The sequence below is a fragment of the Coptis chinensis genome, chromosome 4, assembly GCF_015680905.1.
Source record: "Coptis chinensis isolate HL-2020 chromosome 4, ASM1568090v1, whole genome shotgun sequence".
In the NCBI taxonomy this organism is placed as follows: Eukaryota; Viridiplantae; Streptophyta; class Magnoliopsida; order Ranunculales; family Ranunculaceae; genus Coptis; species Coptis chinensis.
In genome coordinates, this window is record NC_141459.1 from 29,828,072 (window position 1) to 29,899,421 (window position 71,350).

The 71,350-nt window shown below is 38.8% G+C and overlaps 5 protein-coding genes and 1 long non-coding RNA gene across 8 annotated transcripts; 2 read left to right on the forward strand and 4 right to left on the reverse strand.

Annotated features, from left to right (window-relative positions):
- The first annotated feature begins 4,958 nt into the window (after positions 1-4,958).
- On the forward strand, positions 4,959-10,869 carry LOC147503114 (uncharacterized). 2 transcript variants are annotated; one of them, XR_015221911.1, is made up of 5 exons: positions 4,959-5,090; positions 5,166-5,586; positions 7,270-7,404; positions 10,112-10,319; positions 10,496-10,869. It is a non-coding gene; the product is annotated as an uncharacterized LOC147503114 (long non-coding RNA). The 2 variants fall into 2 exon arrangements; XR_015221912.1 differs by lacking the exon at positions 4,959-5,090 and adding an exon at positions 9,737-10,020 and having other exon boundaries at positions 5,197-5,586.
- A 3,057-nt stretch (positions 10,870-13,926) lies between these two features.
- LOC147503115 (isovalerate--CoA ligase AAE2-like) lies at positions 13,927-16,990 on the reverse strand. Its single transcript, XM_086607925.1, has 2 exons — positions 16,690-16,990; positions 13,927-15,875 (listed from the first exon to the last, which is right to left on the reverse strand). Exons 1-2 carry the CDS (start codon positions 16,885-16,887, stop codon positions 14,436-14,438), a joined length of 1,638 nt encoding a protein of 545 aa, XP_086464051.1. The 5' UTR covers positions 16,888-16,990; the 3' UTR covers positions 13,927-14,435.
- Positions 16,991-17,141: 151 nt separating this feature from the next.
- On the reverse strand, positions 17,142-25,192 carry LOC147503116 (isocitrate dehydrogenase [NAD] regulatory subunit 1, mitochondrial-like). Of its 2 annotated transcripts, none has more exons than XM_086607928.1 (4): positions 24,268-25,192; positions 23,963-24,202; positions 17,796-17,874; positions 17,142-17,624 (listed from the first exon to the last, which is right to left on the reverse strand). In XM_086607928.1, exons 1-4 carry the CDS (start codon positions 24,916-24,918, stop codon positions 17,350-17,352), a joined length of 1,245 nt encoding a protein of 414 aa, XP_086464054.1. In that variant the 5' UTR covers positions 24,919-25,192; the 3' UTR covers positions 17,142-17,349. The 2 variants fall into 2 exon arrangements, with proteins under 2 accessions (XP_086464054.1, XP_086464053.1); XM_086607927.1 differs by having other exon boundaries at positions 23,963-24,190; positions 24,268-25,019.
- Positions 25,193-25,358: 166 nt separating this feature from the next.
- On the reverse strand, positions 25,359-26,768 carry LOC147503117 (uncharacterized). The gene is made up of 2 exons (XM_086607929.1): positions 26,156-26,768; positions 25,359-26,071 (listed from the first exon to the last, which is right to left on the reverse strand). Exons 1-2 carry the CDS (start codon positions 26,268-26,270, stop codon positions 25,530-25,532), a joined length of 657 nt encoding a protein of 218 aa, XP_086464055.1. The 5' UTR covers positions 26,271-26,768; the 3' UTR covers positions 25,359-25,529.
- An 11,926-nt stretch (positions 26,769-38,694) lies between these two features.
- Positions 38,695-39,915, reverse strand: LOC147503118 (uncharacterized). Its single transcript, XM_086604717.1, has 3 exons — positions 39,849-39,915; positions 39,632-39,780; positions 38,695-39,579 (listed from the first exon to the last, which is right to left on the reverse strand). The coding sequence occupies exons 1-3, from the start codon at positions 39,913-39,915 to the stop codon at positions 38,695-38,697; spliced, it is 1,101 nt and encodes a 366-aa protein (XP_086460843.1).
- A 16,486-nt stretch (positions 39,916-56,401) lies between these two features.
- LOC147503119 (Phosphoglycerate mutase family protein) lies at positions 56,402-60,841 on the forward strand. The gene is made up of 6 exons (XM_086607930.1): positions 56,402-56,562; positions 56,882-56,962; positions 57,677-57,805; positions 58,491-58,553; positions 59,209-59,333; positions 60,482-60,841. The coding sequence occupies exons 1-6, from the start codon at positions 56,470-56,472 to the stop codon at positions 60,672-60,674; spliced, it is 684 nt and encodes a 227-aa protein (XP_086464056.1). The 5' UTR covers positions 56,402-56,469; the 3' UTR covers positions 60,675-60,841.
- Positions 60,842-71,350: the final 10,509 nt, after the last annotated feature.

Consider the following 71,350-nt stretch of genomic DNA (forward strand, 5'->3'; position numbering starts at 1 on the left):
AGAATTTTTTGGTGCTACTCATGATGGTGAAGCTACTCAGTCTCAAATATGTACTTATGCTCTTGGTGTTCTTGATATACTCATACTCTTAAAATTGTTTCTATTGCTTCTAACAAGGTATATATACATTTTGATATGCCATAGGTTTTACATTCAATTCCTATAGGTTGCCATAGGTTTTCATTGCAATGCAGTTTACTAGCTTAGGTGTTTGTGGAGGTACATTTTAGTCATGACCTTACAATCTTGGAGAATAGGGTTTGTATAAGATATTTGACTGAACTCAGGTCGGTGTTCTGAGATGCCTACATATCCAGTTCTCTGATGAACTGGAATCAAGTCAGACGTAGTTCATCTTGAGTGATTGAGTTGGAGATGGAGAGAATGTGAGCCTCCTCTTCTGAGAATGGAGAAGATGCCTCCTTTTATAGGCGTAGATCCCTTTTTTGCGCTGTCTTGATGATTTCTTTTATTCCTTCCATTACGAAGTAATGATCTGTCATTAATGATGTTGTTGACTAGCTTGCAGCGGTTACGTTTTCTAAGTCGTTTGGACAACCTGACCTTAGGTCGTATGCATGACCTACTTGTAGTCTGGACACGTGGTCTGCCACGAGTGGTTGAGAGTGGAGGGTACTGACATAGCCCCCTTTCTTTATATCATTGTTTGTAGAATAGTGGTATAAATAAATATAATAAAGGAGACCGCGTGTCTTACTTGGTTGAAAATGGAGATTGCTGAGAATTAAATTTTTTGTGTTTGTAGGCTGGATGTCGTTTGTTGCTTAGAGCTTTGTTGGGAGTTGATGTGGTAGGTCCTATGTCGTAGTGCGCAGATCGTAGCTCGTAGTGCATTGATCTTAAATCGTATGTCGTACCTCATAGTGCGTAGATCGTAGTTCGTAGATTGGATTTGACTGATAATTAGCCTTTGAGTGGTAATTATAATTGAATCAAGTTTAACCCTATCAGAGGCCTTAAGTTGATTTGTGGTCCTTTTGGGGGTACCGTGGATTGGATTTGACTGATAATTAGTCTTTGAGTGGTAATTACAGTTGAATCAAGCTTAACCCTGGTGTTGGTGTTAAGTTGATTTGTACACCTTTTAGGGGCATTTTTGTTAATAGTTAGCTTTTTGGGACATCACTATGGTTGATAGCTAGCCTTTTAGGGGCGTCACTATGGTTGTTTCCTGTTGAGCATCCTTGATTGCGATCTGACATCGTAGTGCGTGGTTCAAACTTGATCCTTAACAAGGCGTCAAACTGATTGGTTGATAGCTAGCCTTTTGGGGGCGCTATTGTTGTCGTAGATGCCATTTGAGTTGGCTGATTAGTAAGCCTTTTGGGGGCATTACTATGATTGATAGTTAGCCTTAAGCTGGCGTGCTTATAGCTAGCCCCCAGTTCTTAGTAGAAGCAGCCATTTGTGGGCCGGTGTTAATGTTGTTTATCCCCAGTTCGGAGATGGCTATGGCTATCCCCCAGCTTGATTGACTTGCAATAAACTACAAGGGAATGAGCTTCCATTTTGCAATTCTCTCCTCCTACTTTTTGGTTCTTATACCCCTACTTTTACAAGAGTCTGATTTGCTCTCTCCCTCTACAATCAAGACACCTCACCATGGTGTTATTGCTTTATGCTTTTGAACATTTTTTGATCAAGTTAGGTTTTGAGCAAGTCTTCTTTTGTATCAAGGCCATCTATCTCTAGTCTTTTGAGTTAAGGACGTGACTTTCAATTCTTTGGTTTTGACATTTGACATTTGACCTTTGACTTTGACTTTTTTAGCACTTTTTCATAGCAGTTTCAAGTCTTCATAATAAGCATAAATAAGGCTCCTTTTGGTGCTAAGATGCAGCTTTTATGATAAGTAGTCTGAATTGCTCAATAACTTAAAAAAGGCAATAAAAGCTATGAGTTATCTTAACATTATGCTTAAGAAGGGTTGTAATGCAGTAATATAAGGGTAATAAAACGCACATTTGGGAGCTGATCAGACATCAATTCTTGCCACCTCATTTCGAAAGCAATAGGAATATAAGTTTCTCATATACACATTTTGATCTTTTTTTCTAAAGATAACCTCTTAAAATAAACTTGTGGAAGTTTTTCAGAGAATTTCTTCATAATGTGTCATAGGCAAAATCTATGTCGTGTATTTGGGAATACCTTCGCAATAGCCGCCGTCATAGCTCTCTTGATCTGTGATGAGTAAATATGGGGCACGCCTGCCCATGACTGCAAGCCAAGTCTTAAAAACCAAATGAAAAGATTATTCTGTCTCATCCAATAGGAGTGCACAACCAAACTGGATTGACTGCATATGGTGGTTTTTACTCTAGTAAACAACGCAAATGGCATTTCATATACGTTCTTGCGATATGTGGTGTCAAAGAAAATAATCTCACCAAAATACTGAAACTACATATGTGAACGACCATCTACCCAGAAAAAATTTATTGTTCATGCTTCACTATCCATCTGTATTGCATAGAAGAAATGAGGATCTTCTATGATGTTCTTCATAAAAAAATTAAGCACTGCGGTAGCATTGCCTCTGATAGGTTTCTTGTACTCCTTCGAGGGACCCAAATGGTTCCAACAATCTCTATCAAAGAAACCATTTTGTGGTCTGTCAAGTATGTTAGCAACTTTATTCATGGGTATGCCTTCATTATGAAATGAGTCGATCAAAATCTTAGCTGCAACAGGCAAATTTTTGCAAACAGGCATGCACATCATTTTCGCCAGACTAACAAGGTTGTGATTGTGCACACTAATATACCTCACCACTTTCCATAATCCACTATGTTGTTTTGTCACTCTCATTGTTGCTAAACATCTGCATTTCACCGTATTCGTGTTGCTCCTCTTCTTTATTACTTTTTTGTTAGACCCTCATCTGTCATTTTTTTTACTCGTTCTGTGTAAGTCCCAAAATGCTCGTAAGTCATTTGACAAGTACTCACTTCATCTGAATGTGGAATTCTTTTTTGGATACTTCGAGTAACAACGCTAAATCCCAATGTTTTTTCGTAGTCTATATAAAATTGTTTTGTAGCTTCCAAACTTGTACAATTCATCCCAAAATACAGTGACTTTACATTATCTACTATTTCTATGTCGTCTTGACTTGGAAGAGAAGAAGAAGCGGCCTCATTTTCATTTTCCTCAGATACTCCAGTATGAAGAAAGACGACATCAATTGATTCTACTCAAACGCACAATATATAATATAAGTATGCAAAAAACACAATTGATTTTTCAAATAGATGGTATGAAAATAAGTTGGAAATATAAGTATGCAAAAATCAAAAGAAAATCAATGTTTACTCACCTGAATCATTCAATGGTGGTGTCGATTCCATCTCTCTTTATGGTTTATGGTTAGCAGGAAACTAGAGAGAATTGGACGTAGATAAAATTGGTCTGGAGAGAGTTAAGTGCGAATTGCTGCTGGAGAAAAAAATGTGGGTTGCGAAATGGAGGTTGCGAATTGATTGAATTGATTGTTTGTTCTGTTTCTTATGGTTATATTTATTTTGGTTGTCGTGAAATGGAGCGTGAAGGGTTGGTTCTATTTCTTTTCTTTATTTTGTTTTAATCTGGACTGTTGGAGATGATCTCAGGAGTTGAGTGGGTAGGATTGGGAGTGGGTGTACCCCACCCCCCTAAAATATATATATAGTATTATTTAAGATTTTTCTTAACATAGAACTGGCCGGGTTTTAGTTGAACCGATGTCCAATGGTTTGAACTGGGACCGGTCTGACCCGATCCGATTCTGAAAACCATGGACACATTGCTTCCTAAACTTCCTAGCTGCCGACCCCAAATGGTGTAAAACGAATATGGGCCTGGTAAATGGGTAAACAAGATAAGATCACTCACTTAACCCACATTTGGTTTTCAATCGAGAACCATACAAAAACCCACGAAAAACATTTATATTAGTTAACGGACACTCTTCAAACATAACATTAGCAAAAAAAATTGGGTCCTGTTACTGACGGACCCCATATTGTGTTGGGCAGACCTAAAAAAAAACAATTATTACAAATGTGTCATTGGTCCCAAAAAGCCAAAAAACAATTATTATAAGTGTGTCATTGGTCCCAAAAAGTTGTTTTGTGTTTGGCACCTCCCAAACCAACGTGAATTTCTCATTTTCAGCCATTCTCTTCTCTTCTCTTCCACCATCCTAAATCTTAAACCATGAAAATTATATTCTAACACTAACATTAAACACTAGGGCTGAATATGCACGTGACTAGGGCTGAATATGCATGTGTACAGTGGCTGAATGAGAAAATTCGAAAACCACAAGCTTAAACGACCCGGCTAGGTCGTTTGTTGTGCACACCAAACGGTCTAGTCACACCGTCTGGACTGAGTCCAAAACGATGTGGCCATATCGTTTGGGATTTAGACTTAGAAAAATCCCCAACGATATGGTCACACCGTTTGGACTAAGTCTCCAACGATATGTCCACACCGTTTGGACTAAGTCCCCAACGATATGGCCACACCGTTTGGGATTTGAACTTTGAAAAACTATAAAGTTCTGTTTTTTAGCCTCTTAACCAGTGTGGGCATATCGTTTAAACGAAGTCCCAAACGGTGTGGCCAAGTCGTTTGGGACTTAGTCCAAACGATGTGACCACACTGGTAATTTTTTTTCTAAGTCCAAATCCCAAACAACATGGCCACATCGTTTTGGACTTAGATAGTGACTGGTGTGACTTCCATTTGGTTTGCATTAATGACATTTGGTTTGCACAACAAACGACTTAGCCAGGTCGTTTAAGCTTGAAGTTTTCGAATTCAACTTTTTAGGACCAATTGCACACTTTTTTTTTTTTTTTTTTTTTTTTTTTTTTTTGACCAACGAAGACATTTGTAATAATTGTTTTTTTTTTTACACAATTGTAATAATTGTTTTTTTTTTTGGGTCTGCCAAACACAATATGTCCTTCAGTAACAAATACCTTTTTTTTTTTTTTTTCGTTCGAGTTGTTGGAAATGGCGATGTGGAGAAGAGCAGCATGTGTTGTTGGATTGTGGGTCGCCAACGTAATAATAAGCTGGTAACAATTTTTCCTTCTCTTTTCCATTCCATGACTAGTTCTACTACTTCCTCTTTCTCCCATTTTGTAAATCAGGGACACTTGGACTCGATAAGTTGATTCAGATGGAACTGTTCCGTGTGATGGAAAATAATGGAATGAAAGCTAATGTTCTGATTAATGGCATCTGCAAAGATGGTAAAATAAGTGAGGCCAAGGAAATCTTTCGTACCCTCTCAGCCAGGGGTTTGCAGCTTATTAACACTAGGACATATAACGTAATGATTAGGGGATGTTTTAGAGAAGGGAATTGGAAAGAAGCTCTTTCACATTCGATGCCTAGACCAAAAAAATGATACCCACAAGGCAATGCAACTTCTCAATATCATGCTTGACAAGGGTTTCTCACCATATGCAAAAACTAGTTCTCTTCTAGTGAACTTGTTTGTGGAAGGTGGACCAAATTCTAAAGAAATGGATATGCTTCTCAAGCGCCTACCAAAAGGCTGTGCTAAAGGTGATGTGCTCGATTTTACTATGTGGCTAACTAGTTGTTTCTTGAAATAGTGTGGTTATGGTTAAACTAGTATTATCTCTTCTTCACTATCAATTTTCATCTTATCATCTCTTGTTTCTGGTTAACTATCTGGGTTGCTTGTTTCCTTTTTCTGTTTGACTACCTCTCTAAATTGAGTACATTCTACTTGTTTCTCTTGGTTGGATTTGGTGGACTTCAGAAATTATTTTACATCCCACTTATTTCGTAATGTGCTTTGGTTGGAACAGGTTGAATGTGATGTTTTGTAATACTGGCGGATCTTGTTTATGATATTATACTAATTGTCCTAAAGAAATAATTTTGAGTTGTTCATGGTTACTTATATGTATAAAAGGTCATTTTGCATTGCATATCATGAGAAACAATACTTGGTTCATTAACCCTTTCATAGTACTTCTTAAAATGTGCTCGCATGTGAGATTTACTGTATTCTTGTTGAAAGAGCGAACTAGTTTACCAGTCTAAACAACTTTTTACTTGTAAGCTGCTATCTTTTTGACATTCTTCTCTTCATCTGTACCCACAATAGCAATAGCAATAGCAATAGCAATAATAATTATTATTATTATTTTTTTGAATTATGCATTTATGTATTTTCCTATGTGAAAGTATTTATCGTTTTTTTTTCTTTTCATAAATCGAAGACATGTCTCCAAAGTCCTTGTCAATCATGGTAATTGCTAACCTCTATTGGTGTCCCCAAAGAATAAAATCAAAACCAATATGACTAGGGAGCATTTGCGTATATAGTTTATTTTGTGATCGTGCGTCATGTATTTATGGGACTGTGTCATTGTATATGTTGAGTTGTTTGGAAGTCTCACATTGGATGTTTATTAGTTATATCATATCTGCTTATTTCCCATTCGACTACCATTCTAAAAGGTGGACATGCCTCTCGGATCTTCTGGTGTGATTTATTGGACTTTCGAAAACTTTTCTATAGCTTACGTACTTTGTCGTGTGCTTTGGTATGGAACAACTTTTTTGTAATGTTCTGTTGTTTTGTAATACTAGCTTGTCTTATTTATGGTATAATAATAAAAAATTTAGTTAACATAGCATTTGGTTACTAATATGTTTGAAAGTTCATTTGGTTGAGGGCTTCATGCGGGATTACTGAGATGTCTTAATGTACATGACAGCGATTATTTATTTATTTATTTAAAACATGGGTCGACATTTTTTTTATTTTTTTATATTAAGTTGTCATCAAGTATTCAAGTTAAGTTTTTTTTTTATCTGGGTAAAAAATCGACGCTTTGCATTTGTAAAGAGAGGAGGAGAGTCGATTGGAGAGGAGAAGAGAGTGGAGAGTGGGCGGTAAAGTGGAATTTTTTATTAGCGAAAAAAACTTTTTTTTTATATCGGATTCTGTTTGGAATCGGGCCATGATTTTGGACCCTTTTCACTTACGGGGGGAGTAATTGGTTGGTCGCGGTACCAAATCGAGGCAAAGGGAGTTTAGGATGAGATCACCTATTACAATGCAAGAAAAAGAAACAAGGAAAGAAAAAAAAAAAACAACAACAACAAAAAGAACACAAGAAAACTGAAGTAATGATTTCAAATATTCTTCCCTATTGACATGCGACTATGTGAGCTTTGATACTTATACCAGACAGCTATGTCCAATTTCAGGTTCACAAGAGGAAGTTGTTGAATCACGTGACGTTTAGTGCAGCTAAGATTCATGATCAAAAGTCTTCAGCAACTTTAACATAAGAGGATATGATAAGCAACATTTTTGGATCAGTTTTTCTAACTCCTGATCAGGTGAGTTCCTTAAACAGAGAAGATAGCATTGTTGACAATCATTGACATACAATTTGGAATATCAGGAACTGATATCCAAAGAAACCTTGCTTGTTGTTAGATCTAAACATCGGTTTTATCTTTGTTTGTACTGAAATTTTGCAATTTAACATATTGATAAAGAAGCAGTACATGGTAGTCATTGATAGAGTATTAGAGTTTTAAGTGGACATCTCCGGAGGGTGTATAAGGACTGGGCCACTGGTCTCCTCCACATCCCTTATTCTGATCTCTTCTCCATCTTTATATTATAAAGTTTGTACCTAGAGCCCTGGAGACTGCAACAATGATTCAGTAAATTTTTCATTGAAGTCCCTCATGAAAAAGATAACTAATGAAAAAGTACCTTCAATTACAAAAGAAATCCTTAAAAACAAATGAGTTACGGAAAAAGACAATATCTACTAAAGTAGGACTCTGTAGGACATGTCAATCCAGGGAAAATTAATACCAATCGAATGAGGCTTCTGGAAAAATGACTCAAGTAAGGAAACAAATAAAAAAAATTAAGAAACAAAAAGAATATATTACAAAGAAAAATGTAGATTGGCAAGTAATAAAGATTAACAAATACTTGTATGCAAAGTAATATTCATATAAGTTAACACATGAAATCAGCACACCATTACCTTTTTAGAAGGGAAAAATGGGGGAAAACATACATTTTATACAAAGAGTCGAAGTAATTTCTACTAATAAATTTTTTGAAACAAAAATGCGTTTTATATCAAGCATTTTATTCAATGTATACTGTGTTACTTTTAGCTAGAAATTTAAAAAGACGCCCAACCTTATCAGGAAGCAATCAATTTGAACTCTATACACATTTTAAAATGGTTCATACTATTATTGTGCTAGCTAAAGGATCGCTTAAGCACTTCCAACACTCTTGAATTCTCACATTTTGTATCCGCCAGTCTGGTTTTTAGTACCGTTGGTGTTGGGTATTTTCATGGAATGTTTAGTACGAAAATAATAATTGACAGACTATCACGCTTTTTGTTTGTGGGTGGTTAGTGCCTTAAACAAAGAAAGGGACTAAACATGCTTTAAGTGTTTCTAATACTTTAATATGGCTGGTACATATTTTACTTTCCCCCAACCTACACTTCCACAGTCTAGACTTCAACTGAGAGAAAGAGAAATGTGGGAGGATCAAGGAGGTTAAAGGAATCGAAACCAAAAGTACAAGTAGGACTCCCCAAAAAGAGCCCAAAACTAAAAGAAGAACCTTTACTGAGCAAATCAAATGTCGCAGGTTACGTTTCAGCTACTTTAATCTCGAGTTGTGTGGCTTTGGTTGAATCCACTGTTGGAAAAATGCTACAAATCCCCTTCAGGATTGAGGAAATTCCATCACTTGCTCCCGATCATGGAGCAGAGGTTATCTCACAACTCTTTGAAACCAAATGGCCTAAACCATCCGAAAACTCAATGCATCCAATTCGAACAACATTGCTTCGGTGTTTCTGGAAAGACTTTGTTTCTACTACTTTCTTAGCAGTTATTCGGCTTTGTTTCATGTGCATGGGTCCTGTCCTGCTCCAACAATTTGGTGCTTTCTCATCCGACAAAGGTAACTCACCATACGGAGGCTTCTATCTTGTTGCTGCTCTCTTGGTAGCCAAAATCATGGAAGTCCTTTGCTCTCATCAGTTTAATTTTCAGAATGTTGGTATGCTTATTCGATCAGCTTTAGTTACTACACTATACAAAAAAGGCCTTAGACTATCTAGTTCTTCTCGACAAGCTCATGGGTTAGGAGAGATTGTAAAGATGTAAACTACATGGTGGTTGACGCTCAACAACTCTCGGACATGGTACTCCAGCTTCACAATTTGTGGCTAATGCCATGCCAAATCATAGTTGCATTAGGACTACTCTATATGTACATTGGTGTCTCAGCGATTTCAGCATTACTTGCAATCATTGTGATAATGGTGTTTGTCATGCTAAACACTCGTTGAAATAATCGTTGTCAATACAATCTATTGGCTTATTCAGATTTCAGAGTCAGCACGAGCTATTGGCCCTATATTTCTTATTTAAAAAAAATAAGAAGCTTCTTAAGTCTTTCTATGAATTCCTGTTTTTGTTGGACGTGAAAATACTGATTGGAGTCAACTTGCCCAAGCAAAGCTGTCCTTTCATCTACGCAGCATTTCTTTTGAAAGGTCTGGTAACATACAAAGGCCATTTGAAAGCTAGAACAACTAGAACTTAAACCTCATGAGTGTTAGTTTTCTCTGTTACTACCCTTTATTAGTTTTACTTCTTGTTTTGCTACTTCAAGGAAATTTATCCCCAGGGTGAATAATGAAATATTTCCCTTGGTGGTTCTGAAGAGTAAGAGATTGTTTTGTGATTGGATTGCAAGCACAGTAGACTTTGGGGTGGGCATCTACTTCATACTTTGTACCCAGTAGGAATCCATTGGAAGAGGCCATGATATGGGCCAGCTTACACCGGGTCTAATCTGGACTGTAGTGGTGATGGCAGTAGTAATACTGGTGGAATGGTGGTACTAGCAGTTAGGAAACTAAGATATTTATCGAAAGGGAGCACCACTTAAACTTGGTAACCAGGACTACTTTACTTCCTTTAAGGTATTGTATCTCCATAGAAGCTTTCCACATGAATATAACTGTAATACATGTTTGCTTTGTAGGAATTCCTGGTCTGGCTGCTTATTTTGGTTTTGAATATTTTGTGAGTTCTGGTCACGTATTGGCCAGCTTGTTGGTCAACTTGCTAAATAGAGCTTATGCATACATTTCTCCCCAAATGAAAAGACTAAGACTCCAAGAAAGCAAAACTGAGAAATTTTCAATATTGTTTGTCAAAGCTGAATGATGCTAGCAAAGTGCCACAGAAAGGTAGGCAGGTTTCTTCTATATCATATCAGTTTTGTTATATTTGCAATTAGCATTAGGTTCTGCCGCACGGCTGTTAATATTGATATTATATCTAAACAATGTTATATATAGAGAGCATATGCATGCATTTCTTCCCAAATGTTAATGGAGGATTAAGACTTATATTGTTTGTTCAGGTTTGTTGCTGTCCGGATTCCAGCAAAGCAAAACTGAGGGGATTTCAATATGTCAGGATGATGCTGGCCATAGAAGATGAATCGAGTGAGAAAACTGAGAGCTATAAAGAAGAGACAGATAATGACTCAAGTGGGGGAGAAGCAGTATAGAGCAATACTAGGACTGCAAAGAGTGCCCCGCAACTAGGCAGTATGATGGAAAGATAAAAAAAGCACCCACAAGTAAAACTCTCGTCGAAAGCGAGTCCTAACATCTTTGAATGGTCCTTTTTCCAAATTGGATGGTGTCCGACTTTGAGCATATCTGAAACTTTAATTAACTGCAGTTATAATCTGGATGCAAGTAAAATTGTTGGGTTCCCTGGGATGCATCAGTCTTGCGTAGCTTCAAAACAAATCCTTTTTCTTTCTTACTGTGACAGATCTTCTTTCTTTCCATCTGTTCTCTACAGTACCCTCAGTTATTTGATCCAGCGTGCTCATGATGATCGCTTTTTCGCTAGATGTATTCATAATAGTCAATTAATAGTAGTCCCACAGCCCATGGGCAAAGTTTTGGGTAGGCAGGTTCTCGACATAATAGCCCAGTTATTTGATCCAGCATGCTCGTGATGATCTCTTTTTCGCTAAATGTGTTCATGATAGTCAAAAATCTCCTTGTCATCAATTAGATATGTTAAACTCTAATTTCTGGTGGGACGTTAATGAGACTGGGAGCTGGGAATCACAAGATATACCTGTTAAGTTGGAATGATTGTTGTGCAAAAAAAAAGTGTGGGGGGATTAGGTTTTGAACACACCATAAGTCCTTGTTAGCTAAGCTGTGTTGTAACTTATTAGTGAGACTAACTCTTTATGGGTAAAAATTATAAAAGCAAAATATTTTCCAAATGTAACCTTCCTTAAAGCTAAAGCTTGGTTGAGGAATCGACATTTGGGAACTGGATACCATCCATTCCTTGCAAAAGGCAGGTTGGTCCTCGACCACTGTTGCATCATAACATCAGGTATGTCTTTGATCTCATTGATAATGTGACCCACTCTTGGAATATTGATCGGCTTCAATCCCTTTTTACTAAGGATATTCAAGCTGAGATTCTAAAAACAAAAATTCACTCCTCTAATATGGATCAAAAGATGGTATGGTCTTTGGAAAAAAATAGTAAGTTTATAGTCAAATCTGTGTATAATTGGTTTTATAACCAACTACCTATTTCTGGTGCGCCCCTCTCTTTGATTCATGTACAAAATGTCTGGAACCTAATCTAGAAGCTGAATGTACCACATCGTATCAAATTGTTTGCTTGGAAAATCATGCGGGGTATTCTGCCAACAAAAAAAAAAATTATTTGATAGGCACAGTTGTGACTTAGATGTTTGCCCAAAGTGTTTATCTCATTCTGAAACTCTTGAGCATGCTCTCTTTAGCTGCTGATGCCTTGAAAGAATCTGGTTTGCTTCTTCTATGGCTTTTAACTTCAGTAATTGGCCTAGGCACTTCACTATATATGATGTGTTCAACCCTGTATTATAACTCATAGTTTATCTAAGACTTGTACTATAGAGAATCTTACGATTCTTGTGACCATAGCTTATACTATATGGATAGATAGAAATAACATAGTCTTTGTCTCGAATTATAAGAATCTTAATCCTAACCACATTCTTAATCAGGCCTGTAGATCTATTTTACCTGTTAAGCCTCCTATCACTTTCAGATATCTTATTCCTAAGTCTCACATTCCCCTTCTCTTCATGCTTGCTACTGATGGTGGTTTTGACCCTATTTTTTTAAAAAAAACAGGTGTCGGCTACACTATTAATAGTTGGAATGGTGAAATTATCATTGCAGAAAGCAGCCCTATCACAGTAGATTCAACAGAGGATGTCGAGTTGCAGGCTCTAAGGCTTGGTTTGTTTCAGACCTCTCAGCTTAATCTATGCAAGGTGGTGGTTTGCTCTGACAACCAGGTTGTTGTCAATGCGGTCAATGGAGTGTCTTCAGATATCTCTTGGAGTCTATGGAGTCTTTTGCTAGAAACTGTGGCTCTAAAAGCAGCTTTCAGTTTTTGTAAATGTGTTTTTTGTCCTAGAAGGCTGCTTCACCATGCCCACCTTTTGGCTGATGCAGCCAAGTCTAGTATGCAGTTAACTTGTGATGGGCAGGTGCCTATGTATGTTAAGTCCAGCTTTAAGCAGTCCAGTCTGAATTGTATCAACTTTTCGTTATATGCTAATGAAAGTGATGTGATTCAAAAAAAAAAAAAAAATAGTAGTCCCACAGTCCCATTGATTCGGCAGGTGTTTGAAGAGGCCGCATAAATCAGTCAATTACTACTACCATTTCTGAACCTTTGTGCTTATGTTAAAAAGCTCTTAGAATATTTCGGAGTGGTTGGATAATTGATAATTCACACCTTTTTTGTATATCAGCCTCCTGACACTGAGACTCATGTTTGTATTTCTCCATAGGCAAAGTTTTGGGTAGGCAGGTTTTCGACATAACAGGCCAGTTATAAGATAAATTTGGCTTTACTGAAACTAAACATGATTGATCGATGGAGAGATTGCACATCTATCTACATGTATTATGTATTATGTATTATGTTCATGTGTGAGACTTTCGAACTATAACTGTTGTTGGATGTGTTACATGACATCCCAAGCAGACTGTATATCTACGCTGAGATTCAGCATACTCTAGCCATACGAATTAACGAAACACTACTGCACTCCCACGGAGACTCTCCTTCTTACTTGAACTTAATTAGCTATCCCAAAGCCCAAATGGTGTAAATGAATATGGGCTTCGTAAACGGGTAAAATAACCCAATTAACACACATTTTTATTTCAATCAATCCCCCTACAAAAACCAGTGAAAACAATTTTTTTTTTTGGCAAAGGATAATTGTATTGAGCAAAAATAAAAAATTACAGTTCACACATGGGAGAGTCTTGTGTAGACACTCCAACAGTTAGTGAAAAGGATACAATGTAAGATAAAGTTACACTGTAAACCTGTAATAGGTAGAATTACCCTATGCACGAACTGAGGTTTGTTTGGCCACTATTGCTTCACTCTCTTTTCACTACTCTTTGTTAGCTTCAGCAACTCAATGTTTACATCACTATACAACATACGAGAACAAAGACTTGATCAAATATGTTTGATTTTATGACGTTATATACATAACTGTCCAGCGTCCTTAAATATATAGGGGTTAACTAGTATTACCCTCTACTAGATGAGCCAATTAGGATTGCCCCCAACTAGATGGGGAAATTAGAGTCTCCCCCCTGAGTACACACACAAAAAAAAGTTAACTTGAGTTGACCGTGTTTTTTTTTGTGTGTGTACTCAAGAGGGAGACCCTAATTTCCCCATCTAGTTGGGGGAAATCCTAATTGGCTCATCTAGTAGGGGGCAATACTAGTTAACCCAATATATAGTAAATACCCAAAAACAGAATAGTACGTATTTGGGTGTTCATACTCCAATGGCTGGCAGAAATCCGTATTACAAACTCTAGTGGCACTGTGGGAGACTTCACAGAAATTAGCTGTTGTGTTTCTTTAATCTGCCTCTCAATTCTCAATACCTCAAAAGCATTTGCCTGCAATCAAGTATCCATCTATCCTCCCGAAAGAATGTAAAATCAGTGGCGATGACAGAGAAGCGAAGTAGAACTCCACAGTTATAGACTTATAGTTGATTCCAGTGTTGATTGCAGGAGGCTTTACAAAGTCCAACACTATTCTCGTTGCGAAGCCCTCATTGTTGAACACTCGAACATGACCAGAATGGTTGTAGTTCGTATGTACCGCTTCTACATTGCTCTTTCCAAGTTAAGGCCAACTGATCCAAAGCTTAGAAAAGCAGTATGATTATCACAATGGCACCTTTTGAACTAGTGCCGTCATAACTCATAATTTGCATTGTTAAGGAAGGTTGTCCATGTTTTCTGCCTTCTTCCTTAGAAGAAACTTTTGAACCTTTCCAGTTGAAGTTCTTGGCAGATCATCAAAAACAACAGTACGGGGAGCCATATAGTGAGGCAAGTGATCCCGGCAAAATTTGATAATCTCTTTGGCTTCCACACTGCACCCTTCTTTCAATTTTACGAAGGCAAAAGGTGTCTCGCCCCAATGATGGTCAGGCTGTCCAACGACTGCAGCCTCCAGTACTGCTGGATGACTATACAACACTGTTTCCACCTCAATAGTGCTTATATTCTCTCCGCCAGAAATGATAATGTCCTTTGAACGATCCTTCACCTTTATGTAACCATCAGGATGGTTCACAGCTAGATCCCCACTTCGAAACCAACCACCATCAAATGCTTCCTGTGTTGCTTTCAAATCTTTGAGGTACCCACTCATCACAGTGTTCCCTCTGAACATCACCTCCCCCATGGTTTTTCCGTCAGGTGGTACACTTTTCAAGGTAATTGGATTCTTTATGTCCACCTCTACTCCAAGATGTTGCAGTCCCTGGCGGGACTTGAGCTCTGCACGTTCCTCAGGCGGCAAGAACTCCCACTCTGGCTTCCACATACAAATCGTCCCTGGACCATAAGTTTCAGTCAGCCCATACTGGTGACTAACATTGAAACCCAACTCTTCCATTTTGAACAAGATTTGTGGAGGAGGAGGTGCCCCACCAGTCATTATCTCCACCTTCCAAGGAAGGGTTTTCCTGTCACCAGGTGTAGCGTTCACAATCATATTCAAGACAGTCGGTGCCCCACCCAAGTGGTTCACCTTGTGAAGCATGATGTTCTCATATATGTTCTTTGGAGTAACTTTACGTAGACACACATTTGTTCCACCTTGAGCAGCCACTCCCCAAGTGAGGCACCAACCGTTGCAATGGAACATAGGCACGGTCCACAGGTAAACAGGCATTGCGCCCATCCCATGAAGAAGAACGGTAGAAAGGGAATTGATATATGCACCTCTGTGGTTGTAAACAACTCCTTTGGGACTTGATGTTGAGCCGGAAGTATAATTCAAGGAAATCGGGTCCAATTCATCCTTTGGTTGTCCAATCTCAAAATCAGGATTTCCAGTTTTCAGAAGACTTTCGTACTCCAAGGTGGTAGAAGTGAAGGTACTGTCATGAATTGGATTATCGGATTCAGTGATCAAGACCAATTCGGGTGGCTTAGTTTCCTTCATAGAGAGAAGTTTGAATGCACCATGAGCAATATCAAGCAACTGATAATCTACAAAGATAATCTTCGCCTCTGAGTGTCTAAGTAGTCTCGACACCATCTCTGAGTTGTAACGTATATTAAGAGTACAAAGAACTGCTCCTGCCATTGGGACACCGAAATGAAGCTCATACATTGCCGGGACATTGGGGACCAACGTAGCTACCTGCTCAATAAAATATAGAGCATGTAATGGAGTGTAAAAGGGATGCTAGTACTAAATGGAAAGACTAATTATTTTAGAGACAACAAAAATTAAAAGATGGGAAGCAATGGAATGAGGAGAAAAAGAAAAGAAAAGAAAAAATAGTCCATTCATCATGCATGCACTGGGCAGGGAAGCTAAGAGATGGGGTCACAATAAAAACTAAAACAAGGGGACGGTTATATGAACTCCACCATGTATGGACTCCAAAAGAACATCACCAAAAGTGGACTTACAAAATGAATTGGGGGCTGATTTTTGGTGGAGATGTTCTTCACACAGTAGAGAACACCCCCCACAAATAAAAATCAGCTCCATTATGCGCAACTGCCCACTTCTAGCGTGAAGAAGGATTCATGAGACTATATATTAACGTAATAAGAACACAAGCAGTTATATAGGTCTAGACATAAAACACCATTAAAATTGAAATTAGCCAAAACATAAAATTGGCTATAATAGACTCAGTAGTAATAGCTTTTTACTTCTTAACGCTCAATTCCGAGAAATCGGTTTGCCTGAGAACTCAATCTTGGACAATTAAGTACCAAAACACCAAGTTAACTAACTAAAAGAACAATCAAATTACTCATCACCAACCCAATTACTTCAACAGTGTAAGATGCAACACATATATTCATCAGACATCACAATCAAACACAGAAAAAAAGAGGGCGATCACAAGTGCAGATCAGAAGAAAAAAAAATGCAAGATAACTAAAGAAACAATTGAAGAGAAACTAAGTAAATTAAGGAACAGATATATGTAACTTACAACATCCCCACGAGAAATACCAAGATGGGTAAGAGCAGAAGCAAGTCTTAGACATCTTTCAAGCGTTTCCTTCCAAGTGTAGTTGGCAGAACCATAAATAACAGACACTCTATCTCTGTATACAATACCAGCTCTTTGTAAAAAGCTTATGGGTGATAATGGAACATAGTTTGCAGGGCATTGGAATAGACCCTCCATTGGTTTCTCCGAAGAGAAATGTATTACTTGTGTTGATGACTCTTGTGATTGACGAGGTAGACTTTGTTCTTAAACTCTTGTGATTGCAAATTTACATTCGTAACTCGTAATTGCTGGAAATTACAGTTTACAAACCTTCCAATTATTGAACTTTGAACTTTGAAATTCTGAAAAGTTACAGGCGATATTTTTCAAAAAATATACCACCGACATGTTGTCAGAAATCCAATCATCATAATGGTAATAAAAATAAGGAAAGAAAGAGGATGCATTGATAGAGCAAATATGGTGAATTGATTCAGTCAAAAAAGACATTTATTTGACTACAACTTGCTCCAAAAAGGTACAGAGAAAATAATGTGTAACATTTGAGCCATTTAAAACCCACCAACCATGAACTCTAGAAACTTCAACACAAAAAAACATGATTGTACGTGCGAGAATTGGAGGATATCATTTCACTCAATCCAATACAGCTATTACAGCATCGACAACCTCCTGAGTAGTACTCTGTCCACCAAGATCTTTAGTCCGGTACCGTCCTTCTGCAATCACCCTCTTAACGGCTGTCTCTAATCTATCAGCAAAAGAAGGGAACTGGAGATGTCTCAACATCATGGCAGACGACAGGAGTAGGGCTACTGGATTTGCCTTCTTCTCCACTACCAGCTTCTCATTCCCCACATTGCCTGCTGAAGCACCTTGCTCGAAGATTGCATGATCAGCCCCGACATTACCTAACCATCAAGTCATGATGACAATAGTAACTTACAAGTGAGACAAGACGACACATTAATCTATGTTTAGAGTTGGCCAAGGAACCCGTATCAACCACTCTTACTGTACACTACCACTAGAAGCTTTCTACATTTTTTTTCATCAGAAAATTAAAAAATTATGGTAGGTACCTCCTGGCATCACTCCAGTGCCACCAGCAATACCAGCTGCAGTATTTGCCACCAGATTGCCATAGAGATTCGGTGTGACCTGCAAAATTACTTGTTATGCACTTGGTACGGAGGTGTCAAATTGAATCTACGATGTAAAGTTGGTGTGTCAGCACTGTCACTGAAACATACATGAGAACAAAATGCACAAGTACATGGATGCAAATAGAAAAATTATCTTTGGATGTTCAAATTCATAACTTTCACATGCAGATTTCACTGTGGGCAGGATAGAAATGGATGTATTCCTCCCTTAAGCATATTTATCTTGCTTGACTTTGGTTAGTTACTTACCGACCATAAAGAATAAATGAATGACGTTTGACATGAAAGGACATAACAATCTCAAATGGGTAATGCCTAAAACTAAACTCTTTCCTGTAGGGTCTAGACTTCTATAGTGTCGTTAATGACAGGTGTAGAATTAAGTAACTCATTGTTGTACATTCATTACTTCCCTAAACAAGTTAATCAAAACAAATAACTTTGGTCAAGCCAATAAAACTTCTCAAGGTGACCTGAAACTCTGGAAGGGTGGTGTAGTTCTGTTTGGCACTCACCACATGAACATGTTATCACCTAAGTTACATTGACACGGACACGTGTGTCTGTATCCGACACGGATACGGAGTGTCTGACACGGTGAAATATCAAAAACTAAGTTATCACACACAATATGTGATGTAGATTAAACTGGTGGAAGCTTCAGTTTATTAAATCTATTCTTGAATTAAACAAAACAAAGAAACCTAAAAGACGACTCTTTTATTGAATCTCACAACTCATAAACTTCAACACCGCCGAACCCTAATTACAAGCCTCTTATTTATACTAATAACAATAAAGTAGCAACTAAACTAGTGGGATCACGGCCCATGGGCTTGACCACCGAACCTTGAAAGAAACGAACTCATGTTCTACATCACTCTCCCCATATTGAAGAAGCTTGACCACAAGCTTGTTGACATGAAAACCCACCAATATGCAAAAGCTCTTCAAACTTTAAACTTGTATACGTCACCCTCCCGTGGTTCTGAGGAATTCGACTTCGAATCTTGCCCAAATATCGGCTCAAATGAATAACATGGCACCACAATGCTACTAGTACTCCTTTCTTAAAACACAATGGATACTAGAAGTCACGAAGTATGCGTTGAACTGTTTTGTGGTTGCGAGTAAAAGCCTTCTCAAAATTGTTAGAAAATGATCAATATAACCACCATTTTGTGCTTGCTGAATTAGAGGAACAAAACCTTCATAGATCTGGTTAGCAGGACGTCTTTGTTGCAAAAGAAGGTGATGAACTTGCTGATTTTGTTTGTTATCATGCCCAAGACGTGACACAACAGCTTCATAAATTCCTTCCTTCCCTTTGTTGTCATCGACAACAACCGGTGTTTTACGTTGGGCTATAGAAGCTCCACCAACGATGGGGGCTTTGGGCTGCAAAAGCCCCACCTAAGTCGACTAGTCACTTCTTCTAATCGATCAAACCTGTTTTGTATTAAAGTTTCTCTCCACTCTTCTAATCGAACAACCCGTACTCTAGGAGTTAATATGAATCCATGAGTTCTCCATAAAATCTTCATCTCTAACGTTGTAGACATATCTTGATTTACAATAATAAAATTGGATTCGTGGCGAACAATGCTATGAACAGTATTTCTGCACAAATCTCCAAAAAACAACCTGCTCCGATACCAAATGATGTAGATTAAACTGGTGGAAGCTTCAGTTTATTAAATCTACTCTTGAATTAAACAAAACAAAGAAACCTAAAAGACAACTCTTTTATTGAATCTCACAACTCATAAACTTCAACACTACCGAACTCTAATTACAAGCCTCTTATTTATACTAATAACAATAAAGCAACAACTAAACTAGTGGGCTCACGGCCCATGGGATTGACCACCGAATCTTGAAAGAAACGAACTCATGTTCTACATCAATATGTGTCCATGTGCGTCCGACACGGACACGTAGATACGTATCCGACACAGATTATTTTTGGAATATGGCGTGTCCATGTAACATAGGTTATCACTAACATATCCACATACGAACCGTTTTTATTCAAATTTGTGAAATTGAGATGTAGGGATGAGAAGACCAACAATAGAGTAAAACAACAGCAAAATGCTACAGTCCAATCAAGAATAGACTTCTTTTGACACAATAAACTCATAATGCATTATCTTCATCCACGATATATGACATATATATTCTCACTAAAATTACAAGCTCAGAAAGATATTGAGATCTGAGGAAGTTCGCTAAAATTAGACAAGGTCTATGCCTTGAGGCGATATGAAGCGTAAAACCAAACTTTGCCCCAAAAAAATTAGGATAAACTATTGTTTTAACCATTGTACTCTTAGTCAACTAACATTCTCCCCCTTGTACAAATTTAAGAGCTTAAAACACATTGTACTCTTGGTCAACTAACATTCTCCTCCTTGTATAAATTTAAGAGCTTAAAACACATTGTACTCTTGGTCAACTAACATTCTCACCCTTGTACATGTGGACATAACCCGATGACTAGGATATTGTGTGTTTAGCGGAAAAAAAAAAAAAAAAAATGTTTCCAAATTCTCATCCGATAAAAAACTTCCAAAGCTTCCAAATCAAACCCATTCTCTACAAAACCAAATATAATAACAACAGTACTCTTAGACTTCTTAAATGTCGATGAACCATCAAATGCACCACAACCGTTTGACGAAATTCCTCAAGGAAACTTACCCATGTGTTATTACAGTTTGCACTTGGAGCATTCTAGAAACAATCTCCATCATAAAGTTCTAGACGCTTTCTCGAAAATCCATCAGTCAGATGGATTCATTTATGGGTCTGGTCTTACTTGTGTTCTCAAGGCATGTGATTGGGCTTTTAACCATTTTAACCATAGTTTTGTTAAACAAGTACATTGTCTTTGTTTGAAAACGAGATATGAAGCTGATGTTAGTGCTGGGAATTCTCTTGTTGATATTTACTTTAAAACTAATAATATTGAAGAGGGGGAGAAAGTTTTTGATGAGTTGGTAGAGAGGAATAGGTATTCTTGGATGTTGTTGATTGATGGGTGTATGCAAGATGGATTAACGCGTCAGGCATTGGAACTTTTTGTTAAGATGCAAATGGAAAGAGTTACGCCCAACCCATTTACGTTTGTGAGTGTTCTTGCGGCTTTAGCTGAAAATATGGTTGAAATGGGAATGCAAGCACATACTCAAGTTATTAAACTTGGTTTTGAGGAGATGACCGTTGTTGGGAATTCTTTAGTCAGTATGTATTTTAAGTCGGGTCTTGTTAATGATGCTACAAGAGTTTTTGAGAGTATGGAGAACAAAGATGCAAATTCATGGAATGGGATGATTGCTGGTTTTGTTGAGAATGGGTTTGATTTGGAAGCTTTGGAAGTTTTTTATCGGATGAGAATTTTGGGCATAACCTTTCCAAATGTTTATTTTTTTATTTTATTTTATTTTTTCTCGCTAAACACACAATATCCTAGTCATTGGGTTATGCCCACGTGTACAAGGGTGAGAATGTTAGTTGACCAAGAGTACAATGTGTTTTAAGCTCTTAAATTTGTACAAGAGGGATAATATTAGTTGACCAAGAGTACAATGTGTTTTAAACTCTTAAATTTGTACAAGAGGGATAATATTAGTTGACCAAGAGTACAATGTGTTTTAAGCTCTTAAATTTGTACAAAGGGTAGAATGTTAGTTGACCAAGAGTACAAGGGTTAAAACAGTAGTTTATCCAAAAAATTAAGACAAAATTGTTAAAATAAAAAAGAAAATAAACTTACAAACATATAGGAAAAAAAAACAAAACAAAACCAATGCACTGTCCATTATTAGCATACACTTCACCATATTGATTGGCCTAAAAAACATTACAGATGACGTTACCAGTATGAACACATGGGTAAGGAAACTTAACCCATGTGTTATTACAGTTTGCACTTGGAGCATTCTAGAAACAATCTCCATCATAAAGTTCTAGGCGCTTTTTCTAAAAATCCATCACCGGATGGATTCATTGATAGTCCGGGTCTTTACTTGTGTTCTCAAGGCATGTGATTGGGCTTTTAACCATTTTAACCACAATTTTGTTAAACAAGTACATTGTCTTTGTTTGAAAACTAGATATGAAGCTGATGTTAGTGTTGGGAATTCTCTTGTTTATATTTACTTTAAAACTAATAATATTGAAGAGGGGGAGAAAGTTTTTGATGAGATGGTAGAGAGGAATAGGTATTCTTGGATGTTGTTGATTGATGGGTGTATGCAAGATGGATTAACGCGTCAGGCATTGGAACTTTTTGTTGAGATGCAAATGGAAAGAGTTACGCCCAACCCATTTACGTTTGTGATTGTTCTTGCGGCTTTAGCTGAAAATATGGTTGAAATGGGAATGCAAGCACATACTCAAGTTATTAAACTTGGTTTTGAGGAGATGACCGTTGTTGGGAATTCTTTAGTCAGTATGTATTTTAAGTCGGGTCTTGTTAATGAAGCTACAAGAGATTTTGATAGTATGGAGAACAAAGATGTAGATTCATGGAATGGGATGATTGCTGGTTTTGTTGAGAATGGGTTTGATTTGGAAGCTTTGGAAGTTTTTTATTGGATGAGAATTTTGGGCATAACCTTTCTAAATGTTTATTTTTTTATTTTATTTTATTTTTTCTCGCTAAACACACAATATCCTAGTCATTGGGTTATGCCCACGTGTACAAGGGTGAGAATGTTAGTTGACCAAGAGTACAATGTGCTTTAAGCTCTTAAATTTGTACAAGGGGGAGAATGTTAGTTGACCAAGAGTACAATGTGTTTTAAGCTCTTAAATTTGTACAGGGGGTAGAATATTAGTTGACCAAGAGTACAAGAGTTAAAACAGTAGTTTATCCAAAAAATTAAGGCAAAATTGTTAAAATAAAAAAATAAATAAACTTACAAACATATAGGAAAAAAAAACAAAACAAAACCAATGCACTGTCCATTATTAGCATACACTTCACCATATTGATTGGCCTAAAAAACATTACAGATGACGTTACCAGTATGAACATTAATTCATTTGTTCCAAATTCACAATAAACCACCAACGGTGTCTTTACTAAGTGTAGGAGTTCAACTATCAGGCTATACCCAAAACAAAACCCAACCTAGCTGCTGTGATGCATTACCCATTGTAAGGGGTTTTGCTCGAGGACCACATCTTTGAACAAGCAAAGGCTAATATTGACTTAACCTTCTGTTAGCCCCCAAGAAAGGAACTACCTTCCAGATGGCTTGACCTATGAAGTCAGTGGAAGGGTAAGGCGCTAAGCTTCCCCTCGGCAGTATTGATGCCTTTGGGCCTTGTAGGCACCTTTGACAATGTAGGCATTGACCATTTCCTAAAAGCAACTTAGTTCTAGAGTTGTAGGATGTCAATCTCTTACAAACTTTATGGGGCTAACGATATATCAAAGAGAGTGAGGACCAATGTTCCAAAAGAGATATATAAACGACAATGAAACAAAATGCTAAGCATATCCACCACTGTCACTACCCATTTAATCATGATCACAGCTATCAATCTTCAATAGTCCCAGTCCTCAGATGTTAGTGGCACACTTCAACAAAAAGTAAAAAAAAAGAATTTGATTATTAGGAGACCAAATGTTAGCTTAAAGCCTCTAAGCCATAGCCATCATCCCTAAGGTTCCTCTCCCACTCGGGGCGTCTATGGGTGGTCTTATCATCAAAGGAAATTTTATACTTGTTCTATACTCCTGGAGCAAGGATATCCAATTCAACCATTTTGTGGTTAGATACAAATCCTTTATGGGTTGATTGAGAGTGAGAAGATACGTTTTAGAATAGTTTCCTCTTGTTTGCGTTTTCTGTATCTCTTACACTCTTTCTTTATTGAATAGGGGGGGGGGGGCAAAAACCTAGGTTATATTGATGTATTGGTCTATGGGGAATAAACATAATACAGAGACGAAGAAAGATATATCACATTGCCAACCACATTTGAATCAGATATGAACTAGGTTTCAAAAAAAAAAAATGCATTGAGGCTCAAGCCTCACATGTTTATAAACTTTTAAATTCACATACCATGACGTCAAACTGCTCTGGCTTTGCGACAAGTTGCATACAGCAATTGTCCACAATAATCTCATTATACGCAATGCTAGGATACTTTTCTGCAACCTCCCGACACGATTCTAGGAACAGACCATCTGCAAGCTTCATTATATTGGCTTTGTGCACCGCTGTCACTTTCTTTCTATTGTTTAAGTAGGCGTACTCAAATGCATATTTTGCAATGCGTTCTGAGCAGAACTTTGTTATCACCTAGCACATGCACTTGTGAGAAACATACATAAACCATGTACCAAAAAAAAAAAAAAAACACATACCTTAAGGCTCTCGACGACGCCCGGAACAACTTCATGTTCCAAGCCAGCATATTCCCCCTCAGTATTCTCCCTTATAACAACAATATCAACATTCTCATGTCTCATATACAAACCAGGTAAATTAAAACAATTAACAAGAGAAGCATAAAGATCCAACTCTTTCCTCAATTGTACATTTAATGAACTAACACCACCACCGACAGGTGTATCTAAACCACCTTTTAAACAAACTTTGTTTTTCTTAATAGAATTAATTACTTCATCTGGCATTTTATTCATTTTACCAGACACGTGTTGGAATTTTTCGAAATATATTGGTGCGTGCATTGCTGACATTATTTGTTCTACTGCGTTTGTTACTAATGGGCCTATTCCGTCTCCGGGTATTAACGTTACGGGTCGTGGGGCGCCGTCACCTGGTCTGGGCATGTAGGTTATGGATCTTGATAGGTGGGGAGTTTGGAAAAGGTTTTTTATTAGGATTCGTTTTGCCATTTGGTTTAGGGTTTTTTTTCTTTTTTCTAGAGAGGTTGTGGGAGGAGGAGAGGGACCATTAAAAGTTGCAAAAGGAAAGTAATAAAGAGAGACTGAGAGAATAAATGCCCAAAAGGAAAAGTGGGCCCATATTGGAAATTTCAGTAAAATTGGCATTTATATTTTCGACCAAAACAACACTAGATAGAACCTCCCTGGAATCACAAAAATGCTCACTAAAATCACCGGCATGACGCACTAACACAAAAGGTTGCAATTTTTTCTGTACCGAACGGTAGTATTTGCATATCCTTCCAATTCATCACCGCAACCATTGGCTGTATATTATTATTACATACAACCATTAGCAGACTTCTGTTTTTCATCCTTCCCAATTGGAAGGACTACTGCAACAAAATTAAGGAAAAAGGCAAATTTGACCCTGCATGCTATGATATCTCTCTTGTAGTTAGTTAATTGAAGCGTATCCCACAATCCCACCTAACTCTAGAGTTGATATCCCTGATGTTGATCACAATATGTTACTGTTTATCTTGCAACACAAATCAAACACAATTTTATAATGAAATTATGAAATCCAATTGAATTCACCACCATTAGACTGTAATTTCATTCTATAAGGAATAACAAAAACCAAATCCACAAACTGCAATATAGCATAGAACCTTACATGTTTGAAGTTCTTCTATAACCCAATGAAAAACTATAAACTAAAACCCAGCAAAAAGTTCCAAATACTGATAAAAAAGAAGAGCACATTCCCAAAATCAAATTCTGCGAGTTCGCCTTGTTGTGATCTTACTACGTTCACCATCAATTAAAGACTTGTCAAAGTTTCCTGCCAAAGGGGGCTTCTTATTTTCTTTGCAACTGCTTCTCAAAGAATATCTCGGAGCAACAATTGGAGTCTCAGTTCGACTTAAAGAGAAGTTTGAAGGCAAAGACTTCCTCACACTCTCAAACCTTTTCGAATTGCTTTTCTTTGCAGATTCCATAGTAACACCAAGACCATAAGGTGTTTTCTTCTCTTGCCCAATCACACCTTTCTTTCTCTTAAGCCTTTCATTCCTTCTAGCAGAATATTCATCATAAAACCTTCCCCTTTCATAAACAACACTTGGATCCATACTAAAAGTACTAATATTATTAGAAGCAGTACCAAGATTACCCAGATTTTGATTCCCGAATTCGTCTTCGACCATTTTCGCTAAAGCTTGTAAATCACATGAAATTGATTGGTCTTCTGGTCGAAGGTCTGATTCTTCTACATTAGCCAACCGATTCGGAACTGGGGCTTTCATCAAAGAAACTGTTCAAAAAATATAAAACACTATAAATCAATTCATTCTTAAGGAAATAAAAAAATTGCAAAAGGGTTTTCTGTTCAAATTACCTGGAGTAGTTGGAATCAAACTGTCATTAGACCGTAAAACCCGTCGACTGGGAATTCGATTAACTGCTTCAGCAAGTGGGGGTTTGCGCAGCGAAGGAGTTCTCAACGTAGCCATAGATGATTTCAAAGAAATAAAGATTCAAAATTTAAACTCAATCCCCAATCTAGAACTATCACTTCATGATCTAAAGAGCCGATTGTTTTTTGCTTTGTGATAGAAAAGAGAGATGGGAATTTTGAAATGTCTTAAAGGAGAGTGGAAGGAGCCCCAACGGTCATATTTTTTTAATCTAACGGTAGGGAAGATTCAATATGAAATCTTAGGGGATTACGCTATTTACTATCTTTCTTTCCAAATTTTCAGTTTACTTGTTTGTGGTTTCGACTTTCGACTACAATTATGCCATTAGTAGCTCCATGACAGCAAGGACCTTTTGGTTTAAAAAAACACTCCACGAGAAACTGCAAAATCAAATTTCTACTGTTTCAGCCCTCTTTCTCTGAAAAACACATTCCATGAATTGCTGTTATTAATTGAATCTTATTGAATATGGGCATACGAATTTTTTTATGCGTTTCGGAACAATTGTATGGTGAACTTACTTAGTTACTCATAAATCATTACTCAATTCAATGAGTTATAGTCCATTCAATCTTTAGAAGCCCAATGTGAGAATTGTTTACTACAATGACACCAGGACTCTAGGGCATGACATTCAGTTAATAGTCTGTTATAACTTGCATTCTATTTTAAAATTTGTTTATAAAAAATAAAAATAATTGTTGCATGAGAATTTCTATTTTCAACAGTGACAAGTCCAAGTACATAAACTTTTATGTTAAGAAAACAGTTTACTATATATTTTTATCAACTTAACATGGCACATTCTATAATAAAAAAAATAAAAAATAAAATACTGCAAATAATGACCAATACAAAAAAAATAAAATATAGCACGAAAATGGTTTCTAAGAATTAAGCACGAAAGTAGTTATAACAACCCCAATTTTTAAACAACATAAATTAAATTATTTGATTGAAAATAACTATTATATTATAAAGTCTAGCTTATTCTAGAATTTGTTTAGCTATTGTTGATTTTCAAAAAAAAAAAAAAATGTTTTTACTTGAATTGTTTGTTAGAACTTATGTGGGTATTTTTATAATCATTTTGGGCTTGAAAACATTGTTAAAATGTATTCATTCATATAGGTATGGACCTTGGGTGTTTTAGACCCATTGGAGGCCCATAGGTTACCTTTTAAACAGACTTAAAAACATGGAATAAATAAGAGCTTTTGAATTTTCTCTCAAAAAATATGATTATTCAAAATCAAAACCCTAGCCTCCAATAAAAAAGGGGAAGAGGAAGAAAAGAGAAAAAGGGGACGCAAAGTATTGGGCTCACCGCACTATTGATATTCATAGTTGTTTACATCTTGTAGACTTAATAAGGTGAGTTATATTTATTTCTTTTATTGTTTCCATAGAAATAGGATATGTTGTTTGTTATGTGTGATCATATGGATTGTATATTGGGAGGATAAAGCCATTAATAAATTGTATAGAGTTTTGTGAAGAAGATGAACAGTTAACAAGAAACACCATTCTAGAAAAGTTGTCTGCGCAGTCTTTTAATTCTGTTCAGATGGAGATCTTTCCGCACACGGATGTCTCTCAAATTTAATCCATAGTTTCCTGACACATTGTAGTCTGACATATTAAAATTTTAGACAGATCCAACGGTTGGATTTCTGTCGAGGCGCGCATAAGCGTGACACGTCGTAGTGTTTCTACACCAGAAAAAATGCAGTGTGCAGTCTTTTGTTTCTGCTTAGATGGTGTCGTTTCCATACTCGGATTTGTATGAAATTTAATCCATAGTTTCCTGACACATTGTAGTCTGACATATTAAAATTTTAGACAGATCCAACGGTTGGATTTCTGTCGAGGTGCGCATAAGCATGACAGGTCCTAGTGTTTCTACACCAGAAAAACTGCAGTGTGCAGTCTTTTGTTTCTTCTTAGATGGTGACCTTTCCGTACTCGGATTTGTATGAAATTTAATCTATAGTTTCCTGACACATTTTAGTCTTCCATATTAGATTTTTAGATTTATCCAATGGCTTGATATCTGTCGAGGCTTCCATTAGTGGGACTAGTCGTAGTAGAAACTACACCAGAAAACTGATGGGTGCAGTCCTTTGTTTCTGTTTAGATGGAGGTCAACCTATTATCGGATTGACCTCAAATTTAATCCATAGATTCTTGATATCTAGTTAAATGACATATACAAATTTTAGGCAGATCCAATGGTGGGTTGTCTGTCAAGGCACGGATTAACAAGGTTGTTAGAATTAGCTCAAGTTTAAAATAGACATAGTTGGGTGGTTACATGATGGCATTAGATGGTCAGTGGTTATTATACTTTCGATATATTCTTACTATCGTGAAAATATTGGTGTGGAATGAAAATATATCTATATGTTTTATTTTATCGTTGATTATTAAAATATTTGGAGAATTGGTTAAGAGCTACGTAAAGGCTTGATTCTAATCTTAAAAAGATTGGATAATGTGAAAGCAGACCTTATATGTACAGGTGCAATCACTATATCTATAATATATATATTAGTTTGTGTGATAACTATGTGATTGTGTTAGAAATCTTGTTGTTTTGATACTACATAAATATATATGTGTGAGATAGAAGTTGTATATGAATATAGACTTTAGTATATGTAGATCTGTTTTGGACATTAGTGTGTGTGGACTTGAATTTGGGTTAATGAACTATTTGTTTACAATATTGTATATATGAGTGTGGTTATGTAAATTGTATTTGTTTGATTATAAGTCCGTTTTTACATTAAATGATGCTTAAGTGCTTGATTTGCCTTGACACGCTTGAAATGACTCTCTACATGTGTGGTCCGTTTTGACATGAGTAATGCTAGTATAATTATAAGTGATAATAATGTTTTAAAGTGTAAGCCCACATCTTTAGAACTCTCCATGCCTCGGGATTTGGTAATGAGATAGTATGACTTGTGATGTCATGTGATAGATGGGTATTCATTGAATGTGCCATGAATGACCCGGTATTCATTGAATGTGCCATGAATGACCCAATAGTTTGGACTGCCCTAGAGAGAAGGAACTAAGGTATTAAGCCTTGCGGGTTGGTCGTATTCCTTGAATGTACGGGAATGTAGGTTTGGGTATTCCTTGAATGTGGCGGGGAATGACTCGGGGCATTCATTGAATGTGCCATGAATGGCCCGTTAGTGTTATGATGGGTATTCCTTGAATGTGGGGGGAATGACCCAAGGTATTCATTGAATGTGCCATGAATGACCTGATATTTTGTTATGCCCAAAGGAGGCTTTGTGATTATGTGTATGGAAAGCCCAGATGGTCTGTGACTCACAAGTTCGAGTTTACAAGATAAAAATATGTTTCTGGAGGCTTATATCCCGCTTGGGACATATGTCTTGTAGTGGTACTTTTCGGTGTGAGTGAGGCACACGGATATATGTGTGATTTGGCAAATGTGTGTAGTGCAAATCGTGGAGTAGGAACTAAAGGTTGGGCTGTGTCTTTGAATAAATGAGTCAACGAGATAATTAATAAGCAAAGTAAAATATTGATTTTACGTGTGATGGAGTTATTGCATATGATGTATATGATTTCTTATGATAAATGCTTACGTGGTTTGTATGAGTTGATACTCACAAGGGATGAATGTACTCCTTGGTTGTGACTTTTCCTCGTTCTCATAAGTAGGCGAAAGTGATACTAAAAGTAAAAGTATATGAATTGTGTAATGTTATGGATATGAAATGTAACGGTAAATAATATTAGTAAATGATTGTGATTTCTATGTGATTTGTGAAATGACTATAACTTGATATGTTATTCTGAAACTATTAATGACTTGTGATAGTCCGAGATCTATGGTTATGCACGCAAAACTTTATGGCGTAATGATGTCATATGAATGACTACCCTTGATGAAGGTATTATGATAAGTGGTATTCCCCGAATATGCGGGACGAACCAGGTAATATCAATTAGACTTAATTGTCTTAAATGAGGTTTGGTTATGAATGGAATTTTGACTGTCTGAGATAAATTATTTTATTGTGATGTCTAACTCTGTTTTTGGGGAGGATAGGATCTATTAATCTTTTCTGCAGAGGGGCGTAAATATCCTACCCTAAGACGACATGTTGGCTTAAAGGTAAGGTATACCAAACACATATTTAATTAGGTTGTCATATGTGCATTTAATAAATGGAATGTAAGTGGTATTGTATTGTGAGTTATTTTGGAAAGTTGGAATGACGAAAATCTTGTTATATGAGATTCTTGGAATTTGTATGTTGGGGTGAAATCTTACTTGGGAAGAAACTACACGCCCGTTTTGCAAAAGCGGAACTATATTGTCTTCAAGTTGAAATTGTTTGAAATGTTACATTTATTCATTTAAATGATTATTATATATTTTGTTGTTAGTCTTCTCATACCCATAAAATTCAATTTGTCGACCCATGTTTGCTTTGTTTTGCAACGTGGGTGTGTTCTTCTTAGGAACATAGATGGTGGAGTGTAATGGATAAAGAGGCGTGATTTGGAGTTGCTCTTGGAGTCTTCCGGTTTTAAGATTTTCCTCAAGAGTGGGTTAGTTTCTTTATAGTTTAATAATGTAATTTAAGGATTTTTTTTTCCTTTTCGTTTCTTTTGATTTCAGTTTTTGTATATATCGTGTTTGATAACAGGGTTTTGGGTTTTGTTTCACCCCGGGTTTCCAGATAATTAAATATAATTGTTTTAAATATTGTCTGGAAATTTGGGGTGTGACAGTAGTATTGCCCATTTAATTTCCCAATCATAGTCGTCAAACGAAAAAAATAGAAGAAACAAAGTATCATGACCAGATTGTTGACTCGAAAAGTTTGCTTTCCCAAAGCCTCTTGAGTCATGAGTAACTATCTCAATAAACAAGGATGCAAATGTTTCACCCCCAAATACTGTTCAGACTAAAGTTCACTATTTCTCAAACACTATTACAACTCCTAACCCTATTCCTCTCTCTCTCTCTTTGGGTTGCCTCCCTCTTTCTTTGGTCTCATCTCTTGAAACAAATGAATCCTCCCATTTTCTCTCTCCATTTCTTTTCCTTTATATCTCTCCCTCTCTCAATCCTAGCCTTCCACCTGTCCATCCATCTCGCGGTCTTTTTCTTTCCACGTGTAGGGTTTCTGTACCGCGACAGATGTCCCATCTCGATCCTGTGAACCGCGGCTATGTATCTTCTACTGACCTGAGTGCCGCCATCCGCTGATTTCCAAGGTCCCCTTATCCTACCACCACAGATGCCCCCTCTCGAATCCTCGATTATTACACGATCAGGAGGTCGAGAGTCCAGTGATTCCATTATTTAGTCATGGCCTTCCACCACCCTTGTACCGCTGGATTCACGCGCCCCCCCCCCCACGTGCCTGTGGCCTGCGTCCCTTCGATTCTCGTGTATCCACGCGTCATCCCCTGGCTGGTTCTTTTTGGTGTCTCCTCGATTTCAGCTCCTCCCAAATTATGCTTCTACCCTTCCCTCTTATAAAAGAGCTCGCTCGATTCTCTTTCTTTCTCATTTAGTTTCTCACTCTCCTCTAGATTCACTCTCACCACCACTCATCCCTCTCCTCTCTCTGTCTACTCCGATCAAGCGTGTGGTTGTGCTTTGTGAGTTTCTTCTGCCCAAGCTCTTATACCAGTTGCTATTCCCCCTTCCTCAGGTTGGTCTTCTTCTCCCATTATTTCCCTTTACTTGCTGTTTTGTGCATTTCTCCTTTGAACTAAAGATTTCCCCATCTCTAATATGTCGTGACGATGTGTATTCTTCTTTAACTCCTTTCTTCAATGTCGGATTCCAGATCCGACGCCTCTTCCTCCTCCCCTTCCCGCGGTGTTGCCCCTCCCCCTCCCCTAGATCCAACCGAGGCTCCATCCACTTCCAGGCAAGCCCTTGCCCTTCCGCCACCTCCCCCACGCAGCCGTAAACCTAACCTAGAAGCTGTTAAGGCGGCTTACGGTATACCTGCTGATGTCATTTTAGAGCATGTGCCTGACCTAACTTACTTGCCTCACTTAGTTCCTTATAAATCGGGGTGTCTCGTGGCCACGGTAGGGCAGATTGTTGCCGGCTTCCGCTTACCCCTCACCCGTCTTGACGTCGAGGTGTGTAACCATTTTAACATCCCCCCTTGCCAAGGCATTGGCAATTTCTGGAGGGTTATGTATGCCGCGAACCATTACAACAAATCTGGAATCCCCAAGATAACGGTTCGCGACATGACTGCCCACTTTTACATCAAAAAGAGCACAAAGGATGTCAGCGTGGGCTACCATTATTTCTGTGTCCGCCCTAGGAAGCAACATTTTGTCCTCCGTGTCACCTCATCAGACAAGGTGTGGCACCACTATCCGCTGTACATCTTCTGAAACTTCATATCCGCAGATCTTCCTTCCGAACTGAACCTTACTCATTTGGCTTTCCTTTCCAGCGGTGAGTACCCCTTTTATTTATCCTTCAATGTGTATGTTCCTTGGTTCCTTATCTAATCTTGCACTTCTTTTCTACAAGTTGGCGACCGGATTCAAAGTCGCGACCCTACGACCACATCTCCCCCACAATTTTCCAGAAGCTCCGCGATCTTGGACCCTCTCTGTATGCGGTTCTCAGAATTGATCTTACCACAGCCACTCCGCTACTGTCAGATCCCCAATTAAAGGTTATTGGAGGGTATAGTTCCCCCTTTTTTCGTCCCCCTCCCCCCAAGGAGAGAAAGCTGCAGAACTCCCCGCCTCCCCGGAAAAGACACCACCCCAAGAAATCTCCACACCGCCCAGTACCTATCCACCGTCCCCCACCTTCCTCTAACAACTCCCCTTCTCATTCTGCAGCCCGCCCCTCTTACCAATCCCTGACCACTTGGAAAGATCAATACCTATCCCCTCATTCTCCCTCTGCAACTTTCCCCCACTCCGATATGGGTGCTAACAAGCGCAAGCTCTTTGACATGATGACGGATGAGGATGCCGTCACCGGCGGCCCCCGCACGATCGCCTCGTCTCTCGCCCGCCTCTAAGCAACCAGCGGGACTTCGTGGTTCGATGAGACTCCAGCCAATCTGTCTACTTCCCTACCTGCTGACCCCTTCGCCCAGAACAACGGCCTGGGAAGGAGGTGGCTCCCCGATCGGGCAAAGGGGATGTTGACCCTGTCCTTGCTTTCTGCCCCGCTTTCAAGGTCCAAAATCGCACCATCAACATCAATGATTCGGCCTTGGACAACCCTGCAGTGGCTTCCTCCCTGTTCTATGGGTCTCACCTCCCCAAAGATATGGCATATGCTGAAGGGGGCTCCTTTGATAGTCACTGAACTTCGTTCTACACTGACTGGGAGAAGGTACCCTTTCCCTCGCACTATGTATCTCCCCTCTTCTTTCCCAAGTAACCTGACTCTTGTTCTCTCTCTCAGATGAGCTTGGACGTCTCCTACATGATCCGTGGCCTCTTTGGCGCAAGGTCCAGAATTGAACAGCTGGATAAAGAAGTCTCCTGTCTTGAACAGCAGAATAGTGCCGCGGAACTAGATAAGCTTAGAGCCCAGGACGAGCTCAAGACTGCTGAGGCTTCCCACCTTGCTTACATGGATAAGGTTAATGACCGCTTAAGTCATCAGCGCGAAACCCTCTTATCGCAACACAATGCAGCCGTCGCATCTCTCTCCCAGAAGCACAAGGACGATACAGCGGCCCTCCTCAAACAACATGAATCTGACATGGATAAGCTCCAGGATCACTTCTGAGCCCAAGCTGACAAGAGGGTGGCCAAGAAGGTCAAGGAGGAGTATGACAGACTTATCAAAGAAGGTCGCCTCCTTCCTGAAGAACCTGTCGTTGCCCCTGTGTCTGAGGTCGCGGTGGCGCCCATGGAACCTGCTTCCGAGGTAGCTGAGGTAACTGACTTGGTCATTGGGGCCATTGACGCGGCTGCGGATGCAGTAATTGAGGAGGCCGCTGATGCAGTGATTCATGAGAATGTTTAAGTGCCTCTTGTGTTGGGAGTAGTTTTGTTATGCCCTTTCTTGGTTTCAATTGTTGCTGTTTTTGCCACACTGATTATGCTACATTTTGTTTTAATTCCCTTCCTGATGTTGAGGAGGACTGAATGTGATGGTGGTGTTATCTATGCTTTATCTGTTTATGGGCTCAATTAGCAGTGAAACTCATGTTTATATTTTTGCCTCTCCTACTGGGAGCAACTCGATTTGCCTTCCCTCTCTTTACTCGGTGATTTGGTTGCCCCTGCTTATGCCGGGGAACCACTCTTTCTCCTTACTCAGGTCGGACCCCTTGTCCACGGCGGTGGAAACCCCTTCGCCTCCACTTGCCTATGACCTCATATCCCCGCCATGGGCAACTCATTTTGCCCCGGTTCGTATGGGACTTCATACCCAGCATGGGGCAACTCATTTTGCCCCAGTTGAGCTCGGACCTCTCGTCCGTGAAGGGCTCCTCCCCTCCATTTCCTTCACTCTGAAGGATAAGCAAAGTTCATGTAACATTATCCATCCCAAAAGTGTTATGGTTTTATATATATACAAATAGCTCATGCAGCTGACAGCTTCTCCCATTACATTCATTCATGAAACTTTTTCAACAACCTTATGTTCCATAGTCTCTCCACCATTTTCCCTTCCAAGGTTTGTAACCTGTAGGTGCCTATCCCTCCCACGTCAACCACAATATAGGGTCCCTCCCAAGTTGGACCCAGTTTCCCCTCGCTCATTTTCTTTGTGCTGGGGGTCACTCGGCAGAGCACCCGATCTCCTACCTTGAATCTCCCTAGTCTCACCCTCTTGTTATACTGCCTTTGAAGGCGACGATAATACTCTTCCAGTCTAATGCGCGCGGTATCTCTTCTCTCTTCAGCCAAATTCATGTCCCTGGACAGGATTCCCCAGTTTGATCCATCCTCGACAGTTCGAGTTCGAGTGGTCGCCGCCACCATTTATGACAGTATCAATGCCTCTACGCCATATGCCAACGAGAAGGGAGTCTCCTTGGTAGTGGTCTGCGGTGTAGTCCGATAGGCCCACAACACATGGTTTAATTCGTCGGCCCACAACCCCTTCTTGTCTTCCAGTTTCCTCTTGAGATTGTTAAGTATGGTTTTGTTAGAAGACTCAACCTGTCCATTGCCCTCGGGGTTGTATGGGGCCGAGAACCACTGCTTAACATGATAGGCTTGCAAAAACTTCTTCACTTTTGATCCTGTGAACTGGGTTCCATTGTCCGCGATAATAGCATAGGGCAGCCCAAACCGACATATAATGTTCTCCCACAAGAATTTGACCACTTGTACCTCCTTCACCTGCTGCAACGGCACGGCCTCAATCCACTTTGTAAAGTAGTCGGTTGCGGCCAACATGAATCTCCTCTTACCTCTGGCCATGGGCAGCGGTCCCACTATATCGAGGGCCCACATCACAAACGGCCATGGACTAGACACATTGTGCAGCGGCTCTGCTGGGGCAAATATAAGTTGAGAAAATCTCTGACATTTCTCACATTTTTTGGCAAACTCCACAAATCTTTTTTTCATGGGGCCGTATCCTTGCGTTAACAACCGGTGTACCATTGTCCTACCAATGAATGGCTCCCACAATCTCCCTCGTAGCTCCCTCGAGCACCTATTATGCTTAGCCTCGGTCCCAAACATTTCAATAAAGGTCCATTGAAATTCCTAAAAGGTCCATTCCTTCCTTCAGACAATTCCCCTCTATCGGCATGTACCTCCGGGATGCCCGCGATCTTCGTTTCTCTCTTGGGTCCATCACCTCACACCCCCGACAAGAACTGCTTGAAGGGCTCCATCCAACCTTCGCCCCTCCCCCGGTATTCCGATCTCTCCAAAGACTCCTCGGTACTTTCGGTCTATCCAATTTCCTCCGCCGATGGTCCTCTCCTCGGATCCTGGCATGGCTGCGGCCATATAGGCCAGAGCATATGCATGGCGATTCTCCCCACGATTCAAATGAACAAATCGAATCTGTGTGAATTTTGCCGCCCAACTGCGTAAGATTCCCAAATACTTTGCCATTCTGGGGCATATTGCCGTGAACCCTCCATTTGCTTGGCATACCACTAAATTTGAGTCGGAGTAAACGGTAAGTTCCTTCACGCCTAAGCTCTCAGCCATCCTCATGCCCATAATCACTGCCTCATATTCCGCCTCATTATTTGACGTTGCGAATCCCAACTTCATTGTCTATTCGAGTCTATTGTTATCTGGCATAACCAGCACCACGCCTATTCCGCTGCCTGCATCCGTTGCTGAGCCGTCCGCTAATACTCTCCAACCATTCCTCTCATCCTATGGGTTCAGGCGATCCAGTTCCTCTTCTTGATCAGGCTCCAAAACCATCTCCTCCCCCCATGTAGAATCCTCCGCCGGGAACTCTGCCAAAAACTCTACCACGGCCTGAGCTTTCTCTGCCGTTCTAATCTGATATTGGATCTCATATGAACTCAACATCACGGCCCATTTCAGCATTCTTCCTGACTTCTCCCCCCTCAGAGCTTGTTTAAGGGGAAAATTTGTCACCACGATCACTGCATGGGCTTCAAAATACGGCTTCAGCTTCAGGGCTGAGAATATCAAGGCAAGAGCATACTTCTCCACTCGGCTGTATCTAGTCTCCGCATCCAACAAAGTCTTACTTTGAAAATACACTGGTTTTTCCACTTTATCCACAATGCGAACGAGGACCAAGCTGATTGCATAATCCGTGACCCCCAGATACAAATATAGTTTCTCTCCTAATTCGGGCCGCGACAACAGAGGTGCTTCCCCCAAATACCTTTTTAACTACTGAAATGCTCCTTCACATTCTGTTGTCCATGGGAAATCTGTGGAGTTCCTCAGTAGCCTATACAGCGGCCTACATTTGTCGGATGATTTTAAAATGAATCTGTTAAGGGTAGCGACTCTTCCAGCCAACCGCTGCACCTCTTTCACCATCTGCGGCGACGACATCTCCACCAATGACCTTATCTGTTCGAGGTTTGCCTCTATTCCCCGCTGTGTCACTATATACCCCAGAAATTTCCCCGTGGTGACTCCGAATGTGCACTTCTCTAGGTTGAGTTTCAAATTGTGGGATCGCAGTATCCTGAATGTTTCCCTCAACCCTTCCAGATGCTCTGCCTCTGACATACTTTTCTCCACCATGTCGTCTATGTATATCTCAATGCTCTTTCGAATTTTATTTTCGAACATTTTCTCCCCTAACCGTTGGAAAGTGGCTCCTACATTCTTTAACCCAAATGGAATCCTTGTATAGCAATAAGTACCCCCTTCCACTACGAAGGATGTCTTTTCCTGATCAGGTCCATACATCGCAACCTGGTTGTATCCCATGGATGCATCCATAAATGAGAACATTCTGAACCCCGCCGTCCTGTCCACCAACTCATCTACTCGCGGCATAGGATAACTATCCTTGGGACACTCCAAGTTTACGTCCGTGAAGTCGACACACATTCGTACCTTGCCGTTTTTCTTTGGGACCGCGACTATATTGGACATCCAGTCCGTGAACTCCACCTCCCTTATGATCCCTCCCCCTCACCCCTGCAACCTCCTCCCGGATTCCTTCCGCGTACTTAGGTCTCACTCCCCTCATCTTCTGTCTCACTAGTTTCGCATCCTCCCTCATATGTAGTCGGTGACATGTGAACTCAGGGTCCAACCCGATGATCTCCTGTATCCCCCATACGAACACATCTCTATTCTCCGACAAGCACTGCACCAACTTACTTTTCCACTCCTCTGTCAGATTAGACCCAACCGATGTACACTTCTCTTCTTCGCCCTCTCCCAAATTTACTACTTCCAATTCATCCAAAGTCTTTGGGCCCACCGCGGCTTCCTCCGCCCCTTCCACTGCCTCGCACTGTAATTGCTATGCTTGTCTTTTCCTGGGGTTCGTTGGTTCTCCAAGGCCGCGACCATCCTTTTAACTGTGTCCTGATGACTGTTCTTCGATGCCACCTAATCTCCGCGGACCTCGTACATTCCTGTTGGGGTGGGGATCGAATAACTTGATAATTGGTCGAAGGCACCGCCTTCATTTCGTGTATCCATCTCCTCCCCAGGATTGCGTTGTATTGAGAGTTGGAATCGACCACCATAAATCTTGAGAACACCGTCACAGGCCCTGTCGTCACCGGTAATAGAAGTTCTCCCATAGGCTCGCGGACGCCCCATTAAACCCATACAAAGCCGGACCGCTGGCGCCTTAGTTGCCCCGGATCAATCCTTATCTCCTCCAACGCCCCCTAAACAAAAAGTCCATCATACGCCACAATCAATCGGTATTACCATTTTGACCATGTAATTACCCATCGCCATCAGAATGACCACCAACGATCTTCGTGTGGGGTATCGGCGACTTCGAAAATCTGCCCTAGAGAATGTAATCTTGTCTTCCCGCCATTGACTCTGCATTGTATCGGTCTGTCTTCCGGGCTTCGTTGACCTGCTGAATACTCGCTGTTCTCCTTATCTTATCTTTGTGGGCATTGTGACTCAGAACTTCTCCACTGAAAATAACATTTATGGTTCCCAATATTCTCCCTATAGCTGGCCCCGGCTCCCCATTTGGGGGTTCTGCTATAAATTCCCTCATCATTCCCTTCTCTATCAACCTCTGGACCAACCATTTCAATGCATAACAATCATTGGTTTCATGATTGCATACCTGGTGATACTCACAGTACGGCTTATTTGGCATTTCGGCAGGGACGGTTCGTGGACCCTCGTACCCTTGCACATTTTTTATCAGCGGTAGTATCTCACTCAACGACCTTTTTAAGGGTGCGTGTTCCAGCTTGCGGTATGGCTTCCTCTCCCTTTGTTCTCTTCGCGCTACTTCTCTACTCCTTTCCGGACGTGATGAATGTCCACGGTACCACTCGCTACCTTTATCCCCTGCCTCTATCTTTCTACGGTCCTCACCTTTCTCTACCGATGACACTACCTTGGCTCCCCTCTCAGAATCCTTCTGCATGGTGTCCTCATATCTAATATACTTCTCTACCCACAGATATAACTCGTGCAAGGTCGCAATCTCATTCTTTGCAACAAACTGATGGACCCCCGTTCCGGGTCGCAGACCTCTTTCGAACGCTATCACTGCCGTCCTTTCATCTAAATTCTCCACCTTTAATGTCTCAGCCTTGAATCGGCACAGATACTCCCTAACAGATTCCGCGGACCTTTGTCTAACATTGAACAAGGCCGTGATGTCCACCACCTGCCACTTCTGATGTATAAAGTGATCTACAAACGCCTATTCCAACTCTTGAAAATTAGTTATACTCTTCGAAGGCAACCGATAATACCAGTCTGAAGCTCCCACCTTCAGGCTGGCCGGGAACATCATACACCGCAGCCCATCGTACCTCGCCTCTTGCCAAAGAGGCATCTGCTGCCTGAAGTGATGAATGTGATCTGCTGGGTCTCCTGTTCCATCGTATCTCTCGAACCTTGGCTGATTAAAACATTTTGGTACCTCCAAAGTCCATATCACATCCGCCCGGTAGTTTCGATTCAAATTACCACCACGATTAGCAGCCCATTTGAGTCTTTTGTCACGAAGATTTGCCTCCCGATCATTGTTTATCATTTCCTGGATGATAAGAGGATAAAATTGAATATAATTCTACTTCGAATAAACGATGAAGTATAAACGAAAGTAAAACTATAAATTGTTGCTTATACTAGACTTATCAAAGATATTTGTTTTCTACTCTCGAATCTATTGACGTAGAGTTGGAATAGAAGATTCGTTCCACTCCTAGTCCCTTAGCATTCAAGTTTTCTATAATTGATGGTCTATCCAAGGTCAATGAGAGATTTACGAAGGGAATTTATACTACGATGTGAATTCAAATAACAAGATACAAATAACGGAATGACAGAATGCTAAGAGTTGAATCTAGATAAAGAATTTGAGGAATTTGATTCCACCTTGATTACCAACTTAATAAACTAACATAGATTTGTTGTAAACCAATTCTTACGTTCTTACGGTAAGAATTGGTCGTTCTAATCCCTAATTATACATGACATTTCTACCAATTCATAACTAGTATGTGAGGTCGTCCACCCATTCTCATAACGAATCAACGACCTTCTAGAATGGAATAGATTCTTACAACGATTCTATACTACACAATCAAGGCTTCATCAAACCCCTCTAATGGAGGTTTAGCCTTGATTCATAAACTATCATTTCCAATTGAATTAAAACTAGACATAATATAAAGATTTGGACTTTACTAATTTAACTACTCAAGAATTGAAATCCAAATTAATAACTAGGAAATGAATAACAAACAATAATTGAAATTAGATCTAAACAAATTTAAATGACAAAATCGAAATTAACAAGAACTACTATTTTATTTATCTAATGAATGAAGAACAATGATTCAAATAATTAATCTAAAATAAGGAATGAAACTAATTAATTGCTCATTGAAATTCAAAAACTAGATCTATAAGCTATTCTAATGGCTACTTTCTATTCTAAGCTATCTAACTATATCTTTCTTAAGAGCTAAGTCTTGTTTTATGTAAAGGAGGAGACCAGATCCACAATTCATGCATGGGCTGAGGAGCCATGTTTTGGGCTGGAAAATCGAGCCCAAAGCCCAATTTCTTCAGCCCACAGAGCCCGTTTCAGCTGGCTTTGACTTTAGCAGACTTTTCGTCCACTTTTGCTCCTCTAATTGGGTCAAGGCTTGGACCATTGGAAAACTCTTTCCTAGCCGGTTGTTTTGATGTAAGGTAGGCCTGAGTCCAAAGATATGGTCTTTGGGGTTCTCTTCTACTTATTACTTGTTTTTACGCCGTGTTGACTTTTTGACTTTTGGCCCGGGGCTTTATAAAGGCTTTGTCTCCTTGAATCTTGGCCTTTATCACAGAACTTCTTAGCAACCAACCCTTTGCTCCTTTATATCGCCAAAGTGGCACATTTCTGTACATAATTGAGTTTCATGCCTGAAATACATAAAAACACGTAATTAGCATTAACTCTTATTTATTACTCGCATAATTGGTCTAAAAGTAGTATTATTAAGGGGTTAAAACTACAGTTTTGGGCTCTTATCAAACCACCCCCAAACAACATTTTGCTTGTCCTCAAGCAAATATGAGAAATTAGCATAAGTGGCCAAAAATAGAGTTCTAACTAATCTCGTTTCGCCGAGTGCGATTGTATTGACCATTTGCAACAAGGCCTTAAACCACTAAGAATTCCCTAGTGGACGAGTTATAACCTCATGAGAGTTTTTCAATGAAAGTACTCACAAACTTCATCTATACTACAACAACTCATAAATAACTATTGTTTCCTTATCTATGTCTCAATTATCTATACATCTCACTAGCAATGAATACAAAATAATCAAGTCGAAACTTAAGCTAATATATGTATAATAATCTATCATCTACGAATAAACATATATACAATGAATAATACTATGAGATGAACTAGCAGGTCCGTTTCTGAAAACTTGGAATAACGTCCTTAAATAGGTCCTCACATAAATGTCAAGACAAAAACCACTCTGATTTTTCCGCTCAAGTTTCGCTACTAGCTCCAGTGTGCAGTGGGCACGCTTTACCTTATAATCTATATGACACACAAGGAAACCGGAGTCGATCAAACACACCTGTCACTTACTATCACACTAACCTATTCCTAATTGAGCTAGAGGTCTTTATTAGGTGTTGTGGGGATTAGGAGATGGTTTTAAGAAGGAAGGAAATTGATATTCAAAAAGGACAAGTCTGAGATAATAGAGACTTCATATTATGTAACTAGAGAAACTCTTGTTCTTTACTTTTGCTTCTACACTTTGTTTCCATCCTTAGCCATATTTTTTTTTCTTTGGCTTTTGACTCCTTTGATTCTATTTTTTTTTTGGAGTTCTAACTCTTTATTTTCTTTTATTTATTTATTTATTTATTTGGATGGAAACTTTCTTTTATTATCTGAAGCGACTAACGAATTCTTGATTTCAAAGGTTCTTCTCTTTTCTATTCTTCATCTCTATTCTCAGACTTATTCAAAGAATTGGGTAGGTTGATTTTTTTTTTATTTGTTTTGTTTTGTAACAAGGTAAAGGATTTGTGGTTTATGAAAGGCTAAATAAATGCTCAGAGGGGCGACTAGCGAAAAATAATTCATAGGTTTGAATTTCTGGCTATATTGATCCAAAGAGGGCCTAAATTCTCGCTTAGGATATGGTATAGTAATCAAGCAAATGGACGTGTGATTTCTCTATCTGGATTTTACTTCTCTCTTGTGTCATTTCTCAAATGTTTCACTCATATAAGGCTTTAAGCTATATTCTCACAGGATTTGTAGAATAAGTACTCTAGCCTAGGTTTCAGAAACTTACTACCAACAATCATAGATACTCATGTAACATATTTATAGATATATGCAAGGATTATTACCTACATATTAGCTTAAGTTTCTAAAACTATTTTAATGCAAAAGCTACGTGAGACTTCTAGATTATTGAGAGCATAGAGAAAAAAAACAATACCAATATTCCTAAGTATATAGCATACTTTTTATTTAAATTTTTTAAATTTTTGAATTTTTTTAGCTAGAAAATAAGTGCATATTATACATATCTATATCCTAACAGATGCCTTAATTACATGTGTTTTATGCCCCCCCCCCCAAACAAGAAGCATGCTTTGTCCTCAAAGTATTTTAAATAAAGAGGGTAGGAAAATACCATTGAAACGCGTGAAATTCCAGAACATCTGCAAAACAAGGTTATAACATACTAATATAGAAAAGAAATTTGACGCAACTCTATAAGAGTTCCACCCATAATGGAGTTTATGAGAAATAGATTGCTTGGGACATAAATAGACACTAACTGAAATAAAAACTAACCTTAACTCCCGTTTAAACATTTTCCTCCTCATTTCCCTCTTCAAATAGATAAGGTTCCTTCGCATCCTGCCATGCCATGATAACTTGCCAAGCCTGCCGTCGTGTGTCGTCAACTTGTGATAACCTGTTTAATGTTACTATGTCTAATGGGGTGTAAGGAGCAACCAAATGAGGTTGCACCTGCCATCCCGGCCAAGTCATTACTCAAAATGAGCGAACCACCCAATTGGTGGGTCTCATGACTTCAACCCTTTTCAATCCGCGGAACTGGGTACATAATTCGTGTAGACAACTGAGCATGATTCGGCAAACCAAAACAGGCATAAGAAGATACTTATGTCACATGCTTTGGGCTCTCTTAAGACTAGCCACTAATACTCGGGGAATGTCATATCGGTGACGTCCCTCAGCTAAAGCAAGGAAGACGTCATCAGTGGTACTATTTGCGAGTAAAACCGCCACTCCCCTAGAATATTTATCAGGATGAATAACATGGTGGTGCCTATATTTAGGGACAGGCTACCAAGGGCTATGTTGTAATGCCCTTGGTCCATTATACGAAATACCCCTCCCCCATAATACTCATGGAAATATGTATAGTCATAGAGGTATGAATTATCGGTCATAAATCCCCATGTGTGAATAGGATTAGGTATTGGTATTCCCGAAACTAATGCTACCACATACTTATTGAATTCTAGGGGTGTGTCATCAACCATGACGGAGAATTCTTGTTCTCCATCCTGGTTACAATAGAACTTAACATTATTGTAAAAAAATTCAGTAAGCTTAGGTGAATACGAGTCATCTTCACTTACCAGAAGATGCCTCCATCTGAACTGCATGATCCTCTCGCGGAACCAATGTCCATAAGACTCGCTCCCCAACAAATGTTTGAAAGACTGCTCCGGTATTACTATAGGAGAAGTCATCACAAAACTACTCTCTAGAGCAGCTGCAACTATCCTGGAACAATCCTCGGAAAACTGGAAATTTTTGGTGCCCACAGTGGTCAAGGCGCAGGGTGCGCTCAAGGTATGCCTGGGATGGGCGCGGGTGCACTCTGTTGAATTTAGAAGTCCAGGCTCTTGGGCGCAGGGTGCGCTCACTTTTAGCCTGGGATGGGCGTGGGGTGCACTCAGGATGAAAACTGGAATTCCAGTGTTTTGGGCGTAGGTGGCACTTTCGGGTTTGTCTTTGGAGAGGCGCAGTCGCTTCGATGTAAATTCCTCGGACGGTGTGAGGGCTAGCTGCTGCTTCGGAGCCAAGTAGTTAGGCGAAGTCTGAAGGAAAAATAAGGTAAAGTGGGAATGGAACGTGAGAGATGAATGTAAGATGTAGTTGGGGTTGTGAGTGTAGAATGAATGCAGTTTTTATAGGTTTTAAATTGCTAAGCCGAATCGGGAATTTGCCAAAAAGCTTTAAGGCAATTTTCGGAAATAATAAAATTTCCAAAGCCGAAAACGGAAACAACTCATATTCTTGATTCTAAAACAATCCTAATATTTTTAAGTTGAATTTAGGATAGAAACTGCCTAACTCATCGAGATTTCATCCTACCACAATATCTATTTATAGCGATGCCCATATCGGCAATATTCTCAACCCTCACTCCAAAACAACTTCTTAAAATAGATGATCCTATAACGAATTAATAATACCAAACAAACAATTCGAAGGTGGGATTAATGATAAAAACAACAACGATAATTCAAATTAACCAACTTATATTAAAATTGAATTCAAATAACATACAACAACCAAATTCAAATTTAATTACTGAACTAATCTTTTTACATCCGTACTAAATAAAAACAAATACAATAAAACAAATCAACTCATTAGATCCCTAAACTACTCGCTGCTAGTAGTGGAATGCGCTCAAGAAGGAGATGGCTCTTGGGCTTCCGATGGGCCAGAGCCATCCATTTTGCGGCGACGACGTTCGTGCTCTCACAAACTGCTCCTCCGAAGAAGAACCCCCCTGGGGTGGGAAACGTGCAAGCATATTGTCTCAGAATTGGCGCTGAGCTTCCATCTCGGCCCTCGTCTGTTCTCACCGCTCATCCTCGCGCCGGGCACGAGTCTCGAAGTTATGATGCATGGTAGCCTGCTGAGTTCGGAGGTTTTTACAAATAGTATTGAGATAACACATGCCATGGTGAATCACAGCCATGTGTTCTGCATCCGACCTACACCTCTCCAAGGCATCAGCATCAAAACATGATGTGTCATCCTCATCCTCCGAGTCAGTCTCCTCGACTACCCTCTCTTCAGGCAACCTCCAAACTCTCTGGATACACTCCGTATAAATATGATGATTTCGGTGCTCCTTCAGGCAAATCCTATTAGACCTCGGAGTCGCTCTCAAGGTCATCATGATCTTCATTAGCAAAACAGGGAGAGGTGCAATACTCTTTCCAACTCCTAATCATGTTATGCAAAAACTCCAAAATACAGAACTCATACTTACGCCTCGAGAGTATCCATAGAACGTGAAGGCAGTTCAAACCGATATCGCTGACTTTCTCCTTCCCTATGACATTTCTACCAATCCACTGAGCTACAGCCTGCTGATTGGTTATGAGAGATGACTGGCGAACGCAATGCAAGCTCGCATTGTAGTTCCCTTCCGCAATGATCAGCGTTCATCAAAGGTTCTACAAAGAAGAACCGGGAATCCGTAATGTGGCATCGAGATGGTGTCTGGGCGGAATGCCTATAATCTCAGCCAACAACCCATTAGTAATCTCTCTCCTCCTCCCAGCCACCTTAACAAAAATTCAATTCCCATTCAACTCCCTCGTCCTATAAAACTCTCGGACCATATCTTCGTGGTAAAAATCGTCTGTCGAGTACCACAAACCACTCCAGTCTCTCCTAACCATCTTGTCACCGTAAAACGATGCGAAGTGGTCGGCAGTAAAAGCGTGCTCCGACAATATCCGACATCTTTGAGCCATTGGAGTTTTTATAAAATTTTTGGGTTTGAATAAGGTAGGGAGACTTGTTTTGAAACACTCTAACTAAAAATAATGGTAGGAGGCGTGGTGGTGGTGGTGGCAGTTCGAAATTCTTGAATTTTTTATGGGTTTTGGTTATTTAAATTGGTGGAGGTGGTGGTGAGTGTAGTTAGGAGAAGATTTGGGGTGGGTTTTAACTTTGGGCGTGGGTGTATTTAGGTTTTTTTTTTTTTTTTTTTATTATTTAGGTTAGATTTTTAAGCTTTGTTGTTTGTTAATGGCGGTTTAGAGAATGAAACGCGACTGTTGGTGGAAGAAGGAAACGCACGCGCGCTGCACGTGCGCGCGAGGTTGGGCCCAAGCCCACTTGGTTTTCCGATTTTTTTTTTGTTTTTTTTTTGATATTTCGCGCAACTTCAAACTTAAATTGCCATTTCGTTACCGGGCTGATTTTTGCGAATGAGGTATGGAAATGATCAGGAGAGAATTTCCAATCCAATTATCCATAAAACGCTCTAGTCTGACCGATAGTGACATGCTAGAAGATGGAAAATGCCTCGAAGTGTGTGCATAGCGTAAGTTATGCGAACGAATGAAATCTAATTTCATAGATAATGTCAACCCGGATCGAATACGATTAAACGACCTAAACAACACAAATGGACAGTTGAACAATCCATGACGGAAACCAGACACCCCACCCCTAAATAAATTTTTGACAACAGAGTTTAGAAAATTTGTTTTTTTAAAAGTGGGTATTTTAAAGTCAGATTCCCGAGACTTCCTAACTTACTAGCTATTTTTATGATTTTAACAAATTTTTATTTTTTTATGAATAAAATTTAATATAAGAAAAACAAGAAGGCAATAAATGCATAATTCACACCATAGAGGAACATGACTCAAAAACCGAGAAAACATGCAAGAGTGGAAAAGGTGAATTATGTTAACCGTGGACTTAGAATCCGGTACTTACAGCCACACACTCCATAGGGAGGGCCCGATTACCTGAGTGGTGCACTTACCAATATATGGAAATGAAAGGAAGTACACCAATGAAAAATGTCATTCCTCATAGACAGGGTCCTGTAAAAGGACTTCCTCTACATCAGGGGACAATAGCTCGTGAAAATGTTTCAACCGTTGGCCATTAACTTGAAAGGTACTGTTATCCTTGGGATTTACCAAGGTGATTGCCCCGTAAGGGGTGACTTCAGTAACTAGAAAAGGACCAGACCAACGGGTTTTTAATTTCCCTGGAAAAATATGTAGATGGGAATTGTAGAGTAAGACCTTTTGACCTACCACAAACTCTTTGCGCAAGATTTGCTTATCATGAACACGTTTTATGTTAACTTTATAATCCTCTGCGAGATCATAAGAGTCGCTACGGATTTCTTCAAGCTCATTCAATTGCAACTTGCGTTTGACACCCGCCTCATCAAAATTGAAGTTAAGGCTTTTTATAGCCCACATAGCACGGTGCTCCAATTCAACGGGCAAATGACAAGGTTTCCCAAATACAAGTCTAAAAGGAGACATACCTATAGGAGTTTTGAAAGCAGTCCTATACGCCCATAAGGCATCAGATAAACGCTTCGACCAGTCTTTCCTATCAGGATTTACAGTTGTTTCTAAAATCTTTTTGATTTTCCTATTAGAAACTTCTACTTGTCCGCTAGTTTGTGGATGATACGGAGTTGCTACCTTATGTGTAACTCCATACTTCTTTACTAGTGATGCAACAACTCTGTTGCAAAAATGTGTTCCTCCATCACTAATGATGGCCTTGGGAATGCCAAATCGACAGAAAATATACTCTTTTATGAAAAACACAATTGTCTTATAGTCATTACTACATCAAACCATGGCCTCTATCCATTTAGACACGTAGTCCACGGTAGCTAGAATATAAATGAAACCGTGGGAAACTGGAAAGGGACCCATGAAATCAATGTCCCATACGTCAAAAATTTCTACCACCATGATTGGATTCAATGGCATCATATTACGCTTCGTGATTCGCCCAAGTTGTTGGCAATGAATGCACACTTTGCAATGCACTTGGGCATCTTTAAAGAGAGTAGGCCAATAAAACCCACATTGTAGAATTTTAGCAGCTGTTTTCATACCACTGAAATGGCCACCACACTCTTTTTCATGGCAGAATGAGAGTACCTCATTATATTCCCACTAGGGAATACAACGACGAATAATCTGATCCGCACAATACTTAAAAAGGTAGGGCTCATCCCAGTAGTATAGCTTAACTTTGGCCAAAAACTTCTTACGTTCATTTCTTGACCAGTTATAAGGAATAACATCGACGCTAAATAATTCACGATGTCAGCATACCATGGTGCAAAAAATATAGCATACAGATGCTCATCCGGAAAAGAGTCTGGTATGGAGTTAGAATCACTATCATCATCATTTGTAAGTCTAGATAAGTGGTCGGCAACTACGTTTTCGACCCCTCGTTTGTCCTTTATTTCTAATGTGAATTCTTGCAGGAGAAGAATCCATCGGATCAATCTCTGCTTAGCATCCTTCTTTGCGAGAAGGTACCTAAGGGCTGCATGGTCCGTGTAAACTAGAGTCTTAGAACCAACCAAATAAGGACGAAACTTATCTAAATCATAAACGACAGCTAAGAATTCTTTTTCAGTAGTTGTATAATTCCTTTGAGCATCGTTTAGAGTTTTACTAGCATATTAAATAACGGTGGATTTACTATATAGTTTCTATCCCAATATAGCACCAACTGCATAATCACTAGCATCACACATAAGTTCGAAAGGTTTAGACCAATCGGGAGGCTGTATAATGGGTGCGGAAGTTAAGGCGGTTTTTAAAGTTTCAAAAGCCTGTTTACAGTTAAAATTAAAATCAAAGATGGCTTCCTTTAAAAGCATATTAGTTAAGGGTCTAGCTATTTTCGAAAAATCTTTGATAAAATGCCTATAGAAACCTGCATGGCCTAGAAAGGCTCTAATATCACGGACAGTCTGTGGTATAGGTAGAGTCGCTATTTTATCTAGTTTGGCCTTATCTACTTCGATGTCATCACTAGATACGATGTGACCTAGTACTATGCCTTTTTTCACCATGAAGTGACATTTTTCCCAATTTAAAATGAGACTCTTCTCTTCACATTGTGTTAAAACTTTAGATAAGTTAGTCAGGCATTAAGTGAAAGAGTCTCCATAGATAGAAAAATCATCCATGAACACTTCCATGAAACGCTCTACCATGTCACTAAATATATGAAGCATACACCGCTGGAAGGTACCAAGAGCATTACAAAGGCCAAAAGGCATTCGTTTATAGGCGTATGTTCCAAAAGGACATGTGAAGGTAGTATTTTCTTGGTCATCAATATCAATAATAATTTGGAAATAGCTAGAGTAGCCATCCAAAAAATAATAAAAATCATGATCAGCTAAACGTTCAAGCATCTGATCTATAAAGGGTAAAAGAAAATGATCCTTTCGTGTCATGGCATTTAAACGTCTATAATCAATACAGATCCTCCATAACATAGGACCATGTATGGCAACATATTCACCATTGGCGTTACATACCATGGTAATCCCTGATTTCTTTAGAACTACATGAATGGGACTTACCCATTCGCTATCAGAGATTGGGTATATGATACCCGCATCGAGTAACCATAAGACCTCTTCCCTGACCACTTCTTTCATGGCAGGGTTTAAACGACGCTGAGGTTCATGGGAAGTCTTTGCGTTATCCTCTAAATGGATACGATGAGTGCACACATTAGGGTCAATTCCCTTAATGTCGGCTAGGGACTAACCAATCGCAGAACGATGTTCCCTAATCACCCTGATCAACCTTGTCTCTTCCTCCTTAGATAACAGAGAAGATATAATTACCGGATGACTACCATCCAGATCAAGTTGAATATACTTTAACTCAGGAGAAAGAGGTTTAAGCACCGGGATGGGAGGAATATTGATAAATGCTTCTGGATGGTCCTCATCTTGAGTAATGAATACTTGCTTAGGCTGAGTCCAATGGCTCCCTATCCCTTTAAAGGTAGTGTTAAAGTCAATAAAGTAGAGCTAAAGTCAACAAAATAGAGCTAAAGTCAACATATTTTACTCTCTATTATTATTTTTCTATGTATATATACAAAAGGATTTTACTCTCTATCTCTATTTTACATTAAAATAGAGATAGAGAGTAAAATCCTTTGTATGTATAAAGAGGAAATTAATGATAGAGAGTAAAATCTGTTGACTTTAGCTCTACTTTTAAAGGGATAGGGAGCCATTGGACTCAGCCTTAGGCAGTAGGTCTTCAAACTCTATATATGGAGCAACCGAAGGGTCTACGATTTGTGTAGACTCGAAGATGGTATTGACTTCCTCTATGTAAGATTCATCGACAAAATCTGAACTTTCAAAAGAAAGGAATTTATGCATATGGTTTTCTGGAAACGTGTTATTAAAGTAATCTTGAGCTAAGCTCTCTATCATGCTAACCTCTCCATCTATAGACGAATCTGGTAACTATTTCATCAGTTTAAAAACATTTACCTCAACCGAAAGATGGCCAAAAGACAAGGACATTGATACATCACGGCAGTTTATAAGCGCGTTGGCAATCGCCAAGAAGGGACGCCCTAAATTGATCGAAACAGAGTCTTTAGCGACTTCTATATCGAGGATAACAAAATCAGCAGGATAGTAGAAATCCTGGACCTTAACAAGCACATTTTCAACCACACCTTTAGGGTACTTAATTGATCGATCCGCTAATTGAAACGTCATTTTAGTAGGTTGCATCTCTTGTAAACCTATTTGTTTGTATAGATAATACGAGAGTAAGTTAACACTCGCCCCCAGGTCTAGTAAAGCGGTTATCGTGTGGAAATCTCCTAAGGTGCATTGTACAGTAGGACAACCAGGGTCCTTGTACTTAACGATTCCATTGTGTTCAGTTAAAGTTGGAAATTGTTCAGTTAAAAAGGCGTCTTTAAGAATATTTGTCTTACGCCTTTTAGTGTATAACTCTTTGAGAAACTTAGCATGGTGATGTAATTTTTTAATTGCGTCCAGAAAAGGTAAGTTTATCGTTAGATTTTTAAAAATTTCCCTAATCTCGTCGAAGTTTGTATCCCTATTTAACGTAACTAATTTCTGGGGAAACGGTGGTTTCTCTCTATATTTAGCGTATGGATCAACTGGATGCCTAACCTTTGCTTTATGTTTCTTAGGTTGTGGTTTAACTGGTACCTCTACAGGGGTAGGCTCTTCAGTTTCTATAACGGTATCTAGTACAATCTCCGCTGTAGGGACAACTGGTGGGGTAACTATAGGCATAGTTACTTTGTTATCAACCACTCTCCCAGAACGGAGAGTGGAGATGGCATTTAGCTCATCTACATTTTCATTTTCCGTACTAGTATTACCATTTACCTCAAAGGCTGTGTTTGTTGTTTTAGGATTAGCTATCGCTTGTCCTGGAAACACCCTTTTGGGTTGCACTTTTTCTTAAGCTAACTGTTGTAAGGAAAATTAGATGGCTTGTAAAATCTGTTGTTGAGATTGTATAAAGGTATCGAAATGATCCGGTTGTGGAAGAGTGTTAGCTATAGGTTGTGTGACAGGAACTATGGCATGTTGATTATTAATGGGTGGATTTTGATAGTTATTATTTACCGGAACGATACCTCTATTAGCATTATAATTATTATTGTTATAATTATTATAATTACCCTGACCTTGTACTTGACCTTGTCGTGGTTGCGCTTGGTTGTTATAATTATTATAATTATCCTGACCTTGTCCTTGTCGTGGTGGAGCTTGATTATAATTGTTTGCTTGCCTAACATTTTGATTATTAAACCCTGGAGGTGTTACTTGTTGATTATTTCTCCAACTGAAGTTGGGATGTTGTCTCCAAGGGGCGTTAGGAATAGGAAAACTATTAATCGAGCAAACGTTATCTTGTTGTGGTTGTTGTTGTTCATAAGCGAGAGGACAATAGTAGTCGGGATGCTCTGGACTCAAACAGAAATTACATAGATTGGAGTTGACATTCATGACGGGGATCGGCGTTTGTTGAACAGAAATAGCCTCTACCTTTTTAGTTAGAGATTCGATTAAATTTTTCAGTTCCGGATCGGGTTTCATCTCAAACATACTGGCGGCTTTAACTGTTGTAGAAGAACTAGCGGAACGGGAGATATCATCACTACCCCCCCAGTTATTATTACACTTAGTTTGATCTTCTAAAAATTTATAAGCCTCTGAGGCTCCCTTACTTAGGAAACTACCCTCATTCATTATGTCAAGCACCTCTTTGTGGTGGTGTAACAATCCCTTGAAAAAGGCACGAACTAGCGTGTCTTTCGCGAGGTTATGGTGTGGACACTCTATAAGTAGATCGGTGAAACGATTCCAAGCCTTTAAAAATGATTCATGAGGATTATATCGAAAAAAATGAATCTTGGAAAGCATTTCATCGGTCTTCAGTGATGGGTAAAAATGTTCCATAAATAGTTGAACAAGTTTAGCCCACGAGTCCACAAAATTAGGCGTTTGGGCAGTTAACCAAGACGCCGCCTTATCGGCTAAAGTGAAGGGAAATACCCTTAGTTTAATTTGTTCAGCACCAACCGTAGGATGGTGAAATGTAGTAAAGACTTGGTCAATCCTACGCATGTGCTGATAAGGCTTTTCATGGTCTAACCCATGAAAAATGGGTAACAAATTAAATATATTCAGGGGAATTCGGAAATCCCCTACTGAGTCTGATAGAACGATGCAAGATTTAGGGATATCGTTCAAGGCTTTGTAAAAGTCAGAGAGAGGAGACTCTCTTTCTTCACCATTTCAAAGCGGTGTGTGTGGTATATTAGTTAGAGGTGTAGTCGATGGTATACTAGAAAGGTGTGTTTGTTGCCGTTGTCGGTTAATTACGTTAGACGTTTTTCTTCGGCCTGACCTTAATCTCATGTAAGGCTAAGACCAATCTTAATGAAACACAACAACACTCCAAAAAATCCTGATATGCTAGTATGAACCTCTAACAGAAGATGCGAGGTGTGGAAGAAAAAGAGTACTTGAAAGCCTCTTTGCTTCGCTTATGAATAGCATCTTGTTTACGCGTGCTCAGTGTATATAACAAGTTAGAACACTGAAAATTTTGAAAAAATCGAAGTTTGAATCAAACCTGTGGAAATCGGGCAATTTCAGCGAGATGCGCTTTAGAATAAACTAAAAGGCGCGGTCGCCAGGCCAGTCAAGATGGAATTCCAGCGTGTGGGCGGTCGCTCAAGTTAGCTTGGGAGGGCGGGTTGCGCCAAAAAAAGTGGAATTCCAGTGTGGGCACAGTGGCAGAAGTGTTTTGCCTTGGCGGCGCAGTCGCTCGGCGCACCCAAAAGATGGAATTCAGTGTGGCTGTCAGTCGCTCCAAGTTGGCTTGCCCAGGGAGCGAGTCGCGCTCCGAGTAATTTTTTCGAGGAAATTTCAGTGCTGAAGCAGACAACCACAGTGAGACTCAAACAAGGGTGGGTAGGTTATGAGACTTTGAAAAACTATCAATTCTAAAAAAACAATACTAAAGAGTACTAAGCCGGCAGCGGCGCCATTTGATAACTATAAAAAAAATAGTCTTACTCACAAATAAAGCGATGAAACCCTAAACGAAAGTAAAACGCGGTGCCATTTGATAACTATAAAAAAAATAGTCTTACTCACAAATAAAGCGATGAAACCCTAAATGAAAGTAAAACTATGAACTATTGCTTATACTAAACTTATCAAAGATATTTGTTTTCTACTCTCGAATCTATTGACGTAGAGTTGGAATAGAATATTCGTTCCACTCCTAGTCCCTTAGCATTCAAGTTTTCTATAATTGATGGTCTTTCCAAGGTCAATGAGAGATTTACGAAGGGAATGTATACTACAATGTGAATTCAAATAACAAGATACAAATAACGGAATGACAGAATGCTAAGAGTTGAATCTAGATAAAGAATTAGGGGAATTTGATTCCACCTTGATTACCAACTTAATAAACTAGTATAGATTTGTTGTAAACCAATTCTTATGTTCTTACAGTAAGAATTGGTCGTTCAAATCCCTAATTATACATGACATTTCTACCAATTCATAACTAGCATGTGAGGTCGTCCACCCATTCTCATGGCGAATCAACGACCTTCTAGAGTGGAATAGATTCTTACAACGATTCTATACTACACAATAAAGTTTTCATCAAGACTTCATCAAACCTCTCTAATGGAGGTTTAGCTTTGATTCATAAACTATCATTTCCAATTGAATTAAAACTAGACATAATATAAAGATTTAGACTTTGCTAATTTAACTACTCAAGAATTGAAATCCAAATTAATAACTAGGAAATGAATAACAAACAATAATTGAAATTAGATCTAAACAAATTTAAATGACAAAATCAAAATTAACAAGAACTACTATTTTATTTATCTAATGAATGAAGAACAATAATTCAAATAATTAATCTAAAACAAGGAATGAAACTAATTAATTACTCATTGAAATTCAAAAACTAGATCTACAAGCTATTCTAATGGCTACTTTCTATTCTAAGCTATCTAACTATATCTTTCTTAAGAGCTAAGTCTTGTTTTATGTAAAGGAGGAGACCAGATCCACAATTTCGTGCATGAGCTGAGGAGCCATGTTTTGGGCTGGAAAATCGAGCCCAAAGCCCAATTTCTTCAGTCCACAGAGCCCGTTTCAGTTGGCTTTGACTTCAGCAGACTTTTCGTCCACTTCTGCTTCTCTGATTGGGTCAAGTCTTGGACCATTGGAAAGCTCTTTCCGAGCCGATCGTTTTGAAGTAAGGTAGGCTCAAATCCGAGGCCTGAGTCCAAAGATATGGTCTTCGGAAGTTCTGCTGACTTGTGCACTATTTTTGCCCGTGTTGATTTTTCAACTTTTGACCGGGCTTTATAAAGGCTTTGTCTCCTTGAATCTTGGTCTTTATCACAGAATTTCTTAGCAACCAACCCTTTGCTCATTTATATCGCCAAAATGGCATATTTCTGCACATAATTGAGTTTCATGCCTGAAATATATAAAAGCACGTAATTAACATTAACTCTTATTTATTACTCGCATAATTGGTCTAAAAGTAGTATTATTAAGGGGTTAAAACTACAGTTTTGGGCTCTTATCACTGGACTTGCTCCATTGTTAACCCGGTCACTGGGTTCTCCACCAGAGTTGGTCATGGTCCCTCCTCGTCCTCCGCTTTCTCGCTCTCCGACTCCTCACTTATCTCTTCCCCGATCTCTTTCTCCACCTTTTCTCTTTCTCTTATCAACTCCTCGTTCTCCTTCCTCGACCTCTCAATCTCCTCTCGCATCAGCCGTGTTTCTTCCGCTGCCTGTTCCTTCTCTCGCTCTTCCCCTTCCTCCATCGCTGCCTCCGACATCTTCTCTTGAACCTTCACCTTCCTTGGTCTACTCGTTGCCTTCTTTGGTGCCATTTCTATACTCTCTTCCCCACAGACGGCGCCAAATGTTTCACCCCCAAATACTGTTCAGACTAAAGTTCACTATTTCTCAAACACTATTACAACTCCTAACCCTATTCCTCCCTCTCTTTGGGTCGCCTCCCTCTTTCTTTGGTCTCCTCTCTTGAAACAAATGAATCCTCCCATTTTCTCTCTCCACTTCTTTTCCTTTATATCTCTCCCTCTCTCAATCCTAGCTTTCCACCTGTCCATCCATCTCGCAGTCTTCTTCTTTCCACGTGTAGGGTTTCCGTACCACGACAGATGTCCCATCTCGATCCTGTGAACCGCGGCTATGTATCTTATGCTGACCTGAGTGTCGCCATCCATTGATTTCCAGGGTCCCCTTATCCTACCACCACAGCAAACCTGTGGTACTCCACCGGTTTTTTCAAATGTTCCCGTTTATTTACTACATATGTAATTTGGTTCTTTGGATTTTAATTGAACTCAAGATTCAAGACGCAGTAGTTTATGAAATTTCAGTGAGCTTCTAAATTATGGAAAAAGTGCAAAGTAAAAAGTAAAAAGGAAAATAGAGTATTCGATATTTGTTACTGCATAGAGATCCTGACTACGTGTCTTAACAATGCAAATCGAACGTTGATACACATAAACAGTTTTCAAAAGCCGGGGTCCACTATGACTGATCGGTCAAACCATCTAGCCACGTAGATAATAGTAGAGGCCACTACAAAAACAATTCTAAACCTCAAACAGCAAAGCAAACGTGCAAGAGAGAGAGAGAGAGATGGAAAAGAGTTCATTCTTGAGGAACAAATATTGGGTTTTGAGACATGGAAAAAGCATTCCCAATGAGAAAGGTCTCATTGTTTCATCACTGGTTAGTTTCCTCTTCTTCTTCTTCCTTATGTTTATTCTATCTTATGAAGCATTGATATATTATAAACGAATCCCATTGTCCAATTTTCCCACACACGGACACTTTATGCATATGATTTCGACACATAGTTACAACTCCATGATATGCTACATTCGTAGTCATTTATTTGTAAAGACCCTCTGTGTCCTACATTATAGGTGTCGAACATGTGATATTATTACTTATGCAATGTGATATTCTTATCTAAAAAATGCTTAGATACTCTACAATTGTTACAGTTATTTAAATTTTTATTGTTTAGTGGCTGATAATTTGACAGGAACATGGCATACTTAGTGAATACCAATTGGCTCCTGAAGGTGTTAATCAAGCACAGCTTGCTGGGATATCATTTCTAAAGGTAGTTTTTCTTTTACTTGTAAACTTAGTAGTAGACAAATTTTTCTTCAAGTTTAAAAGACACCCTAAACCAATGTTGATAGTGTTTCTCGGTTTCAGTAATGTTTTTTCTGTGTTAGTCTCATTTGCGACAGTATTTATTGGATTGCCAGATTACATTCTCTACTATTCTGGTGCTGTCTAATAGCTTAGGTGCCTCCTTCCATAATGTTAAGCATTGCCTGCACAGTCCTAGGGCACATACCTCAACGTCTCTAATATCATAATATAAACAACTAACTGCTCAGCAGTTTTCTAGTACTAGTTCCTATTTGTAAACCGCTCCAGTCAAGTGAGTTTGGTACGGGCTTTTTGGGTTCTTGGATTTTGTAATGATTTTATTTTAACTGTCGAGTGATACCAGTGTACCTTCTTGAATTGGTTTTATTGTTGTAAGTGTAGCATAGTCTTGTTATTATACTACCCATGGAAAGGCCTTACAAATAATATACTAGTATTAAATTTTTTCCATATTAGACACAATTTGAAAATGTGTGTAAGAATGTGGATCTGCTCCTTTTCTTGTTTTCTTAATTTAAAGTTATATTCTTTTGAGAGACACTAAGTTGATAATCAAGCGCGGTTGTTGCTATGGTAATATACTACCATGACATTGTCGTTGTGCTTATTCTTTCAGTCAATATAACATGCTCTATTTACTGCATTATACTCGCAGGAACTGAAGGAAGACAACGTACCACTTGAAAGTGTTCGAATTTGCTATTCTCCTTTCTCAAGAACAACCCATACTGCTAAAGTAGTTGCCTCTATGTTAAATGTCCCGTTTGAGGGCCCACAATGTAAGGTAAGAATTTTCTTTGAGATGATAACTTTTATCTGGTCGAGTTAAATGGAAATGGAAAGTTTAAGGTCTGATGAACAATAAGATGGTTCATTTCTAAACATGGAGTTATAAGTAGGGGTGGAATCTTGAATTCTTTGTGAATGTATTGGCTAAAGCAAGAACAAAGATAATCAAATAGCAAGCAAGTCGATATGCATGAAATCTTTTTATAGTTTATAACCTTGGATGCCTCCTAATCAACCAATCTTTGATATTCTTTTAAAGATATAATGGGAAGTGGGCAATGAAAAACTCACAGTTTGGATGTATCGTGATATTTATTGAGTTTATGCTTCTCTACAACACTACTGTTGATGCAAGTCCACCTTGTTCATAGAAATTTGTTATGACCTACTCTGCTATATACTGGTAACCTGTTAAATATTGCAATACATAAAAGGATAACGTACGCTTACAAATACCTTTTCCATCGTGGCTATTTGAGTATATTTAAATATGAACTTAAGTACTACCAGTTTTGTTAACAACCAACATTTAACTTAATAAAACTCTTCCCTTTTTAGACTCAGATTTGCTTGTGACTCTTCTTTTTCCGTTTCTTTCTTTGTAGACTGGATATTATAGTCTTAGAGTATTTCTTAAAAACTTGGTTATACTTCTTGCCTTTTTTCCCTTTCTTGGATAGGTCTTGGAGGAACTTCGAGAGCGTTTCTTTGGTCCTTCTTTTGAGCTTCAGTCACATGATATGGTAAGGACAAGATTTAGTTAGATTAATCTTCTACTTGATGTTTTGGGGACCCAAAAAGATGAAGACCAAATGAATGGAAAACTGTTGTTTTGCAGTACCATGAAATCTTTTGATTTCCATGATAGTGTGTAGAATCATTTTCCCGGAAAATATAAGATATCACAGTGCAACTCTTCTATCAGGATTCCAACTATTGGGTTTTGCCTTTGAAGTCCAGTAATAAGGAAGCAGAATCATAGCACATAATGCTCAATTCCCTTTGTTATGGCCTATGTTTTTGCTACTCTGTATTTCATCCTTGAGAGGAAAAGTATAGACTGCAGCATCATGGTTCAAATCTAAGGTGTTCAGCGAGGCACACCTTTTCAGTCCTAAAGTATCAAATCTATGGGCATATATGGAGATATCAAGCCTTGAAGGCAAGTTTGTATTTAAATTACAGCATAAGAAAGTTACATGGGAAACCCAGTGTTCTAAATCAGTTGGTGGTCGGGTCATCTGATCGAAGGAAACTCTGGTTTAGAAAAGCTCCTCTGTGGAGGTCTCTAACCAGATTCCCTAAGTGTCCCACATGTGGTAAAGAAAATTTCTTTAAGGCAGTGCTATTTTTTTGTAGTTTGGCTTTGAATTTTGGTTTGTGTCTTTTGATAAACAGTATACTGAGATATGGGCACTTGATGAGAAGGATCCGTTCATTGGACCAGAGGGTGGAGAAAGTGCTGCGGATGTTGTTTCTAGACTTGCAGTTGCTATTGATAGTCTGGAGAAAGAGTTTCAAGGGTACCAATATACTTTAGCCTGTTGAACTGTTAATCTGGAATAGGTGTTAGTAGTTACTTTAATAATAATGAAACCTTGTGCATAATTTGTTTGCTAGACGCACCTGATGTGACCATGCCAGCCTCTTCACGTTATTGTATTCAATGTTGTAATCTTGTATTAATCCTGGGGTAAATGGGTTTAGGCAATGCTAGGCTGTGAACTTGTCATGGGTTTTGTTATAAGCTCACTTAAGACTGTTGTATGGCTTATGATGTTACTTATGCATGGCTATTGGTGTTTGCTTATTTAAGGTTTCCTTTTCTTTGTGTGCTGGTTTGTTTCACTGTTGCATGTAATAAGTAATAACTTGTGAAGATTACGGTTACTGAAATTGTTCGTTAGGTGGTTGTTGGTTATGAGTTTATGACTTTCCTGTGTCACTTTTATTTATTTATTCTTTTATTTTTATTTTTTTGATCAATGGTCACATTTGATTTTCTATTTATATTTATTGAAGCTTTAGATTGTATATATTTCTTCAGAACTATCATGAGATTATTTTAAAAATGTACTTTTGCACCTCACACACCAGGGCATACACCTCTCTGTGCCGTGTGCCTCATAGTGCCAGTAAGACTTTGTGCCTCAAGGGCACCACATCTCCTTGAAAACCCTTGTAAGGTTTTGGGTGTTCTTCTTCCCTAATTGTGAAGAAACTTGAGAGTCTGAAGTCGAGTAGTTTTTTTAAAGCTCTAATTTCTAAATGTTGTTTTTGTTCTGATTGATCTGTGAGCTCTGTTGTCATTCTTCTGTCTGGGAACAACTTAACATCAGTCCTATACGTCAGGATCAGCAGGTCTGAAAAGACTGTCCACATAACACTGAGAGTTGAGGGAAGTATATATTCATTGATTTTTTATCATGATTCATGACAGCATTGTGTAGTTTGTTTGATCTCAGAAGTTCTATATTCATTTTATAAATCTATTACATTAGGTTTTTTTTTTATTAGTCAGGTGAATCCAGTACCCTCTTATTAAGAACGGCAGATTAAAGAATCAATAAAACACAACAAGAACTTCAAAGTTGCCTGATATCATGTAAATAATCGTGATGCTTCTTTATATATATGAGTATCTGACCAATAGTGATATGGTCTACTGCAGTTGTGTGATATTGATAGTCAGCCATGGTGATCCACTCCAGATCTTGCAAATAGTACTCCATGCAGCGAATCAACAGAATGGACCAGATGGTGGCGACGTGGTGTTAAAATTAGAGGCTGTTAAAGTTCCTTCCATCTTGTCACAACACCGAAAGTTCGCCTTGCAAACTGGAGAACTCCGTCCTATCTTATAACTTCCTGCTGTCAGTTTACAGAGGATTTTCTAGAGAAGTAGAGAACTACATTTGCTTTGCACGTAATATACTTTGGCTGCAGTTGTTTCAATAACTAAAATAATTGGTGTCAAAGGAAACGATTATTATTATTTTTTAAGTGGATATAAGTTACATACAATTTGGTATTTTTGGTGTTTGTTTCAACCTGACCTGAATTAGAGGGAAAAACAACTTGTGGCAATCAATGACGCCTGTAGAATCTGTATGTTAAGTTTCTTCCGTCTCATGTCTCATGAACGACGTTATTTGCATACAGAGAAGGAAGTAATTTTTTTTTTTCGTTAAAACCTCATATATATTCATTAAAATTTGTATAGTCTACAGTCAGAGTTACATAACTAACTAGGAGCATTGTCCATGGCCTGGTGCTTGTAAGCCCAACTGGCTGGGTCATGAGCATGTCCATTAGATATCCTAGAAGTCCAATAAAAACAAGAATTACAACTGCCAAGTAGATTGATGGTCGCATACTCGCATAGGCAACATTTTGCATCCTCCAACTTGCTGCGGCTGGGTCCTGCAGTGCCTTGATAACTATCTGGTTATCTCCCTCCATTCTGACATGTGTGACATTCTCCTTTTTTGCTAGCATAGCCCCACTTCAGTTGACTTTGCTTTCAGATGATTGTATGCTGCGGCTTTGACACTTCCATCTTCATCCCACATAACTGCTCCTGCTGTTCCCTCATTTGCGTACCTATCAAAGGCATCAAACCTCAAATTAGTCCAATTATACTCTTCTATATTATCTTGATTACTATTGTCATTATAATTATTAGAACTAGAAGGTAGAGAGAATGAAACAACAGGTGGAGATTGAGATACTCCCTTCTCAGACTTTGCAACTTTTTTCCCATAGCTTATTAGAGCTCTTTAGAAGCTTCTCACTGTTTGGTCTTCTTGCTTCAAATTTGCAACTGTTTCTCATGGCCCAGATACCTTGTAAGAGAATACAAGCAAAGATAGCAAGTTTTGCCACGTGTTCATCTTTACGTATGCTCCATTCCATGATCTCGTCCAACCAATTTCTTGTATTCCAATTATAAGCATCCATTCTTAAACTTATAATAGATCTGAACCAGATACCCCTTATCCAGTCACACCCAGAGAACAAGTGGTAACTTGTCTCAACATTCTTAAAACAAAACGGGCAAGCAAAGTCTCCAAATAGATTTTTGGAGGTCAAAACATCAAAACACCCACATATAATTTCCCACATAAAAAGTTGCCAACTCCGAAAAAGGTTAGCAGACCAAATTCTATTGACAGAAGCTTGTTGATAGGTTGAACTTTGCCCCCCACCCAAGAGTTTACAAATGATTAGATAAATTGTTTTACGAGAACTCTTGTTTTACCGACCGATAGTGAGAATTAAGAATCTCCACTAGAAAATTAGATAGAAGTAATCAAGTGAGCGGAGCGAACGTTCTGGGCCAAGGGAGGGTAATGTCGCCAAAATATTATTTGGTTGGTTTCTGCTTGTCCTCATCTATTCTTTTCGTCTCCACGCCATTTTAATCTCTCCCTCTCCCTCTCTCTCTTCACTCTCCATGCCCTTTCAAACTATTGCGATATTGGGCTGCAAGTATTTCCTATTCTAGAGACTTGTAATTATAGAAAGTGCTTGATTATAGGATCTACTCTAAGGATTCTACACTATATATGTATAGTAGGTGTTCTCAATCTAAATATTAGAATGAATGAATGAATAAAAAACCCTAATCTTTAACATGGTATCAAGAGCGAGGTTCTAAAACTCCTAGCCGCACTCTCGAATCAGCGTTGCTAGGGTTTGATTACCAATATCCCACCACCACCACCACACATCCTAACCCACCAAAATTCCTATATAGTTTGTCATGGCAAAGAATGACACCGAATCATCAAACACCAAATCCATTGTTGTTCAATCCAAAGAGTCAGTATTCAATGCAGGAATCATCCTCACCGAATCAAACTACGATTTATGGTCTCAAATCATTGAGATGCATATTGTAGAACATGAAAAACTCTTGTATATTCGTGGCAGCACCAAGCAGCCGCAGAATTAGATGAAGGGTACGACAAATGGTTTGCGGAAAACCAAAAAATCAAGCGATGGTTGTTGATGTCAATAAATCCTGAAATTATGAAGCGATACATATGCTTACCCACTGCTAGAGAGATATGGGATGCCCTCTCAAAGGCATTCTATGATGGAAGCGATGAATTGCAGGTTTATACCTTGAATCAAAAGGCCTTTGCGGGCAAACAAAATGGAAAAACTCTCTCTATTTATTATGGAGAGTTAACTGAAATTTTTCATGAGTTGGATCACCTGATAAGGTGGTTATGAAGCATCCCGATGATGTTGCAGCATATCGGAAGGCGATTGAACGACTAAGAGTGCATATATTCCTTGCCGGATTGGATGGTGAGTTCGAACAGATTCGTGGCAAAATTTTGCGTAAGGAGCTTATGCCTGAATTAGAAGAATGTTATGCACTGATCCGCCGTGAGTCTGTTCAACGCGCAACAATGAATGGAGAAGCTGAAAATACTTAAGCTTCAGCCATGGTGGCCCGCAACCGCCCTCCTCAAAAACAACAAGACAACACCAAGCTGAGCAATCCTAATGGTGCCGACAAGTCCACCTATAAATGCACTCATTGTGAACAAACTGGTCACACCAAAAGTCGATGTTTTGAACTTGTGGGGTATCCAGAATGGTGGGATCATAATCGTGATCCACGGAAGCCAAAGTCCACGCGGATCTCCACTGCTACAATTGTTGAAACAAAGACAGAGGATGCAAATGTCACTGGAAAGGCATCTTCTCTTATAGCAGCTGCAAGTAATGGTGGTGGTAAGGTTTTACATATATATGTCTGCATCTGTTTCTAATAGTGCGTGGATAATTGATTCCGGTGCCACAGACCACATGACATTTGATTCAAGACAGGTCTCATTTTTTAAACCATCCTCCCAAAAGTTTGTTTCCACTGCCAATGGTACTCCAACCCCGATTATTGGGGAAGGATCCTTGTCTCTCACCAACACTTTAAACTTAGATTCTATTTTAGTTGTTCCATCTTTGGATTATAATCTCTTGTCAGTTTCCCAACTAACCACTGCCTTACATTGTGTTGTAATTTTTTGGCCTGAATTTTGTGTGTTTAAGGATATCAGAACGAGGCAAACGATTGGTTGTGGTGTTAGGTGAGGGAAGTTGTATTACTTAGACTTCGTGTCAACGAGTTCGAACAAGTTGTGTCAAGCCTTAACGGTGGAGAGCTCTGAGGGGAAGAAGAAGCAATCTGACATCTGGTTATGGCATCGACGTCTGGGTCATGCTTCCTTTGGTTACCTGAAGAAATTATTTTCTAGTTTATTTGAAAAAATTGATGTTTCTAGTTTCCGTTGCAATGTTTGTGAACTTGCAAAGAGCTATCGTGCTTCATTTCCATTAACTTTGAATAAAAGTCCAGTTCCTTTTATGGTCATACATTCTGATGTTTTGGTCCATCCAAAGTGCCTAGCTTGAGTGGATCAAGATGGTTTGTTACTTTCATTGACGACTGTACTAGGATGACGTGGGTGTGCTTGATGAAGTTCAAAAGCGAGGTGAACTTGTTATTTAAAAAATTTCATAAAATGGTTTGTACTCAGTACAATGCACTGGTTCAGGTTCTCCGTAGTGAATACTTGAGTTCTAAATTTCAGTAGTATTTGGAAGCCCACGAAACTATCCATCAATCTAGTTGTCCCACTACACCTCAACAAAATGGGGTGGCCGAGAGAAAAAATTGACACCTATTGGAGGTTGTCCGAGATTTGTTGATAGAAGCCCATATGCCCTCATCTTACTGGGGAGAAGCTCTTACCTCTGCAGCGTATTTGATCAACCGAGTACCCTCCATCACTATTGATTTCCAGATACTATACCATCCCACGCTCTCACTGAAGCTATTGTTGCTCCAACTATCCCAAACTTACCACCTCAAGTCTTTGGTTGTGTAGCCTTCGTACACCTTCATAAACATCAATGCAACAAGTTAACTCCTTGAGCATTGCGATTTGTCTTTCTAGGATATGCGACTTGTCAAAAGGGGTACCGATGCTATCATCCTCCAACCCAACAAATGTTTATTACATTGGATGTAGTTTTTCATGAAGATTCGATGTATCTTTCCTCTGAGCCTGAACGTTAGGGGGAGTACCAGAAGGAAGTTCAGACTCTAGACTATGAGGTTCGCATCTCTGAAGAAGTGAATGAATTAGATTTGAATAGTAAAACTTTGGACCAAAGTGCTGATGAGGTTCAAGCTACTGAAGTTGTGAATCCATCTATGTCTGACTCCTTCACACCTCATGCAACTAATACACCAAACCAATCGCTTACCGAGGATGTTCCTGAACCATCTATAAAATAACTACCACAACGTCACAACAGAGGTATCCCTAAATCCACATATGAACCCGAAATTTCTAGTAAAGTTAAATATCCCATGAGTCATTATGTGTCTACCCATCATTTGTCATAATCAAACCAGTCATTTGTAAATCAATTATCTACTGTATCTATTCCTAACAATGTGTAGGAAGCCTTAGCAGACCCAAGGTGGAAAGCCGCTATGAATGAGGAGATGAAATCATTGCAGAAAAATAACACTTGGGAACTAATTGACCGTCCACCAGGTAAGAAACCAGTTGGATGTCGGTGGGTTTATACTGTGACAAAGTTGATGGTACAATTGAACGCTTTAAAGCGAGACTGGTGGCAAAAGGGTACACTCAAACCTATGGGATCGATTATATAGAGACATTTGCACCTGTAGCTAAAATAAACATAGTTTGAGTTTTATTATCTCTTGCTATGAACTTGGATTGGCCATTGCAACAGTTTGATGTGAAAAACATCTTTCTACATGGCGAGATATCAGAAGAAATTTACATGGATCTCCCGCCAAGATGCATGATAGCATAAATGCATAGTCGAAATGTGTGCAGATTGAAGAAATCATTGTATGGATTGAAACAATCTCCGAGAGCTTGGTTCGGAAGGTCCAGGAAATCTATGATAGCCTTTGGTTACCGTCAGAGCAATTTAGACCACACTTTATTTTTGAAGAAACAACATGGTAAGATCACTGCACTTATTGTCTATGTAGATGACATGGTGGTTACAGGGAATGATCCTGAGGAAAGGCATGCCTTACAGAGTTACTTGTCCAGCGAATTTGAAATGAAAGACCTCGGTTCCTTGAAATATTTTTTTGGGATTGAAGTGTCGATCTGATAAAGGGATCTTCCTGTCTCAAAGAAAATATGTCTTAGATTTGTTACAGGAAACTGGTATGTCGGCATGTCAACCAGTTGATACACCAATGGAAGAAGGATTGAAGTTATGTGTTGAATCTAATCAGGTACCAGTTGATAAAGGACGATACCAGAGAATCGTAGGGAGACTGATGTACTTAGCACATACACGGCCGGAACTTGCCTATGCATTAAGTATTGTTAGCCAGTTTATGCATAATCCTGGTGAGCAACATATGAATGCAGTTATGCGACTTTTGCGGTATTTGAAGTCTGCTCTTGGAAAGGGACTCTTGTTCACTAAACATGGAGATCATCAAAGTGTGGATGCATATACTGATGCTGATTGGGCTGGAACAGTCGATGATAGGCGATCTACTTTAGGTTACTTCACCTTCGTAGGTGGTAATCTTGTTACATGGAGAAGTAAAAATAGAATATTGTTGCACGTTCAAGTGCATAAGCTGAATATAGAGGTATGTGATCTTAGCACTTTTCAGTGTTTTTAGAAGTTGACTTACTACGTGCTAAAACTCAATAATTCCTTACTCATTGTTTTTTTTTTCCTTTGAGAATGTCAATCTAGTTCGAGTAGGGATTTCGTTCCAACTTCTAAGACAAGAATTTAAATGATCACAACTGGAATCTACACTTTGGAGAACTAAGTGAGAAGGATTTTATAGATAGATTTTTTTTACACAAGTTATCTAAAATTTGTAAGTTTGTTTATAGTTAAATGAAAGAGAGAGAGAGAGAGAGAGAGGAAGGATTAATCCTACTCATGCAAGGCCTAGCTACAAGTCTTTTAGAAACAGGTCACTACCATCTCAAATCCCTAACATAATATACCTATCTCTAAACATATCATGCTAGCATGTAGAATTTAAATGATATTTCATCTCTGAAATATCATTCCAACTCCTAGTTCTACTTTAAAAACAATTGATCAGATAATTGTCAATCTCTATCATTTTGGGACAGGATGAAAAATAGAACCTAAGTCTTTTAAGTAGTGATTTTGGAATCCTAAATTTGTAGCATGATCCTCACATGAGCATCATTAACCCTCCCCTTGGGAGAGTTTTAGCTCATGATCCTAGGATTGAATTAAACTACAAGAAGATATGTGAAATGAAAAAGAAAGAGAATGAAACAAGAAAACTACAACCCGTTTACCTAAATGAAGAAGAGTTTTTTAAAAACTAGAGAGAGTTCCCCCATTAACAAGTTACAAGCTTTTCTCTAAAAACTAAGAACTAAAAAAAAAATTAAAGACATGGATGTAAATGAAAAGTAAAAGTCAAGGAAGTAAAAGCTTCCAACTCCCAAAATCACCCCCCTTTACATAAGAGAGCCTTTTTCTCTTCTCCCACGTGAAACACTCTCCTCTCATTTATTTTTCACTTATCCACAACTAACCCCCATTTGACACCTTTCATTTTTTTAGATAATCATCACCTAAATCTAACTAACTCATTAACTTCATGCAAGGTGTCAAATTTGCACCAATTATTTGCACCTTTGTCTTGACTTGCATGATGACTCATCAAATCTTATAGGCCCGCCTAGTGGGTCCACGTACAGTGTCCAGTGGCAGTCCAGTCTTTTGGCATTTTTACAACTTCCCGCCTATTTGTAGAGTTCATCGCACTGATTGTCAGAGCAGCTCACTCGTCGCATTCGGAGTCCTGGTTCAAGAGATATGAGCTTCGGAAGTTTGATGCTTCTGTGCACATAATCCCGTTTCTGACTGGATTCTGTACTATTTGAGTCTTTGGGCTTTAGTCCGAATTTGTTGGGCTTCACATGGTCTTGATCGGAAGGCATGTGTATACTCCCTATTCCGTGCTTAAATGCTGGCTTTATCATCATTTTTCCATTAGTTGCTCCAACCTGCAAAAAGCACGAAGATGCGATTATTTCATGATTATTAAGCACAAAATTGACCGAAATGTTATGTCTCTACAGGTTTTTATAATACAGTTTTGGGTGCTTATCACACCACTCCCAAACAGCATTTTGCTTGTCCTCAAGCAAAGAAGAGACATTAAAACAGGATAAGTGGCCAAAACTGTGCATTCTAAGCTAAGTCTCGTTTTAGCAGAAATAGGTTGCATTGACCATATGCAACAAGGCTTTTTAAACCACTAGGAATTCCCTAGTGGACGAAGTTATAGCCTCGTGAGAGTTTTCCAGAGAAGATACTCACAAACTTCATTTATACTACAATGACTTAGTAACAAAAGCTTGTTTCCTTAATTAATCTCGATATCTATACATCTCCTTAGCGGGGACGAGGATTAATTCTTTTCAAACTCAAGTTAATATGCATACAATAATTAAAACACCTACATATGAGTATGCATTCAGTGAATTTGCATTGAATTGCACAAGCGGGGCTGTTTCGGATCCTTTGGAGAGTGTACCTAAATAGGTTTCTCACATGTATGTGTAGAAACACAAATTAAATCATAATTTTCCCACTCGGGTTTTGTTAACTCCAAAGTGCAGTGTGGGCACACTTTTCCCTCACATATACTCGATGACAAATGAGGAGGAGCCGGTCGATCAATCACATCTACTACTTATTATCACACCATCCTACTCCTAATTAAAATTAGGGTCTTTTATTAGGTATTATGGGGCTTAAGTGATAGTGTAGAAAGAAATGGAAGTGGAAGATCAAAAATGATAAGTATAAGAGAATAAGGTCTTCAAGATATTTACACTTGAGAAATCCTTGTTTTCTTTTCCTGCTCCTACCTGAGTTTTCCTACCTTGCTCTTAAGCCTTTTTTTTTTTTTTTTTTTTTTTAGGCTTAAGAAACATGATCCTGTTTATTTTTTTATTTTTATTTTTATTTTTCAAGCAGGTAACTAACTTTTATTTGGAACAAGTCTTCTTTTATTTTTCTACATTTCGTCATATTTCTCATACTCATCACTTAGGTAGGTTCTTTTATTTGGGGTTAATATATGGGTAAGGAATTTTTGGTGAAAGTGAAAGGTTTGATGAAAGGTTCAGTGGAGTGACTAGCGGTAAAATTTGTAAATGTAATAATTTATAGCTATGTCGATCCAAAGAATGCCTAAATTCTCGCCTAGGTTCGGATGGTGATCAAGTAAGTCGATGCGTGATTTTCTCTATTCGGAAAAACTACTCCTCTGTGTCATTACTCACAAATCACTCATATCGAGGCTTTTGGTTAGATTCTCACAGGATTGATAGTTTAAGTAGACTAACCGTGGTTTCCAAAACTTATTGTCATGTACAATCAATGATACTCAAAGCATGAATAATATAAAAAGATATAAAAACTATTATGCGTGCGATTATTAGCTTAAGTTTCTTAAAAGCTAATCATAATTCGAATGCTAATGTGAGACTTCTAGATAATTTTCATCATTGAAAAAGAAACAAGACATTGTCACTAATTACATTTACTAACAAGAAAATAGAAACTATATACTTTTTTTTTTTTTTTTTTTTTTTTTTTTTTTTTTTATATATATATATATATATATATATCACTCCCAAACAGAGTGATGATTAGTCTTCGAAATAGAAATAGATAAAGAAAGGAATTACCGATAACCGTAAAACAAAATTAGAAAGCCGGATTGCCGGAACGTAAAAGTTGTGGTAACATAATATATTATACTGAAAAAAAAAAAAACAAAAAAAATAGTAGCACACTATATACAATTATATACGATTAGATATATGTACAATTCCCTACTCAAGTTTACCATCCGGGATGTGGTGAAGGTCCGGCCTCTTCTTCGATTGAAATGCATTTCCTTAGTATCGCTAAAAGATAACGTATTCCCAAATGGTGGCCCATTCTTGTTCACCGATTCGCTCAAATGTTTCATCATCTTATCATCGCTGGATAACAACGAACATGTCTCAAGTATCGTCGCGGGGACGTTTCCATTGCCTAAACCTTAATGAACGAATTATCTTGTTTGTCGGGCACATAGAATCTACTTTGACCCGGTCATGAAAAGTAGTTGAAAACCGTGGGAAATGTGTCTTCATAATTCGCAAGCGATTCTGAGTAAAAGTATATACCGATCCCAAAAAGTACGAGCTCGTTTCAAATTGAGATAACACGCTTTTAAGATATCAAAGAATGTATGACCTCGAAAGCAAGCGCGTTGAAGACTACACATGCGGCATCATTGGCGGTAGAAAAATGCCAATCTCCCATGATGTTAAGAAGGATAAACAACATCGCATTTCCCATGTTCATGGTCATGCCGGCTAAGGGAATGGTGATGTCCGCCATCTGCCAAGTTTAGTTCCTTCATCTTTAATTTCAAGACCGTCACCGTATCTTTGCTGTAAAAGCGAGCCATGAAAAGGAACAAGTAGAGTTGTGATAAATGTATGGCCATGTTGTTGCCGCTCGTGATATGGAAGATCTAAAGTCGGGGCAAGTGTTGCCTCTCAAAAAAGACATGGTTTGTGCCACCAACTTTGATTGTGAATCCGCCTAAGAAAAACCATGAGCAAAGCGTTGAATGCTTGGTGTATCTTCCATATTAGCATAAAAGTAGGCCGCAAAAACTTGGAGAATAAGTTTGGTCGTATGAATAACAAGGGAAGACCACCCGATGTTAGTAATGCAATCACGGAAATGAAGTCCATAAGTATTGGAATCCATCATGGCCTGAAATGATTGCTTTCGGGGATGAGTTTCGAGGTGTCCCGTTTGATGAAGATGCTACGCTCGATGAAGATGCCATGTTTGATGGAGTGGAGTGATGGAGAAAGATATGAGAAGAAATATGTCCAAGAAAATTTTGACTGGATGGAGGAATGAGCATGCAAGAAGATAAAACCTCCTGTAATCAAGTTTAAAAGAACACGTTAAAATTGTTATTATCACAACTTGAAATATGACAATCCTATTAGGTATTTCTTACAAAAGAAGATACAAAGATAACAAAATTTTTAATTAAAGGAAAGTTTTTTTTTACCATTATTATTAATATTTTTATGGTTCAGAATGATGATAAGGATGGTGATGGGAATGCAGATTGTGGACAACACTGTTCAGTTCATTAATTTGTTGGCTAAAATTTTGGATTTGAAGGGTTCCCCGGGTTGCGAGATCGTAGTTTGATTCTCTATTAGAAGAGTGTGATTTTCTAATGACTGAGAGTGAGTTTCCAATAGTGCCTCTTGATCGGCATCATGCATCGCTTGACGTTCTTGGAAATCCATAAGACTTTTGATAATGATTTCCTGACGTGCGTGTAGTTCTCTCATTCCTTGATGAAGAATTTGAATACCTTCCATGGGATTAAAAATGTTCTGCATGGCACTTT

What these genes read in the sequence shown, in the direction of transcription:
- LOC147503116 (XM_086607928.1), bottom strand. Translation starts at nt 24,918, where the DNA reads ATGCCAATTTTACTGAAATTTCCAATATGGGCCCACTTTTCCTTTTGG. An exon ending in GCGTCGTCGAGAGCCTTAAG is followed by an intron (nt 24,203 to 24,267) that starts GTATGTGTTTTT and finishes TGCATGTGCTAG; the next exon opens with GTGATAACAAAGTTCTGCTC. An exon ending in CACTGGAGTGATGCCAGGAG is followed by an intron (nt 17,625 to 17,795) that starts GTACCTACCATA and finishes CTTGATGGTTAG; the next exon opens with GTAATGTCGGGGCTGATCAT.
- LOC147503117 (XM_086607929.1), bottom strand. Translation starts at nt 26,270, where the DNA reads ATGGCTACGTTGAGAACTCCTTCGCTGCGCAAACCCCCACTTGCTGAA. An exon ending in TTTGATTCCAACTACTCCAG is followed by an intron (nt 26,072 to 26,155) that starts GTAATTTGAACA and finishes TTTTTTGAACAG; the next exon opens with TTTCTTTGATGAAAGCCCCA.
- LOC147503119 (XM_086607930.1), top strand. Translation starts at nt 56,470, where the DNA reads ATGGAAAAGAGTTCATTCTTGAGGAACAAATATTGGGTTTTGAGACAT. An exon ending in GTCTCATTGTTTCATCACTG is followed by an intron (nt 56,563 to 56,881) that starts GTTAGTTTCCTC and finishes ATAATTTGACAG; the next exon opens with GAACATGGCATACTTAGTGA. An exon ending in CTGGGATATCATTTCTAAAG is followed by an intron (nt 56,963 to 57,676) that starts GTAGTTTTTCTT and finishes TTATACTCGCAG; the next exon opens with GAACTGAAGGAAGACAACGT.
- LOC147503115 (XM_086607925.1), bottom strand. Translation starts at nt 16,887, where the DNA reads ATGGAGGGTCTATTCCAATGCCCTGCAAACTATGTTCCATTATCACCC. An exon ending in GTATTTCTCGTGGGGATGTT is followed by an intron (nt 15,876 to 16,689) that starts GTAAGTTACATA and finishes TTTATTGAGCAG; the next exon opens with GTAGCTACGTTGGTCCCCAA.
- LOC147503118 (XM_086604717.1), bottom strand. Translation starts at nt 39,915, where the DNA reads ATGATAAACAATGATCGGGAGGCAAATCTTCGTGACAAAAGACTCAAA. An exon ending in ATGGGCTGCTAATCGTGGTG is followed by an intron (nt 39,781 to 39,848) that starts GTAATTTGAATC and finishes TGTTTTAATCAG; the next exon opens with CCAAGGTTCGAGAGATACGA. An exon ending in AAGGTGGGAGCTTCAGACTG is followed by an intron (nt 39,580 to 39,631) that starts GTATTATCGGTT and finishes GAGTTGGAATAG; the next exon opens with GCGTTTGTAGATCACTTTAT.